This window comes from Triticum dicoccoides, chromosome 4A (assembly GCF_002162155.2).
Source record: "Triticum dicoccoides isolate Atlit2015 ecotype Zavitan chromosome 4A, WEW_v2.0, whole genome shotgun sequence".
NCBI classification, from domain to species: Eukaryota; Viridiplantae; Streptophyta; class Magnoliopsida; order Poales; family Poaceae; genus Triticum; species Triticum dicoccoides.
The window spans coordinates 652,175,113-652,246,989 of record NC_041386.1 but is presented as its reverse complement, the minus strand read 5'-3'; the positions used below and the strand labels follow the sequence as shown (position 1 = coordinate 652,246,989).

Genomic DNA, 71,877 nt, shown 5'->3' with positions numbered 1-71,877 from the left:
ATGTACTATACAACATTCACTTATGGCTATTTCTTCAAGTTGCATTTTCTGCTAAGTGAATGTGATCGGACCCTTTCCCCTCTATGCTATACTCAACCCAATCTATTCACAAATTCTTCATGTGCTTTCTATTTGAAACTCGTTCAAAATCTTCACTGTGTCCTTGTTAGCTAAAGAATTTGCGAACGGAACTTTAAAACTAATCTTATCCAAAACTTTCGGTTTTACCGCTCAAACCGTCCCGTATCCCACGATAGACTTATCTATTCACCCACGATCTAACACGATCACCACCTTTCAGTATGTGGGTGACACATGTCATGCGGATGAGAAGGGTTAGGGGCACGTTCGTCCTAAATCTTCGGGCGAACAGTTTTAACTGCGACTATAAATACCCCCTCTCCCCTTTCCTCACTTCTTTTACTCCGCTCGACCTCTCTCTTTCGCTCGAGCTTCTCAAACCCTAGCGCCGCCGCTACTCCATCGTCGCCGGTGAGGAAGAGCTTCACTGCCTCGACCTCGTCGCCGTTGTACTCGCGCCGACCGCGGAAATCTTCACTCCGCCGACGCCGTAGCTGTCTTCCTCCGCCGAGTTAGGGCGTGGAAGATCTACACCGACGAACTTCACTGTTCTACTTCACAGTTTGTCGTGTTCTTCATTCAGGGTAATTAAAAGTTACTTTTACTACCCTCTTTTGATTCGAAATTTCACAACAAAATCTTCAAAGGTGTTTTATTCTTCAAATCCTCACACACAAAACACCTCACTAGTCATCTGTTCTTGATTCGTTTCTCTAAGCATCATTTTTCTTCAAGATTCCTCAGTTGTGTGGATCTTCAATCTATACAACTCTAGAACCTAAGACAAAGAATGCTTAGTGAAATTCTTCAAGGCTCATTTGGTCAAATTCCTCAAACTTATTCTTTTTGAAAAACCTTCTGAGAATGCATATGACCTCTCCAAATTCCTCGCAACTATACTCTGTTCACAAGTACTCATGTCCGCTGCTGAATCACTAGGTTCTCATCAACTTAACTCATTTGCAGTGTTCCTTGAAGAAAAGTTGCATACTTCTTCAGAAAATTCGATTGTTCAAATTCCTCATCTGAAGAATATGGCTGATGGTAAGAAGCCGCAGAAAGGAGGAAAGAAGCCTGAGGTCATGACTGCTTTTGAAATCCCTGAGGACCTCTATACTGACTATTGCACACCTGATGAGGCCGAGTTTGGAAAAGAAAGCAAAACTCAGCGCAAGGTGCGCATACAGAGGATTAAACGGAGATGGGCAAGAGAATGGAGGGAGTACAGATATGTGACTCCAAAGTACATGAAGAAATTCGCACTTAATCCTCCATGCCCAAGAGCTCCATTGGCACCTGGCCAAGAAGCTGACTCCACCAGCATCAAGCATGGTGAGGATTTTCCTGAAGAATGGGCCAAACGCCAAGCTAAGTTGGCGAGACAAGCCAAAGAAGCAGTGAAGAAATTCAATGAAGACTCTGCTGCTGCTGCTGCTGCCACTGAGGCCTCTGTCAAGCCTAGAAAATCTATGGCAAAGAAGCCCGCTCACAAGCCAAGTGCTTCACCAACTATGCCCTCACGGCCAAGTTCCTCAGCAAAGCCCTCACGACCAGAATCTTCAAAGCCCTCACGGCCAGTCCCTCATGCTGCTCCTGCTCCTCCAAAGTCCTCAGCTCCTCCCCCAAAGTCCTCAGCTGCTTCAGCAAAGTCCTCAACACCTATACATCCGGCCACGTGCCAAAGGACTACAGGCATCTCTATTGCCTCTGGTGCCTCAGCGAGTTCCTCAGCTGCACCAAAATCTTCATCAGGCCCCACTCTGCTGAAGACAAAGGCCACGGCTGGTCGAGGTCCTCGGCCAAGTCCGAAGAAGAAACAGGTTGCCTTCCAAGTGCCATCTGACGATGAAGCTGATGATGATGAACTTGCAGAAATCATCAGAGACCGACAAGAAAGGGCCGCTAGAGCCAAAGGCACAAATGTGCCACTGCTTTTGGATCCAAGGGTGATCCTTGATTACATTGATCTCTAGCACAAGGATCCAAATACTCCTATGCCTGATTTCAATTTGTCTCCTGGTCAAAGTCACATGCTGACCCATTTTATTACTGAAGAGAAATGGAAATTTGAGAAGGCCAGGCAGATCAAGAAGGCTCAGTTCAGAAAGGAGAATTTCCTGAAGAAACACGTTGTTCATATGACAACAGATGAACTCCTAAAGATCCAAGCTAAAATCAAAGCCCTCAATGATGATTTCAATGCTTACTATGCTGATTGGCAAGGAACCAAAGTCAGGTTTGTGAAACTGACTGAGAAAATCACAAATGTTGCAGCCCCATCGCAATAAGAAATTCCTCAAGCTGAAGCTTCTGCTCAGCAAACTGAAGAACATGCCAGCACTGCTGATGACATTCAGGCTGCTGAAGAAAATGCTAGTTCCAGGACTGATGACTCCATTCCAGCCGATGAAGAAATTGTCAGGGCATCCACTAGTGGTGCGCCTGATGAAACTGAAGAAGTCAGGACAACTACATCAGTTGCGCCTGAGGAAATTCAACCAGATTTCTCAGCTCCTCCAGCGCCAACACCAACTCCTATTCTTCCATCTGCATCAGATGTGAGGAAGACCAAGGCTGCAGTGCGAGCTGCAGTGAAGAAACGGAAAGCATCCAATGCTTCAGAATCTTCAGCTCCAAAAAGATGAAGCCTTTGACAAGCTCTATTGAAAATCCAATTGATGTTGTTCCGATTTCCACCATGCCATCAAAGGACCTTGTTCCTTTTGGTGAGGAATATGTGATCCCTAGCAGATCTGATGAGGAACCTCAATCTGCTGCTTCATCAGAGCAGGTTGATGACGAAATTGAAGTGGATACGATCCCTTCAACGAATGTTACTTCCTCGCCAATGCCTCAGTTCACAGCTGAAGAGGCTGGCATTGAAGAAAATGAAGATGAAGACATGGACATTGGTTGCACAACGCCCGTGACGAATGATGACTTTTGGGAAAGTCAGCACCCCAATTCCCCACTCTTCACCCCACTTCAACAAATACCTCACTCCCCTACACCAACTGTTCAAATGGGCTCTGAAGAAACTCATCCCACCTCGTCTGTGCATGAAGACATTCTAGCTGCTAGTGCTGAAGAAACTGCTGTTGTTGAACCTTTGAACACGCATACTGCAACTAAAGAGGAACCAGAAATTCCTCAGCCTGAAGAACCTGAGATTGCGATTCCTGAGGTTGTGATGCAACTCACTGACACTCCAGTGCCCAAGCCAATGAATCCATTCTCAAAGAAGCAAAAGTTCAAGGATGAAGATTTCTTCAGCGAGCATGTGTTCTTCACTGACTACAACCCCTATGACTCTGCTCGCATAAGGAAGAGGCGTTTCTGGACTACTAGTCAAGCCAATTTCTATTCCTCAGTACTGTTCGACAAAGACAAAGTCTTCGATCATGAACATATTCCTCATGTGGACATGGAGTCTTTGCTGTGCTTCGAGCCAGTCCTCAGTGTTCTTCACGATGCTGGATTGCTGAATTTCTGCACTGACATCTGTGATTGGACTGAAGAACCTATTCTTCAATTCTATGCAACACTGCACATCACAGGAAACTCTGAAGATGTGAATTCATGGGTGCTGGACTGGATGTCTGAAAATACTCACTACAAGGCACCAGCAACTGAATTGCTTCGTGCCCTCCCACTCAGTCCTCCCCTTGACGGTGCTCGTTGCGTTTACAGTGAACCTAAGCTTTCCAATCATTTCATGCAAGTGCTGATGAAGCCTTTGAAGCCAGGGCAGGCTCCTCAAACCAAATTCCTCGTCAAGGAATTACTATATGTGCCTCGGATTGTCTATCGCATTCTGACGAAGACAATGAGTCCTATCAAAGTCCACGACTCAAATGATGAAGAAGTCATTGGCATCATGAAGAACATGCTTTTCAATATAATTCATGGCGTTCCCATGAACTTCCATGATTTCTTCATTAGGACTCTGGCGAATATTGCTATGTCACCATTTGAGCTGAAGCCTTATGCACCATGGATTATGAGATTCATCGGGACAAGGGCTTCACTAAATTACAAAGCTGACACTTTGAACCATGGTAGCTACTTGCCTCCGATTGAAGTCCTCAAACGGACATATTCCTCAGCTGATGACAAAGGCAAGGCATCTGCTGTGATAGATGAAGGCATTCGTCCATTGGATGGTCAATTTCACAAGGCTGCATCCTACTCCACCAATGATGACTCTGCCACACATGACTCTGCCGCCAAGCAAAATCCTCAAGCCACAGCACCCAGGGTGATGACTGATCGTGAGTTACTCCTTAGTCTTCATCAGAAGGTTGATCGCAATCATCAATGGGTCAAGCGTCAGTTTGGTTGCATTCTTCACAACATGACATCAACACACAATGCAGTGAAGAAAAACCACTACTACCTCCATGAAACCTTCAACCGTACCTGGGATATTCTATCACATGTCTACAGTGCTGTAGATATGAAGAATATGGGTCTCAAGGAAGAATTTGACTGGTCTGCACCTCCACCGAAGAAATTCAAGAAAGTCAAGGTTCCTTCCTTGGTGGCCAGCTCCTATTCTTCATCGTGCGACACTGATAAAAATGAAGATTTGGACGACATTGCGGCAAGCCCTACTACGACAACCGACCCAGACGCTGGCGCTCCTCCATTAACTTGATATTCTTCAGGGGCGTTAGTCCTCAGTTTCGATCCTTTTGGTCATTCGATGACAAAGGGGGAGAAATTTGAGTTAGTCTTCAAGCGGGTCTATTATATGGGCATTTTTTTTGCTAAGTTACAACTCTCTTTCTTCTAAAACTTTATTGGATCGAGTTGTAATCTTAAACCCGATGGTGCCCTGATACTTTTGATGCACTGTGCTTTGATACTCTTGATACGTTATTCTGCATGCTTGTTCCTCATTAATATTATTGCACGCATGCTGAATTTCATCAGGCACCATATTTCATCATGCATTTAAAATTCTTCATATTATATGTCAAATGCGTGTATAAATTACAAGATATAGGGGGAGATCTCCATGATTCAACTCTTCAAGTGTGCATTGCTTCAAAAGCAAATTTCTCACTATGCACATATTCCGGGGGAGTTCTTCTATATCTTGCAATCAAATTCCTCAATATCAGTACTTACACTTCATATGTTTATCCCCGTTGAAAACTTAACCTATATTGTCATCAATCACCAAAAAGGGGGAGATTGTAAGTGCATCTAGTGCCCCTTAGTGATTTTGGTGTATTGAAGACTTATAGGTTAAGGGACTAATGCGTTTGTGAGTGTACACATGTCTATAAGTCTATGAGGAGTTTGATATTTACAGAGAAAGTCGACCCCTAAAAATGAATATCTTCAACTGAAGATTTTGGTATTCCTGAAGACTCTCATGAAGACTTTGAAAGTGAAGAAATTGTTGTATCTGTGAAGACTTGATATTCATGCGAGGAATATGAAGCTTGAAGACTTTCGTTTTCATAGTTTTTTTCTCTTTCTCGAGTCATAGGAAACACCGTACTGTTAAAGGGGGTCGAGGAAATACTAAGGAAAAATTTCCATGTGATGCTCAACTCAAAATCCTACACCTACCAAACCCTTCGAGTGAAGCCTTTGTAAATCTCATACAGTTCAGTCAATTTCTTCAGTGACAGAGACAAAGTTCTTCTGGTCGCTGAGAAATTTGTTCTAACTGAGGAGTTAGGAATTCGCCAGTGCGGATTGCCTACACAGTGAGGAACATGATAGCCCTGAGGAATTTGAGAGTCAAATTTCCGACCGTTGCTGAGCTGCGCGCCAGCTGTCCCAAAATATCTTATCCACCTAACGGTCATATCAGACAAGGGCATTTATGTCTTATCATGTCGGGCTGCTCCCTAGGCTATAAATAGCCGCCCCCTACAACCACTAACTGGTTGGCTGCTCCGAGAGAAACTGACACTTGTCATTTGAGAGCAACCCATCCTCCGAGGACTTTGAGCGAAAATCATCGAGTGAGGAAAAACCCCAAACCCAAACACCTACAAACCCAAAGTGATTGAGCATCACTGAAGAGATTGATCCTGCGTGGATCCGACGCTTGTTACCTTTGAAGAATGTGCTTCTTCCAGACGGTTAGGCGTCATGGTCTAGAGCATCCAAGAGGAATTGTGGATCGCCGAGTGACCGAGTCTGTGAAGGTTTGGAAGTCGCCTGAAGACTTACCACGAGTGATTGGACGAGGTCTGTGTGACCTTTGTTCAAGGAGAATACAGTGAGGACTTGGTGTCCTGAGCTGCGTGCTCAGTGACTGGGTGTCCGGGACTGTGTGTCCTCGAGTTTAAATACTCAGCCGCTCCAACCAGACGTACAACTGAGACAGCAATTGGAACTGGTCTACCAAATCATTGTCTTCACCAACCTAACTGGTTCTATTTCCTCAACTCTTTCATTTCCTCATTACTGTGTTGAGTGATTGTTCATATTTGTGTTTGAAGACTTTGACTAAAGACTTTCTCAATTTCCTCAATTCAATTTCTTCAGTCTGTTTGTCTTCATCTTGTGTTATCCTGTGTTTACGCTTCCTGTACTATGTGCTTGTCTTCATTTCATCATGATGACTATGTCTGTATCCTGTTATGCTTACTTCTGAGTACTTATTCCACTGCTAGTAGTTCTTCGCTAAGGAATTTCCTCACCGGCAAACTCCTCAGTGAAGAATTCATAAAAATCGCCTAGTCACCCCCCCTCTAGTCGATATAACGTACTTTCATTTACCCAAAACTTGAAAACTTCAACCACACAAAACTTAAAATAAAACTCGTAAGCTCCGTTAGTATAAGAAAATAGAACCACCACTTAGGTACTGTAATGAACTCATTCTAAATTCATATTGGTGTAATATCTACTGTATTCTAGCATCTCTATGGTTCATACCACTTAATACTAGCCATAGATGCATCAAAATAAGCAAACAACACATAGAAAACAGAATCTGTCAAAAACAGAACAGTCTGTAGTCATCTGTATAAAACGTATACTTCTGCAACCCCAAAAATTATGAAATAAATTTCTGAACCTGAGAAATTTGTATATTAATCATCTGCAAAAAGAATCAACCTAAAAGCACTCTCCAGTAAAAAATAGCAGCTAATCTCGTGAGCGCTAAAGTTTCTGTTTTTCACAGCAAGATCACATAAACTTCACCCAAGTCTTCCCAAAGGTTCTACTTCGCACTTTATTGAAACAAAAGCTATAAAACATGATTACTACAGTAGCATAATCATGTGGACACACAAAAAACAGTAAGTATAAATATTGGGTTGTCTCCCAACAAGCGCTTTTCTTTAATGCCTTTTTAGCTAGGCATGATGGTGGCAATGATGCTCACATAAAATATAAGAATTGAAACATAACGGGAGCATCATGAAGAATATGACTAGCACATTTAAGTGTAACCCACTTCCTATGCATAGGGATTTTGTGAGCAAATAACTTATGGGAACAATAATCAACTAGCATAGGAAGGTAACACAAGCATAGCTTCAAGAATTTAAGCACAAAGGGAGGAAACTTGACATTATTGCAATTCCTACAAGCATATTTTCTGCCCTCATAATAATTTTCAGTAGCATCATGAATGAATTCAACAATATAAGCAGCACCTAACGCATTCTTTTCATGATCTACAAGCATAGAAAATTTACTACTCTCCACATAAGCAAAGTTCTTCTCATTCGGAATAGTGGGAGTATCATAAGAGACTTGAACACTAAAAATTGTTTCCACATTAAAAGAGTAATGTTCAGAAAAAGGGTAATCATAATCATGACAAGGTTTGTAAATATAATCATCACTAATTTTTATAACATAAGTTCCATCACAATAATCATCATAAGTAGCAACTTCGTTCTCATCATAATCGATTGAAACCTCTCCCAAGATAGTGGAATCACTAAATAAAGTTGACACTCTTCCGAACCCACTTTCATCAATATAATCATCATAGGTAGGAGGCATGCTATCATCATAACAACTTTGCATATCAAAACTTGGGATGCTAAAAATATCATCTTCATTAAACGTAGCATCCCCAAGCTTGGGACAAACATTAATTTCAGCAAATATATTCTCAAATATTTCATACTCATCAAACATAGCTTCCCCAAGCTTGGGCCCTTTCATATCATAAGCATAATCACTCTCATCATTAAAAATATTGATAGCATCAATAGTATAGCAATTATCATCATCACAATGAGTAGTAGGAGCAACATCATTTGGGAGGGATACCTTTTTACCTTTGTTGCTCCTTCTTTTCTTTTTCTTCTTCACATTATGTGTAGGTTCAACCTTCCTCTTTGAGCTCCTTATTGATGAGATCGGTTGAATAGAAAGCTCCTCCTCGTTACCTGATTCATCATAAGAAATAATAGGAGGAGATTGGGAAGTTTCTTCCCTTTCATTAGTATTCTCATCATCTTCCATTTGCTTTCTTTTCTTTAGGTAATTGGCAATATAAGGATTTTCAATGCAATTCTCCGCACAATACATATAATTTTCTCTAGATCAAAATCAAGAATTTTATCAAGATTAAATTTTGGAATACCCTCAGTTATACATTTCATTTCTTCATAACCCAAAAGAAGTCTAAGATCTTTATGATGCTCAAGCGTAATCAAATTATCACAATATTTGGACACGACTTGATCATGAGACAAATAGCATTGGAGCTTTAAATGACCATGTTCATTGCAAAGTTCACAAGGAGCGCGAAAAATATTGAATCTTTCAGCACATTCATCTAGCTCTTCTTGCAACAATTTAGTTTCTAAGTACTTATGCCTCTTGCAATATCTATTTCCCTATTTGGTGTGCACTTACAAACCCAATGCACTCCACAAAAATTGACATGTTTATAGGAGACATTTTCATCATAATTAGTGAAATCATCATTAGCATCACGGATATTCAAAGAATTCGTACTAACAACATTGCAATCATGCTCATCATTCAAATATTTAGTGCCAAACAATTTAATGCATTCTTTTTCTAACACTTTGGCACAATTTTCTTTTCCATCATACTCACGAAAGATATTAAAAAGATGAAGTGTATGAGACAAACTTAACTCCATTTTTTTGTAGTTTTCTTATACACTAAACTAGTGATAAAAGCAAGAAACAAAAAGATTCGATTGCAAGATCTAAAGATATACCTTCAAGCACTCACCTCCCCGGCAACGGTGACAGAAAAGAGCTTGATGTCTACTACACAACCTTCTTCTTGTAGACGTTGTTGGGCCTGCAAGTGCACAGGTTTGTAGGACAGTAGCAAATTTCCTTCAAGTGGATGACCTAAGGTTTATCAATCTGTAGGAGGTATAGGATGAAGATGGTCTCTCTCAAACAACCCTGCAACCAAATAACAAAGAGTCTCTTGTGTCCCCAACACACCCAATACAATGGTAAATTGTATAGGTCCACTAGTTCGGCGAAGAGATGAAGATACAAGTGCAAAATAGATAGTAGATAAAGGTAATTGTAATCTGAAACAATAAAAACAGCAAGGTAACAAGCGATAAAAGTGAGCGTAAACGGTATTGCAATGATAGGAAACAAGGCCTAGGGTTCATACTTTCACTAGTGCAAGTTCTGTCAACAATAATAACATAGATAGATCATATAACAAGCCCTCAACATGCAACAAAGAGTCACTCCGAAGCCACTAATAGCGGAGAACAAACGTAGAGATTATGGTAGGCTACGAAACCACCTCAAAGTTATTTTTTCGGATCGATCTATAAAAGAGTTCATACTAGAATAACACCTTAAGACACAAATCAACCAAAACCCTAATGTCACCTAGATACTCCATTGTCACCTCAAGTATCCATGGGCATGATTATACGATATGCATCACACAATCTCAGATTCATCCAACCAACATAAAAGTACTTCAAAGAGTTCCCCAAAGCTACTACCGGAGAGTCACGTGTGCCAACCCCTATGCATAGGTTCCCAATGTCACAAAACCCACAAGTTGATCACCAAAACATACATCAAGTGGCACATGATATCCCATTTTCACCACAGATAATCACGGCAAGACATACATCAAGTGTTCCCATAAAGACTCAATCCGATAAGATAACTTCAAAGGGGAAACTCAATTCATCACAAGAGAGTAGAGGGGGAGAAACATCATAAGATCCAACTACAATAGCAAAGCTCGGGATACATCAAGATCGTGCCATAGAGGGAACACGAGAGAGAACACGAGAGAGAGAGATCAAACACATAGCTACTGGTACATACCCTCAGCCCCGAGGGTGAACTACTCCCTCCTCGTCATGGATAGCGCCGGGATGATGAAGATGGCCACCGGTGAGGGTCCCCCCCCCCCTCCAGCAGGGTGCCAGAACAGGGTCCCGATTGGTTTTTCGTGGCTCTGGAGGCTTGCGGCGGCGGAACTCCCGATCTATCTTCAGTTCTGGAAGATTTAGGGTACAAGAGTATATATGGGTGCAGGGGGTACGTCGGAGGAGCTACGGGGGTCCCACGAGGCAGGGGCGCGCCCAGGGGGGCGCCCCCACCCTCTTGGGCAGCCCGTATCTCCATTAACGTGCACTCCAAGTTCCCTGGGTTGCTTTCCTTCCAAAAATAACTTCTCCAGTTGATTTCGTTCTGTTTTGACTTCGTCTGATATTCCTTTTCCTCAAAACACTAAAATAGGCATAAAACAGCAAATCTGGGCTGGGCCTCCGGTTAATAGGTTAGTCCCAAAAATAATATAAAAGTGGATAATAAAGCGCAATATTGCATAAAACAGTAGATAAAGTAGCATGGAGCAATCAAAAATTATAGATACGTTGGAGACATATCACTCCTCTTCTTTCTTCTTCAACGGCTGATGCAGCCGGAATGTCTTCAGCAGTTTTGGCTTCCGACACAGGCACCATCGTAGAAGGATTCTCTTCAGGGAACACTTGACGTGCTACTGAGCTGGATTGTTGTGAATCTTCTTCTGGGATGGTGGACATGGAGACCGATGGCCTGAGGCCTTTGCGAAGCCATTGGAACCCGGGCGACGCCTTTGGCGATGGTAAGGTCTCCATGTAGTTGTCGTCATTCATCATTGGGCTGTGTGACTTGCGCTGGTGGATTACGGGGTGTTGCATCTTGAACTGGGGTTTCTTCTTGCGGGAAATTGGCCCATGAATCATCCTGAGGAATTGGCGTCAATGGACGACCAATTCTGATGTATTCACTGCTTGTTGGAGCAAGCGATGATACCAACTGATGCTCTATCTGAGGAAGGACTTCATCATCAACAACATTGTCTTCATGACCAATGTCTTCAGCTGCATTGGGGTCAACAGCTGGAACTTTCTCTTCTTCGTGAGCCTCTGTGGAAGCGAGCTGGTGAAGTACAACTCGACGTTCTTGGTTTGTGGCAGCAGGGGTAGAAACAGAGATGGGTTCAACAAAGACAGGCTGAGAGGCTGCAGCACACTCTTTCTTTGAAGACTTAGTTTCCTTAGTCTTCAGCTTCTTCTTGGAAGGAGCAGCGTCAGATGCGTCCTTGTGCTTGCACTTTCTGGCTTCAGCTTCAGCAGCTCTTGTCTTCTTCAGTTCAGAAGCTGCTAAGGGGACCTTAGGCTTCGAGCCTGTCATACTGGCTAGGAAGACAGTGCGAGGTTCTTCCCGCCTTGGTGCGGTGTGGGTCTCAACAACCTTCTTCTTCTTGGCAGCCATCCTGGGGTCAATGCCAGGCCGGCCAAGAGCTTTACGCTTCTCTACTTCATTATGGGCTTGAACACATTTCTCAGCCATATACTTCATGCGCTGCCTCAAGCCTTTAGCTTCGGTGCATTTCTTGTGGAACTCCTCCTTGAGATCATGCATAATCTTCTTGAAGATTTGAACATGAGCCACACTGAGCTTGTCCATGTTCTTCTTGAAATGAGCCTTCTCATAGTCAATCTTGTTCTTCAGCTCGACAATCCTCTGAGCCAAGGCCAATTCACCAGCAATGGCTCCATGGAAAGTGACACTGATGTCCACTGGGAGATGAAGATCATCAATACTGATGTCCTGGTTGTCAAACCACTCATCAATGAAGTTATTGAGAATATCAACATCAAAGAGCGGCAGATCATTGAAGATTTTAGCTTCTTGCTTGCTTTTGATAAGCATTTCCAGAGCATCATCACCAAGATCGTCATCACTAGATAGATTAATATCTTCATCTTTGTTGCGTAGTACAGCAAACGGAGTCAGGGTTGTTCAGCGGCCTTCTTGGGCATTGGCTTCGTGGTCTTCTTTGACACACGAGATAAGTCTTCAGACTGCACACTTGATTCAGGTGGTGCAGTCTTCAGAGTCTTCCTTGTTGAAGCTTTCGGTGAAGAAGATGGCTTGGCAGCTTTTATCTTCTTCATCTTTTTCTGCTTTGGAGGTGCGGGAGCATCTTTAGAATCAGCTTCACCACCAGATTGATCTACAGCTGCTCTCTGAGCAGCAATGTGAGACATAAGCCCATTAAAATTGCCCAAGGGGCCAATTCTGTTTTCATTGGCTCCACGTGTCCCATCAAATCTTGGAGAGGAGAACTATGTCTTGAGCTTGCGTTGGTTTTCCTTGAAGAGGAAAGGGTGATGCAGCACAGTAGCGTAAGTATTTCCCTCAGTTTTTGAGAACCAAGGTATCAATCCAATAGGAGGCTCCTCACAAGTCCCACGCACCTACACAAACAAACAAAGAACTCGCAGCCAACGTGATAAAGGGGTTGTCAATCCCTTCACGGTCACTTGCGAAAGTGAGATCTGGTAGAGATAATATGATAAGATAAATATATTTTTGGTATTTTATGATATAGATTGGAAAAGTAAAGATGCAAATAAAGTAGATTGAAAGCGTATATGATAAAAGATAGACCCGGGGGCCATAGGTTTCACTAGAGGCTTCTCTCAAGATAGCATAAGTATTACGGTGGGTGCACAAATTACTGTCGAGCAATTGATAGAAAAGCGAATAATTATGAGATTATCTAGGCATGATCATGTATATAGGCATCACGTCCATGACAACTAGACCGAATCCTGCCTGCATCTACTACTATTACTCCACACATCGACCTCTATCCAGCATGCATCTAGAGTATTAGGTTCATAAGAACAGAGTAATGCTTTAAGAAAGATGACATGACGTAGAGGGATAAACTCATGCAATATGATATAAACCCCATCTTTTTATCCTCGATGGAAACAATACAATACGTGCCTTGCTGCCCCTGCTGTCACTGGGAAAGGACACTGCAAGATTGCACACAAAGCTAAGAACTTCTCCCATGGCAAGAAAGATCAATCTAGTAGGCCAAACCAAACCGATAATTCGAAGAGACTTGCTAAGATAACTCAGTCATACATAAAAGAATTCAGAATAGATTCAAATATCTCTCATAGATAAACTTGATCATAAACCCATAGTTCATCGGATCTCGACAAACACACCACAAAAAGAGTTACATCAAATAGATCTCCACAAGAGAGGGGGAGAACATGGTATTGAGATCCGAAAAGAGAGAAGAAGCCATCTAGCTAATAACTATGGACCTGAAGGTCTGTGGTAAATTACTCACAACTCATCGGAAGGGCTATGGTGTTGATGTAGAAGACCTCAATGGTGGATTCCCCCTCCGGCACAATGCCGGCAACGGCTCCAAGATGGGAGCTCGCAGATACAGAAGGTTACGGTGGCGGAAATATTTCTTCGGTGGCTCCCCTGATGGTTTCAGGGTACATGGGTATATATAGGAGGAAGAAGTACGTTAGTGGATGCCCGAGGGGCCCACGAGACAGGGGGCACGCCCTATAGGTGGGGCGCCCTCCACCCTCGTGGCCGCCTCGGGAGCTTCTTGACTTTCACTCCAAGTCCTCTGGATCACGTTCGTTCCAAAAATCACGCTCCCTAAGGTTTCATTCTGTTTGGACTCCGTTTGATATTCCTTTTCTTCGATATACTGAAAATAGGCAAAAAAACAGCAATGCGGGCTGGGCCTCCGGTTAGTAGGTTAGTCCCAAAAATGATATAAAAGTGTAAAGTAAACCCCATAAACATCCAAAATAGGTAATATAATAGCATGGAGCAATCAAAAATTATAGATACGTTGGAGACGTATCAAGCATCCCCAAACTTAATTCATGCTCGTCCTCGAGTAGGTAAATGATAAAAACAGAATTTTTGATGTGGAATGCTACCTAGCATAATTCTCAATGTGTTTCTCTTTATTGTGGCATGCTTGTTCAGATCCAAATGATTCAAGATAAAAGCTTATAAAACATAAAAATAATAATACTTCGAAGCATACTAACAAATAATCAAGTCCTATCAAAATAGCATAGCCAAAGAAAGCTTATCCCTACAAAATCATATAGTTAGGCCATGCTTCGTTTTCATTACACAAAATACTCCCATCATGTACAACCCCGATGACGAGCCGAGCAATTGGTTCATACTTTTTAATGCGCTTTAGGTTTTTTCAACTCTTACGTAATACATGAGCGCAAGCCATGGACATAGCACTATGGTGGTATATGATGGTGGTTGTAAAGACAAAAAGGGAGAAGATAGTCTCACATCAACTAGGCGTATCAACGGGCTATGCAAATGCCCATCAATAGATATCAATGTGAGTGAGTAGGGATTGCCATGCAACGGATGCACTAGAGCTATAAATATATGAAATCTCAACAAAAGAAACTAAGTGGGTGTACATCCAACTTGCTTGCTCATGAAGACCTAGGGCATTTTGAGGAAGCCCATCATTGGAATATACAAGCCAAGTTCTATAATAAAAAAATTCCCACTAGTATATGAAAGTGACAGCACAAGAGACTCTCTATCATGAAGATCATGGTGCTATTTTGAAGCACAATTGTGGAAAAGGAGATAGTAGACTTGTCCCTTCTCTCTTTTTCTCTCATTATTTTTTTCTTTTTTTTCTTCCTTTTCTTTTTTTCCTTTTTTTCTTTTTGGTGGGCTTCTTTGGCCTCCTTTTTTGTATGGGCTTCTTTGGCATCTTTCATTTTTATAAAGTCTGAAGTCTCATCCTGACTTGTGGGGGAATCATAGTCTTCATCATCCTTTCCTCACTTAGGACAATGCTCTAATAATGAAGATCATCACACTTTTATTGATTTACAACTCAAGAATTACAACTCAATACTTAGAACAAAATATGACTCTATGTGAATGCCTCCGGTGGTGTACCGGGATATGCAATGAATCAGGAGTGACATGTATGAAAAATTATGAAGGTGGCCTTGCCACAAATATGATGTCAACTGCATGATCGTGGAAAAAGAAATATGACAATGATGGTGCTCCTATTGATCCCAATGATATGCCTTTGTCTACTTTGATTGAGAATGATAATGAACCTATGGATGTGAATTTTGTTGGTAGGAATAATTTCGGTAACAATGCTTATAGAGGAAACTTTAATTCTAGACCGTTCCCTAGTATTTCCTCTAATAATTATGGCAATTCCTACAATAATGCTTATGGTAATTTTAATAAGATTCCCTATGATTTTGAGAATAGCGTTAAAGAATTTATGGTCTCTCAAAAGAATTTTAATGCTTTGCTTGAAGAAAAATTGCTTAAAGTTGGTGATCTGGCTAGGAACGTTGATAGACTTTCGCTTGATGTTGAATCTTTGAAACTTAGATCTACTCCTCCTAAGCATGATATCAATGAGTCTCTCAAATCTATGAGAATTTCCATTGATGAGTGCAAAGAAAGAACTGCTAGATTGCAAGCTAAGAAAGATTGCTTTGTTAAAGCGTGTTCTTCTAGTTTCCATGAAAATAATGATGAAGATCTAAAAGTTATAGATGTGTCCCCTATTAAATACTTGTTTTGCAATATGAATCTTAATAATGATGGGACTGGAGATGAGTCAACTTTAGTTAAAAGGCGTCCCAATGATTCGGAGTTTTTAGATCTTGATGCTAAATTTGGTGAAAGTGGGATTGGGGAGGTCAAGACTTTAAATAGCATTAAACCCACTATATTGGATTTCAAGGAATTTAATTATGATAATTGTTCTTTAGTTGATTGTATTTCCTTGTTGCAATCCATTTTGAGTTCTCCTCATGCTTATAATTAAAATAAAGCCTTTGTGTAACATCCCAAATTTCCAATTTGGAATGTTATACATTAGATCATCATTGCATATCATATTTTATTGCATTTTGGTTTGATCCTAGAAATTCTACGCAACTAAAGGACCCGCGGAGAGAGTTGGGGATTTCGTTATTTTCATATTTGAGTTTTCTCAAATTTTGAAAATAGGATCCTTTGATTTTAATTATTTTACCTTCGTATATTTATTTTATAAAAATAAGAGAGAGGGAATAAAATGACTTTCCAAAATAAAGAAATATTGAGGATTTAATAATAAAATAAAATAAAATTTTATTTTGGAGTTTTACCGCTATTTTATTTGAATTAGGAAAAATGCGCGTTTATCAAAATTACATTTTAGGCCCAAATAAATGTTCATCTTGTCCGGCTTATTTTTAGAGGACGGGAAAATTTATTTCTAGATTTTTGGAGTCCATTTAGTATTTCTTTTCTTTCTTTTTCTGCATGTCCGAATTATTTTTTAAAAAAGGAACCGACTTTGGGCCGTACCCGAGTGGGACTCCTCGGGCCGGCCCTTATAAGCCACCACCCCCGGCACCCCCAGCCCGCCTGAGCCGCCGCCGACCCAGCCGCCGCCGCCTGCCGTCGCCCCGCCGGAGCCGCCACTCACCGCCGTGTCCGTCGAGGTAGCCGCCGGAGTTCGTCGCCGCCGGCGGCGGTTTTCTTTAGAAAACCGCCCGGTTTTTTTATAAAACCACGGTTGTTTTTTAGATAGATCGGTTTAGTTTCTTTTCCGGTTATTTATTTTGTGGACGTTTGTCCGTAAGTTCGTTTTAATTAACGGTTTTCGTCATTTAGCCGCAGACAGCGAACGTTCGTTCGTTAGCCTGTTCGTCCGTTTTTTCTTTTTCTTGGATTTTCCTCGATTATTTTCGATCGTGGTTTCAGATCCGATTTTCGTTTTAGTTTAACTTTTCGCTCATTTATCGGAATCAAGCAATTCAAGCGCCTAGAGTTTCGTCTCAAAACCCTCTTTCTGTTTAACCAACTCAAACAAGTTTTTGCTACTGTAAAATTTTACTTAGGTCCAGATTAGTAAACGAAGCTTGTTTCTTTTGCCGTTTGAGTTTCATTGCTTCGTTTGATTTGATTCTTTTTTGCAAACCAGAGTTCTTAAGTTGAATTTTCTGGTTAGATCTCTTATTTTAGTTTTACCTGTGCATTATATGAGTGCTTATTGTATGCTTGTTTGTTTGCGATAGAGTACCCGGAGTGCGCCGCTTGCTACTACGAGTCTCTAGGTTTCACGGATCATCAACAAGGCAAGTAACACTTTGATCATACCTCTTTACTACCCAGTTTTATTGTATTAGATCAATCCTCAAACAATTGCATGATTAGGATCTGATTAATATGTGGGGTTTTGGGAAGTAGATGAGGTAGTACCTACTACCTGTTTTATTTATCAAACCTTTGGGAGTTTGTCGGGGGTTGGGTGCAACATATGCCAAAGGATGGCTTATCATGGTGGGAGCGAGTAGAACGTCGCCGGTGCCAGGAAACGGGATTAGGCGAAGGCATGCACACCGGCGAATGTTACCCAGCTTCGGGGCTCTCCGGGGAGATAACACCCCTACTGCTGCTCTGCGGGGTCTCCGCATGATCACTAAGGCGTAGTGACTACAAAGTTGCTCCTAGAGCTGTATTCTGGAGGTAGAAGGAAGCAAGGCTAGCTTTCTTCTTCCTATGTCATCTGGTCTAAGGCTAATGGATGCGAACCCTTTGCATGGGTGCCCCGGGGGGTTTATATAGGCCTACCCCCCGGGGATACAACGGTAATCCGGCTGGGCGCGGGTCCCAGCCGTCTGTCTCACAGGCCGCCGTCTTCTCCGCCGACTGATGGGGCCCGCCGACTAGCGGGCCCCACCGGCGAGTCCGGCACTGCAGCCGTGCTTCTGATGACGCAGGCTTGGTCATTGGGTCGTGGCAACAGTGCCGCCATCTATTGGGCGATCACTGTCGTTACTCCCCGTCTTGTCTGATTAATGGCGCGTGGGACCCGTGAGAGGGGCTGACCGACTCCGGGGAGCCGACTCCCACGGGGACGCCTTCGGGGCGTATCCGCCGTCTTCTAGCTCTCACTGACTGGCGGGTCCGCCGTCTCTGAGCCGTATAGGTAGGCCATCGTGGCCACAGTGCGCTGTGTACTGTGGCCGAGGTCAGCCTAGCATGGCTACAGCGCCGGGCCACGCCGGAGATCTCCGGCGGTACGGCATACTGTAGCCACGCCGGCTCCTCGTAGGCAGGAGGTGACGGCCACGCCTTTGTCGTACCCGCAATGAATGTAGAGTCGTGGGCCGACTCTCTATAGCCGGCTCCTCGGGAAGTCGCCGGCCACGAGTCGGCCCATCTGGGAGTCGGCATCTGAGACTCGGTCCATCTGGGAGTCGGCATCTGAGACTCGGTCCATCTGGGAGTCGGCATCTGAGACTCGGCTCTGAGACTCGGCTCATCTGGGAGTCGTCATCTGAGACTTGGTTCATCTGGGAGTCGGCATCTGAGACTCGGTCCATCTGGGAGTCGGCATCTGAGACTCGGCTTTGATGGGCGCGGCCCGCCCCGATGTCTTGAAAGGTTCTGGGTCTTGGGTCAGCCTACCCATGGCCCATTACTCCGATAGTAGTCCCTGAAGCTGGTGAGGCTCCGAGAGTGACTCGCTGGGGGGCCTCAACAGTTTCATTCTTCCGGTGGTCGAATTTGGGCTTCGTTTACCGTCTTCCTCTGGGCCGACTATCCATAGTCGGATTCGTAGAGGGCCGTCTTGCTCTGTGGAGAGCTCGAAAGTCGTGGCGGGAGACCAGGCGGCGTGCCTGATACGCTTCCCTGCTGCCGCACACCGCGGCCCTATCGCGCGGTGCCACGCGGCAGGGATAGTCTGTCGTCCCACGCGCGCGATGGGACGGGCTATCAGGTGGGGCCCGCCACTACCGCGCCTTGGCGCGTGAACAGATCCGCTGCGGCCGCGCGAACGGTTAGGCTTCCCACGCCGTTACTGTGCGTAGTAACTTCGTGGGGTAAATCGTGGGGACGCGTGGGGCTCCGAGCGCAGTTAATCCCACGCCCGCCCCCTCGGCTTCTCAGCCTCCAAGGCTATAAGTAGGGGGAGGAGTGGAGCGGCATAGCACGCGCGCCCATCTCCCTCGCCCCCCGCTTCCTCTCTCCTTCTTGCCGCCGGCGAGCAGAATCACACCGCACCAGCTAGCGATGAGCTCTTCTTCCGCCGCCGCGGCTCCGGCCGTGCGTTCCGGCACGTGGCACGGCTCGGAGGTCGACGACGACCTCATTGAATTCCTCCGCAAGACGCGCCGGCTCCCTAGCGCACACCTCGTGCGAGCCCGCACCGCGCCGGCGAAGGAGATATCACCGGCGTCGGAGGAGGGCGAGCGGGTCATCTTCCACTCGCACCTCATGCGTGGCCTGGGGCTGCCGGCGAGCGGCTTCTTTCGCTCCTTCTTGGAGTTTCACAGCCTCCAACCGCACCACCTCACCCCGAATACGGTGGTGCTGCTTTCTGCCTTCGCCACTCTGTGCGAAGGTTTCCTCGGTGTTCTCCCCACCATCGAGCTGTGGGGAGAATTCTTCTCTTCTAAGCTCGGCACGCACGTCGCCGGCGTGCCGGCTTAGTGTGGTGCCTTCATCACGATGCGGCGCTCGACGGACGACAACCCCTTCCCTTCCATCTCGCTGATCAAGTCGGTGAGGATGTGGCAGCGCTCATACTTCTACGTGAACAACCTCGCCTCCAACGGCGACTGGGTTAATCTGCCGGCTTACGACGCCAGCCCCCCCGGCTGGGAGGCTCCCCAGCTGGTCTCATCGGGTCAAGTCGCTGACTCCCGCAGGAGCCGCCGCCGTAGCGCGACTCCGAGTCCTGACGCAGTCGGAGGGCCTCGTCGGGTCCGACTTGCTGGCCGCCTTCATGGCGCGCCGAGTTCTCCCGCTCCAAGGTCGGCATCACCTGATCTGTCAGATGAGCGGCCCCCGAGACCCAAGTCGGATGAGCACCAAGGAGATGCCCCGCGTGGAGGTGGCAAACATGGTGAATCATATCACGAACTACGAGTTCGGGGAGGACTGGCAGTTCGGCAAGGAGCCGTACTCGCGCGACAACCCCCCACCAGTGGTAAGTCACATCTCCTTGTTGCTTTGTCTCCTTTGTGGCCGAATCCGGTTTCTGATTCTCGTTGGTTTCTTCTGAACTAGAACCCCCTCATGCAGCCTGCAGCCGGCGCTACGAGACAGCCCCGCAAGTTTGTCCCTGATCGTGCGGACATCGACGTCGACGACCCCGACTTGGGGGCGGCGGCGATGGAAGCTAACGCCGAAGGCGGGGTAGGAGGAGCGGTTGGCGGCTTTAGGCCCTCGGCCACCTTCGCCGACTGGCCTGATGACGACGCCGAAGGGGAAGTCGCCCCGCGCCACCAGCCGAGGGTCGGCTCGTCGGGCGCCGGCTCCTCCGCCGGCCTGGCTGGCCAAGGGGGCGCGAAGAGGCGTCACGCTGGGCCGAGTGCGCCCGGCGGCAAATTGAAGAAGTTCAAGGGGGCGGTCGCCGCGACCAAACGGGAGGAGGCGGCCGCGAAGGCCAACCGCTTCCGTAGGGAAGTGAGAAGGCCGCCGCTAGTCTCTACGTAAGTCTTTATGCTTTTTTATTTTCCTTCGGTGAATCTTGTCCGAGTCTTCTTTTATACTCCTCCCATTCTTCTCCAAGGCCCCTCTTTCCCTTGAGAGAGTCGTCGTCCCCTCCGTCATGGGGTCGGCAGAGACGTCCGCCAACACTCGGCGGGTCGACCCCGCCGCCGACCTCCGGGAGGCGACGGACCGAAACGCGTGGGAGAAGCGCGACGAGGAGGAGGCCGACCGTCTGGAGAAGGCGGAGGCCGAGAAGGCGGTCGCCTCCGCCCAGAAGAAGCTGGAGGATGCCGAAGCCGCCCTTGCGGCGAGACGGCGAGCCGAGGAGGCCGCGCATCACCGATCGGTGATGCTCGTCCCCCCACTGTCCTCTGCACCGCCGCCTCCAGAGTTCACAGGACAGAGCGGAGGGGCCGGCACAGAGAACCCCGTCGTGGAGAGGGAGAGCGGCGAGGCCTCCATGTCAGACACTCTCGTGCGGCCACCGCCGCCTCCACCGCCGTCTGGGAGACCGCACGGCAAACAGCCGGCGCGTCCGACGGAGCCGCCGACTGTGGACGAGTCCGAGGCGAGGCTGCTTCTCCAAGTCGCCTCGCCGGTGCACCGCCGTCTTGAGAGAGCGACCTCGGCGCCGCGACGCTGAGGCAACAAGTGTCGCGCCCATCGGGTGGTTGCGCGGAGGCGGCACCGGGCCGCTGAATCAGGCGCTTCTGGACGTTCAGGCGAAGCTGCGCGCTGAAGGTGATGCCCTTCAAACTTGCACCAGGGCGCATCTGGCTGCGCGGACGGCTGTCCGAGTACGTTTCCTTCTTCTTTTTGATTCTTGTTTTTCTCTGTGGGGGTGCGCTGGCGCACCCACTGGGTGTAGTCCCCGAGTTCCGGGCCGGCTGCTGAGCAGGCGGCTCGGAACTCCCTCTGGCGAGTTCCAAGTACTTATTTTGTCTGACATCATTGTTTGCAGGAGTATCACAACCTCCGTGCCACTGCCTTCAACCACAATGTTGAGGAGTTGAGCAAGCGGACTGCCGACTTGACGGAGAGCCGGAGTAAGTTCTTTTCCCTCTCTTCTTCGCGGGGGCGCGCTGGCGCACCCGCGGGCTATAGTCCGCGAGATTCGGACCGACTGTTGAGAAGTCGGGCCGGATCTTTGCGGCGACCTTCTTTGCTGACGACTTCGCCGTTTCCTTTTTTGTTCTTCTTTCTTCGCGGGGGCGCACTGGCGCACCCGCGGGCTGTAGTCCCCGAGATTCGGGCCGACTGTTGAGCAGTCGGGCCGGATCTTCTTGGCGCCCTTCTTTGCTTGACGACTTATTTGTCTCTTTCTTTCGTGTTTCAGGGGCCAACGCTGCTCTTCAGGAGCAGCTGGGTGGAGTTAACACTGCCTTGCGCGTCAAGGGGGAGGAGTGCAACAAACTCGCTGCGGAGCGCGATCTGCTCACTGCGCAGCTGGCCGAGCAGAAGGAGCTGCTCAAGAAGGCGCAGGATGAGGCCGAGAAGAAGGAGGCTGCTCTCCTGGCCGAGTTCGAGAGCAAGCGCTCCTCCTGGACTGACAGGGAGGCAAGGCTGATTTCCGGCTTCCACGAGATTGAGGATATTGTTGATGGTGAGCTTTCTTTCTTTGAATTTCCGACTATGTGTCAGGCTGACTTCTGATTTTTTTTGACTTGCTTCTTTTTTGTCTTGGCAGACTTCTTCCCTGGCCACTCGCAGGCAGTCCCTCTGGCCATCGAGGCTAATCGTGAGGCGCGAAGGGCAAACGTGAGGTGATTGCCACCAACGCTCCCCTGACCGTCGATGAGCAGCTTCTGAGCATCGAGGCCCGTCTTCGTCCGGCCCACCGACGGATGCGCCGGCTTCAGCGTGTCGGCGCCCAGGCGGTTGTCGCTCTGTGGCCAGACATGCCGGCTCTGCGCACTGCCAGTCGGACCGCCGACTGGCTAGAAGCCGCCGCCGACCGTCTTGAAGCTTGGAAGGGTTCCTCGGCCCGAGCCGGAGCGCGTCGGGCCTTGGAGTTCGTCAAGGCGTGGTATCCGGGGCTGGACCTGGACCATCTAGCCACATTCCAGTCAGAGGCCCAGGCCGAGCTGGAGGCTGTGGAGGGCGCCCTTGTCGAGCGTGCGGCGGCCATCGCCGAGTACACGGACACTAGTGTCTTTGTCCTCGAGCGGGCTGAAGGCGGCGAGGAAGTGCCGCCAGAGTGGTTCAGGATGAACCCGGAATATGGCGAGGACTCGACGGAGTTGATTGACTCCAGCACCGAGGAAGAAGGCGAGGCGGAGGACGAAGGCGAGACGAAGGTGCCAGAAGGCGGAGCGGGCGACCAGCCTCAGCTCGACCGTGCCTCTAGCAACGAGTCGCGTCTGACCGGGCCAACTGCCGCTGGCAGCGATCAAGCCCAGACTGCCCAACCGACTGCCCCGGCGCCTGACACCGTCGTCTCCTCTGACCCTCCGAACCCGTCTGCTGCTCCTTAGGCTGCCTTCTGGCTTTATTTATCTGTTCTAGAAGGTCTTTTGATGAACTTGTTAATTTGCACAATTCGACCCTCGGGGTGTATTTTAAACTTCTATCTGAAGATTCGGCCAATGGGCCTATGCTTATGTAAATATTAATCTGAATCCTATCTTTCCTTGCTCATTGCTCCTTTGGCTTTTTCCTTTGCCGCCTTCCCCTAGTTGCCGCTTTGCTAGCCGGCAGACCGCTCTGCGGACTGCCACTGGGCCAAATGCCTGGCTACTTTGGGGAAAGCAAGTACTTGCCTTTCTTCAGAGTTTATTTAACAAGTTGGATAGAAAGCAGTAAGCCGAATACTCGCGAGTCGGCTTGTAAGAAAGGAGGGCTGGAAACCGGCTTGAGCTATGTTCATGTTTTGGGTCCTTAGCCATTTTTCGTGTGGACTCCCATTCATCCTTACTCATGCTTACCAAACAGTCGCTCTACGAGCTGCGGCTTCTAGCAGGAGACGGCTTAGGCGCCGCACACTACTTGTCCGACTTCAGGAAACATTTCATAGCGCCAGACGGCGAATCCCCGGGCCGACTAGTCGAACCCGGCGCCAAGCGGCATAGCAAGAAGTAGCATACTTGAAGGCATAATTCTTATCATACAGATAATCAAAAGGGGCAGTCCCCGAGCTCGTCTCGGGGGGCCCGAAGTCTCGGTACTTTAATACAAAGGGGTAGTGTGATACATACTGAATCAACTGTAAAACCTTCGGAGGAGGTTTGCATTCCATGGTCATTCTGACTCTTTGCCGGAGTCGTCTCTCTTGCGAGCTCGGGGCTTCTGAGCATCGATCAGGTAGTAGGAGTCATTTCCCAACACCTTGCTGACAATAAAGGGGCCTTCCCAAGGTGCCGAGAGCTTGTGCTGACCGGCTGTCCACTGGATCAGTCGGAGCACAAGGTCGCCCTCTCGGAAAGATCTTGGCTTGACCTTCCTGTTGTAGTATCGGCGCAGGCTCTGCTGGTAGATGCCGGACCGACTGAGTGCCAATAGCCGGCCCTCTTCCAGCAGATCGACGCCGTCTTGACGTGCTTCTTCTGCTTCCTCCTCGGTGTACATGGTGACTCACGGGGAGTCGAATTCTATGTCCATCGGGATGATGGCTTCAGCACCGTAGATGAGGATGAAAGGCGTGAAGCCGGTTGACTTGTTTGGAGTCGTGCACAGACTCCAGAGGACGGCTGGCAGCTCCTCGAGCCAACAGCCGGCCGAGCGCTCTAGTGGTTCAACCAGGCGAGGCTTGATGCCGGATAGGATGAGGCCGTTTGCTCGCTCTACCTGGCCGTTTGACTGCGGATGGGCGACGGACGCTAAGTCCAGTCGGATGCCCTGTATAGCGCAGAAACGGGCCAAAGCTCCTTTGGCAAAATTTGTGCCATTGTCGGTGATGATGTTGTGTGGTATGTCGTACCGAGTCATAATGTCGGCGATGAAGGTTACTGCAGTCGGACCATTCAATTTCTTGATTGGTTTTGCTTCTATCCACTTGGTGAACTTGTCCACTGCGACAAGTAGGTGAGTTAGGCCGCCTCGTGCCGTCTTGAATGGTCCCACCATGTCTAGGCCCCAAACCGCAAAGGGCCAGGCGATGGGAATGGTCTTGAGCGCCGAAGCCGGCTGGAGCGGCTTGGAACGGAACATCTGGCACCCCTTGCAGTTTTGGACTAATTCTTTGGCCTCTTCCAGGGCAGTCGGCCAGAAAAAACCGTGTCGGAAGGCTTTGGCGACGAGCGCCCTTGAAGCCGCATGGTGGCCACACTCGCCTTCATGGATGTCTCTGAGGATTGCTTGGCCTTTCTCTGCCTCGACACAGCGTTGGTAGACACCAGTGACACTGCGCCTGACCAGCTCTCTGTTGACTATGGTATAGGCTGCCGCTCGGTGTTGCACTTGCCGAGCCAGGATTTCATCAGCTGGTAGCTCTCTGTTTACTAGGAACTTGAGGATGGGCTGGGCCCATGAGGGTGCTGCTACTTATTCGATTGCCACTATTGCGACTTGGACAAGGGTGGCTGGGCTGGGAGGCGGCGGGCTGGGATCCGCGGCCGCTTGCTGGGTCGATGAAGTCCCTGGGCCGACTGGAGCAGTCCCTGGGCCGACTGGAGCAGTCCCCGGGCCGAGTTCTGAAGTCCCCAGGCTGACTGTCGCAGTCCCCGGGCCGGGTTCTGAAGTCCCCGGGCTGGCTTCGACTGCGGTATTTTTGGAGCCGTCTGTGAGGACTCTTGTGCCGTCTGCTGGTGCTCTTGAGGCGGATCCGACTTCCTCGGGGGGAGCTGGCACAAAAATGGAGTCTGATTCTGGCGAAGGCTTGATAGACGGCTTGAGGAGGCGCTGAAGGGCGATGCAGGATGGTATTGCTTGACGAGTGGAGCCGACTCGTGCCAGGGCGTCTGCTTGGTCATTGTCATTTCTTGGAATGTGAAGGAATTCACACCCCTCGAAATATCCGCTGAGTTGCTGTACCAGGAAGTGGTAGCTCACCATGTTTGCGTCTTTGGCGTCCCAGTCGCCAGATGACTGCTGGACCACCAAATCAGAGTCGCCGTAGCAAAGGATCCGGCGGATGACGAGTTCTTTGGCAAGCCGGAGCCCGTGAACGAGCGCCTCGTATTCGGCAACGTTGTTGGAGCCGGCGAAGTGGATCTGCAGCGCGTACTTGAGCTTGTCGCCTTTGGGGGAGGTGAGGACGACGCCGGCTCCCAGGCCGGTGCGCATCTTGGAGCCATCGAAATGCATTCGCCAATGGGTGGAGTCGGGTGCTGGCGGCAGGTACTGGGTCTCGGCCCAGTCGACAAGGAAGTCGGCCAGTGCTTGTGACTTGATGGCGGTGCGGGGCTAGTAGTAGATGGTGTAGGGAGCCAAATCTATGGCCCACTTGGCTACTCGGCCTGAAGCATCACGGCTTCCGATGATCTCGGCCAGTGGAGCGGTGCAAACCACAGTGATTGGATGTTCTTGAAAGTAAGGCTTCAACTTCTTGGCGGCGAAGTGCACGCCATAGCACATCTTCTGGTAGTGGGGGTACTTCTGCTTGGAGGTCGACAGTACCTCACTCAGGTAATATACCGGTCTCTGGACAGGGAGCGCCTTGCCTTCCTCCTTGCATTCGACTACGACAACTGTGCTGACTACCCGGCTGGTGGCGGCAATGTATAGGAGCATAGGCTCTTTGGGAGTCGGAGCCGCCAGCACAGGGGGAGTAGTTAACAGCTTCTTCAGCTCGAGAAACGCTTCATCCGCCTTGTGGTTCCACTCAAAAAAGGTGGTCTTCTTCATTAGTTGGTACAAAGGGAGAGCCTTCTCGCCCAGCCGATTGATGAATCGGCTGATGGACGCCAAGCAACCGGTAAACTTCTGCACATCTAACAGTCGGCGGGGGACTGCCATCCTCTCGATGGCTTTGATCTTTATAGGGTTGCACTCTATGCCGTGTTCAGAGACCAGGAAGCCAAGGAGCTGGCCAGCTGGTACTCCGAAGACGCACTTCTCCGGATTGAGCTTGATCTGGAATCGGCGCAGATTCTCAAAGGTTTCTTGGAGGTCTTCTAACAATGTTCCCCGCTTTTCCGTCTTCACTACCACATCATCCACATAGACGTGGGCATTTCTGCCGAGTTGCTTGAGGAGACACTTCTGCATGCAACGCTGAAAGGTGGCGTGGGCATTCCTTAAGCCGAACGTCATAGTCAGGTTGCAGAAGGCTCCAAACGGCGTGATGAAGGCAGTCTTCAGTCTGTCTGCTGGGTTTAGCTTGATCTGGTGATATCCCGAATATGCATTTAAGAAACTCAACAGCTCGCATCCCGCTGTGGTGTCTATCACCTAGTCAATTCTTGGCAGAGCAAATGGATCTTTGGGGCAAGCTTTGTTGAGGCTTGTCTAGTCGATACACATCCGCCACTGCTTGTTCTTCTTCAACACTAGGACTGGGTTCGCCAGCCATTCTGGAAAGAACACCTCCATAATGAAGCCGGCCGCCAGGAGTCGGGCTATCTCTTCTCCAACAACTCTTCTTTTCTCTTCTGATAGGCGGTGCAAGGGCTGCCTGACGGGCTTCACATCAGATCGGACATGTAACTTGTGCTCGGCGAATTCCGTCGGTACACCTCGCATGTCTTTAGGGGACCATGCAAAGATGTCTCGATTCTCACGGAGGAAATCGACGAGCTCGCCTTCCTATTTGCTATCTAAGTTTGTACCTATGACAGCGTGCCTCTCCGGGTGCTCCGGGTCCAAAGGTATCCTCTTTGTTTCTTTAGCCGGCTTGAACGAACCATCAGCTTCCAACTCCTTGGGGTCGGGCGACATCTCCGGCTGCTTGCCGGCCATCGCCACAACCCGGTCAAGGAGCCGCCTTTCAGCTGCGATCACCAGGGACTCGGCCAACCGACTGCTCTCGGCCGCGCAGGCGGATGACTTCCTGTAGTCGCCAGCCACGGTCAGAATCCCCTTTGAACTCGGCATCTTCATCTTGAGGTAGGCGTAGTGGGGGACCGCCATGAACTTGGCTAAGGCAGGTCAGCCAAGCAGCGCTTGGTATGGGCTTTCAAGGTCCACCACTTCAAACCAGACTGGCTCTCGGTGAAAATGATCTTTGTCTCCGAAGAGGACGTCTATCTGGATCTTGCCGATTGGGGAGCAGGAAAGGCCAGTCACAATGCCGTGGAAAACAGTTCGGCTGCTTTGAAGCTGTTTCTGCTTGATTCCTAATTTCTCCATGGTATCATTGTACAGGATGTTGATGTTGCTGCCTCCGTCAATCAACACTCACGAGAAGCGAGCGGCCCGCCTATAAGTGGCCAAGGTAGCACTCAGAACCAAGGCGTAGGAGCCCGGATTCGGCATCACCTCTGGGTGATCTGCTCTGCTCCAACTGATAGGCTTCTCGGACCAATGCATAAACTCCGGAGTTTCCAATGCTACTGCGTTCACTTCTTGCTGCTGCAACCGTCTGCTGCATCCATCATCCACCATACTGGTGAACACCACATAAGCTCCATGTTCTTCGGGGTACTCATCTTGTACGGCGCCGACTGGCCTGGCCACCGGCTGCTGGGGCGGCTGTGGAGGCGGTGGCCCAGCAGGCGGTGGAGGAAGGAGGCCGTCTCCTTTGGTGATTCTGGTGAGCCAGTGGCATTTCCGGGTGGTATGGTTTGACGGCTTCGCACCGCTGTGGAACTTACAGGGACCATCAAAAGTCTGCTCGTAAGAGAAGGCCGGCAGCCAGTTGGACTTGCCGCCCTTCTGCCGCTTCACCAGAGGCTGCGCCTCAGGCTGTTGTTCTTCGACTGTCGCGACCTGCCGACTGATGGAAGTCGGCTGCGGGGCCTTGCGCTTGTGATCATTCAGCTGCTGTCACCGACTGGTATCTCCGGCCGGAGTTCTGGGAGCCTGAGGGGCCACTTTGCCAGTCGCACTAACTTGAATCTCTGTCTTCATGGAGGAGTCGGCGGTGGCATACTTGTCTGCAATGACCAGCAACTCATCGAGGGTCTCGGGCTCGTCGTAGAGGAGCCGGTGCTTGAGGAGGGTGCCTTCTCTGCACCCGGCGGTGAAGTACTCGATAGCCTACACATCGTTCACGCCCTCGCAGGAGTTCCGAAGCTCGCCCATCGCGTAAGGTAGTCGCGTGTCGACTCGTCTTGGCCTTGCACGCACAAGGAGAGTTGTCGTGGCTTGGGAGGCCGCTTGTACGTGCTAGTGAAGTTGCGGATGAAAGCTTCGGTGAAGTCGACCCAACTGTTGATGCTGCGGGGCTTTAAACTGTTCAACCATGTCCGGGCCGTGCCTTGGAGCATTAGCGGAACGTACTTCACGGCAACACGCTTGTTGCCGTTTGCTATGTTGAAGGCTGTGGAGTAGTCAACTAGCCAATCTTCCGGCTTCACGGAGCCGGTGTACTTGGGTGTGTCTCGAGGGAGCGTGAACCCTTTGGGGAAAGGCTCATCTCGGATGCGGGGCCCAAAGCAGGGTGGACCCATCTCATCTTCTTCTTCCAGTGCCAGGGATCGGTGGAGTCGGTCGATCCGGTGGCGAGCGTTGTTTTCTCCGACTCCTTCTCGACGGCCGAGGCGGTCGCCGAGAGTCGGATGCTCAATAGGCGGTGGGGAGACTCGTCCTTCCCTTCGTGGTGGGGGAGGCAGGTAGTCGCCCTGCCGCTCCACTGCTCTTGGGCGGCCGTCTTGGTCGCGCTCGATGGTGATGCGAGTCCGACTGTGGCTGACAGCCGGATCCTTCTCTTTTCTCCCGCGGACTCCGCCAGTCGGCGTCCGAGACGTCACGCCTTGATCTCGGTGGGGAGGTAAGTCGTCGTTCTGTCACTGTGGCGCCTCCGTGCGACAGCCGGCTTCGTTCTGTGCGGCAGCCGCTTTGAGGAGTCGCTGGACTCGCTCGGTCATTAGGCGACGCTCTTCGCCTTTGAAGTTGTCCAGCTCGTCTGCTGCTGCCAGGGCGGCACGGATGTTCTCCGCAGGCATGGCATATACGGGGCGATCGGCCCCGAACAGGTTTGCGACGGCCGCGCCGCGTTGTCGGACCGCGCCTAGGCGGCTAGGCCTAGTCGGCGCCGGCGAGCTGCCCACAGCGCGATCCATCTCACGTTGGTAGGCCTCCGACAAGTGTCTCATGCTTGCCAGCTTCTTTGCTCCTTCGACAAGCTGAAGGCGGCATGCCTCCAGCGTCTCGGTGTTAGCGTCCTCCAGAATGGGCGCCGTCAGGTCTCGCAGAGCCGCGTCGAGCGGGTCATGAGCTCCTTCACCGGAGTGCTCGCCATGACTGATGACGAGCACTTCCGTGATGGAGCTTCCGCCGCTCGCCTCGCGAGGGAGCGGCTCGTCGTAGATCACCACGTTGGAGGGGAACGTGTCGAGCGACACGCCGTCGGAGTCGACCAGCATCGGGTCGGTGGAGCCTACGGACTCCAAGTCCATGGCAGGCTCGCCGGCGACGTGGAGATGGTCGAGGAGGCCCGCGAGGAGGCTTTCGGGGCCGCCCGTGCCTGCATCGGATGCAGATTCGTCGGAGATGCTAACCTCGCCGAGAAGGTCAGCGAGGCAGCTCGCCGCGCAAGCGTCATCGACGCTTTGCAGCGCATCGGGGCAAGCGCCATCGGGCGTGCCGGGCTGGCTACGCTCGCGGGGGAGGAAAAGGGTTCCCGTCCAAAGCAGGTCTCCGGACGACGGTGCACCTCGCCCCATGGTGGGCGCCAAATGTTGGGGGTTGGGTGCACATATGCCAAAGGATGGCTTATCATGGTGGGAGTGAGTAGAACGTCGCCGGTGCCAGGAAACGGGATTAGGCGAAGGCATGCACGCCGGCGAATCTTACCCAGCTTCGGGGCTCTCCGGGGAGATAACACCCCTACTGCTGCTCTGCGGGGTCTCCGCATGATCACTAAGGCGTAGTGACTACAAAGTTGCTCCTAGAGCTGTATTCTGGAGGTAGAAGGAAGCAAGGCTAGCTTTCTTCGTCCTATGTCATCTGGTCTAAGGCTAATGGATGCGAACCCTTTGCATGGGTGCCCCGGGGGGTTTATATAGGCCTACCCCCCGGGGATACAACGGTAATCCGGCTGGGCGCGGGTCCCAGCCATTTGTCTCACAGGCCGCCGTCTTCTCTGCCGACTGATGGGGCCCGCCGACTTGCGGGCCCCGCCGGCGAGTCCGGCACTGCAGCCGTGCCCTAGGAGATGGGATCCCAGGGGGGGAGCCAGCCCTAGGAGATGGGATCTCCTAGGGGGCGGCGACCAAGGGGGGAAACTTGCCCCCCAAGGCAAGTGGAGGCGCCCCCTCCCCTAGGGTTCCCAACCCTAGGCGTAGAGGGGGCCCAGGGGGGCGCACCAGCCCACCAGGGGCTGGTTCCCCTTCCACTTCAGCTCATGGGGCCCTCTGGGATGGGTGGCCCCACCCGGTGGGCCCCCGGGACCCTTCAGGTGGTCTCGGTACAATACCGGTGACCCCTGAAACTTTCCCGATGGCCGAAACTCGACTTCCCATATATAATTCTTTACCTCCGGACCATTCCGGAACTCCTAGTGACGTCCGGGATCTCATCCGGGACTCCGAACAACTTTCGGTTTGCTGCATACTCATATCTCTACAACCCTAGCATCACCGAACCTTAAGTGTGTAGACCCTACGGGTTCGGGAGACACGTAGACATGACCGAGACGACTCTCCGGTCAATAACCAACAGCGGGATCTGGATACCCATGTTGTCTCCCACATGCTCCTCGATGATCTCATCGGACGAACCACAATGTCGAGGATTCAAGCAACCCCGTATACAATTCCCTTTGTCAATCAGTATTTTACTTGCCCGAGATTCGATCGTCGGTATCCCAATACCTCGTTCAATCTCGTTACCGGCAAGTCACTTTACTCGTACCGTAATGCATGATCCTGTGACCAGACACTTGGTCACTTTGAGCTCATTATGATGATGCATTACCGAGTGGGCCCAGAGATACCTCTCCGTCATACGGAGTGACAAATCCCAGTCTCGATCTGTGTCAAGCCAACAGACACTTTCGGAGATACCCGTAGCATACCTTTATAGTCACCCAGTTACGTTGTGACGTTTGGTACACCCAAAGCACCCCTATGGTATCCGGGAGTTACACGATCTCATGGTCTAAGGAAAAGATACTTGACATTGGAAAAGCTCTAGCAAACAAACTACATGATCTTGTGCTATGCTTACGATTGGGTCTTGTCCATCACATCATTCTCCTAATGATGTGATCCCGTTATCATTGACATCCAATGTCCATAGTCAGGAAACCATGACTATCTGTTGATCAACGAGCTAGTCAACTAGAGGCTCACTAGGGACATGTTGTGGTCTATGTATTCACACGTGTATTGCGATTTCCGGATAATACAATTATAGCATGAATAAAGACAATTATCATGAACAAGGAAATATAATAATAATCCTTTTATTATTGCCTCTAGGGCATATTTCCAACAATGTGGGTCTCAGCAACCTTCTTCTTCTTGGCAGCCATCCTAGGGTCAATGCCAGGCCGGCCAAGAGTTTTACACTTCTCTGCTTCATTATGGGCTTGAACACATTTCTCGGCCATATACTTCATGCGTTGCCTCGGGCCTTTAGCTTCAGTGCATTTCTTGTGTAACTCCTCCTTGAGGTCATGCAGCATCTTCTTAAAGATTGGAACATCAGCCATACTGAGCTTGTCCATGTTCTTCTTGAAATGAGCCTTCTCATAGTCAATCTTGTTCTTCAGCTCGACAATCTTCTGAGCCAAGGCCAATTCACCAGCAATGGCTCCATGGAAAGTGACAATGCTGTCCACTCGGAGATGAAGATCATCAATACTGATGTCCTGGTTGTCAAACCACTCATCAATGAAGTTATTGAGAATATCAACATCAAAGAGCGGCAGATCATTGAAGATTTCAGCTTCGTGCTTGCTTTTGATAAGCATTTCCTAGGGTTTTGGTTCAGAATCTACTTTTTAAGGACATCACATAGTATCTGATGCCCTTTGAGACTTTTGTACATTCCTGTCTCAAGTAATGACTTCAACCTGGCATTCTCATCAGCAATAGTAGTGGTGTCCTCAGCTAAGGGGTTAGTTACCACATTAGCAGTTGAAGATATTGCAACAGTAGCAGCAGTTGATCATTCAGCAACAGAGACAATGTTATCACGCTCAATACATTTTAGGCATGGTGGTTCAAATCCGTCCTGAGCGGAACTGATCTGTTGAGCGCAAAGTGACTCGTTTTCCTTTTGAAGATCTTCATGAGCCGATCTCAATTTCTCAAGTTCCTGCTTCCTTTGAAGATAATCATAGGAAAGCTTTTCATGAGAGGTTGAGAGCGATTCATGACGACTTTCAAGTTCCTCATACTTAACATGAAGATTTTTAATGTCTTCAATTAAGGACTGAGATCGGGTCATTTCCGCATCCAATAGGTCATCGCTTTTGTCTAACAATTTTTGAATATGTTCCATGGCACTCTGTTGTTCAGTTGCAATTTTAGCACGTGTTTTGTAGCTAGGTTTAGATTCACATTCAGAGTCATCTTCACTTGATGTTTGAAAGTAAGCATCGCGTGAGTTTACCTTGGCACCATGTGCCATGAAGCAGAAGGTGGGAGCAGAGTCATCCTCATCCTTGACATCAGCGTTGGTGACGAGGCCATTGTCTTCAGTGTTGAAGATGGACTTGGCGACGTATGCAGAAGCTAGAGCCAGGCTTGCTACTCCAGAATCAGATTCCTCTTCAGATTCCACCTCTGCCTCCTCAGATGCAGACTCCTCCTCTGAATCCATCTCCTTGCCAACAAAAGCACGAGCCTTGCTAGATGAGCTCTTCTTGTGTGATGAAGACTTCGATGAAGACTTGGAAGAAGACTTTGAGGATTTCTTCTTCTTGTCATCAGAATCATATTCCTTGCTCTTCTTCTTCTTCTTTGTCTCATTGTCCTAGTGTGGACACTCAGAGATGTAGTGACCAGGTTTCTTGCACTTGTGACAGGTTCTCTTCTTGTGATCATGAGAGAAAGCTTCATCATTTCTTGAGCTGGATCTTGAAGACTTTCTGAAGTCTTTCTTCTTGGTGAACTTCTGGAACTTCTTCACAAGCATAGCGAGCTCCTTTCCAATGTCCTCAGGATCACCAGAACTGCAGTCAGATTCTTCTTCAGACAAGGGGACGACCTTTTCCTTCAAAGCACGAGTTCGGCCATAGTTGGGACCATAGATATCTCTTTTCTCAGATAGCTGGAACTCATGTGTGTTGAGCCTCTCAAGTATGTTAGGCGGATCGAGAGTCTTGAAGTCAGGGTGCTCTTGAATCATCAGGGCCAGGGTGTCAAATGAGGTGTCAAGTGATCTCAGCAATGTCTTGACGATTTCATGCTTGGTGATCTCAGTGGCGCCGAGAGCATGAAGCTCATTGGTGATATCAGTGAGACGATCAAATGTGGGCTGGACATTCTCATTGTCATTTCTCTTGAAGCGGTTGAAGAGATTGCGAAGAACACTGATCCTTGAATCTTTTTGTGTTGAGACACCTTCGTTGACCTTCGAGAGCCAGTCCCAGACTAGCTTCGCAGTATCCAGAGCACTCACACGACCATACTGCCCTTTGGTCAGATGACCACAGATGATATTCTTGGCAGTTGAGTCCAGTTGGACGAACTTCTTGACATCAGCAGGAGTGACACCTTCACCAGTTTTGCGAACGCCGTTCTTGAAGACATACCAGAGATCGACATCAATGGCTTCAAGATGCATACGCATCTTATTCTTCTAGTAGGGGTAATCAGTGCCATCGAAAACAGGGCACGCATCGGAGACTTTGATTATCCCTGCATTCAACATAGCTAAACTCCAGGTGGTTAAACCAAATCACACAAAACAAGGGAGCACCTTGCTCTGATACCAATTGAAAGTGCTAGTATCTGACTAGAGGGGGGTGAATAGGCGATTTTTATAAAAGTCTTCAAAACAGGGGTGTTTTGAAGACAAACAATAGAAATGACCTATTGATATGCAGCGGAAGGTAGACTACACTAGACAAGCCATAGTCAAGTAAGCACTATAATGAACGCACGAAGAGTATGAGCAGCTAGGTGCTACGTCTTGAGCTTTCGTTGGTTTTCCTTGAAGAGGAAAGGGTGATGCAGCAATAGTAGCGTAAGTATTTCCCTCAGTTTTTGAGAACCAAGGTATCAATCCAGTAGGAGGCTCCTCAAAAGTCCCACGCACCTACACAAACAACCAAAGAACTCGCAACCAACGCAATAAAGGGGTTGTCAATCCCTTCACGGCCACTTGCGAAAGTGAGATCTGATAGAGATAGTATGATAAGATAACTATATTTTTGGTATTTTATAATATAGATGCAAAAATTAAAGATGCAAATAAAAGTAGACTGAAAGCTTATATGATAAAAGATAGACCTAGGGGCCATAGGTTTCACTAGTGGCTTCTCTCAAGATAGCATAAGTATTACAGTGGGTGAACAAATTACTGTCGAGCAATTGATAGAAAAGCGAATAATTATGAGATTATCTAGGCATGATCATGTATATAGGCATCACGTCCGTGACAAGTAGACCGACTCCTGCCTACATCTACTACTATTACTCCACACATCGACCGCTATCCAGCATGCATCTAGAGTATTAAGTTCATAAGAACAGAGTAACGCGTTAAGAAAGATGACATGATGTAGAGGGTGATACGTCTCCAACGTATCTATAATTTTTGATTGCTCCATGCTACTTTATCTACTGTTTTAGGCAATATTGGGCTTTATTATCCACTTTTATACTATTTTTGGGACTAACCTATTAACCGGAGGCCCAGCCCAGATTTGTTGTTTTATGCCTATTTCAGTGTTTCGAGGAAAAGGAATATCAGACGAAGTCAAAACGGAACGAAATCAAATGGAGAAGTTATTTTTGGAAGGAAAGCAACCCAGGGAACATGGAGTGCATGTCAGGGGAGATACGGGCTACCCACGAGGGTGGGGGCGCCCCCCTAGGCACGCCCCCTGCCTCGTGGGACCCTCGTAGCTCCTCCGACGTACCCCCTGCACCCATATATACTCTTGTACCCTAAAACTTCCAGAACAGAAGATAGATCGGGAGTTCCGCCGCTGCAAGCCTCCAGAGCCATGAAAAACGAATCGGGACCCTGTTCCGGCACCCTGCTAGAGGGGGGGAACCCTCATCGGTGGCCATCTTCATCATCCCGGCGATATCCATGACGAGGAGGGAGTAGTTCACCCTCTCGGGGCTGAGGGTATGTACCAGTAGCTATGTGTTTGATCTCTCTCTCTCATGTTCTCTCTTGTGTTCCCTCTATGGCACGATCTTGATGTATCCCGAGCTTTGCTATTGTAGTTGGATCTTATGATGTTTCTCCCCCTCTACTCTCTTGTGATGAATTGAGTTTCCCCTTTGAAGTTATCTTATCGGATTGAGTCTTTATGAGAACACTTGATGTATGTCTTGCCATGGTTATCTGTGGTGACAATGGGATATCATGTGCCACTTGATGTATGTTTTGGTGATCAACTTGCGGGTTTCGTGACATTGGGAACCTATGCATGGGGGTTGGCACACGTTCTTGACTCTCCGGTAGTAGCTTTGGGGCACTCTTTGAAGTACTTTTATGTTGGTTGGATGAATCTGAGATTGTGTGATGCATATCGTATAATCATGCCCATGGATACTTGAGATGAGAATGGAGTATCTAGGTGACATTAGGGTTTCGGTTGATTTGTGTCTTAAGGTGTTATTCTAGTACGAACTCTTTTATAGATCGATCCGAAAGAATAACTTTGAGGTGGTTTCGTACCCTACCATAATCTCTACGTTTGTTCTCCGCTATTAGTGGCTTTGGAGTGACTCTTTGTTGCATGTTGAGGGCTTGTTATATGATCTATCTATGTTATTATTGTTGAGAGAACTTGCACTAGTGAAAGTATGAACCCTAGGCCTTGTTTCCTATCATTGCAATACTCTTTACGCTTACTTTTATCGCTCGTTACCTTGCTGTTTTTATTATTTCAGATTACAATTACGTTTATCTACTATCTATTTTGCACTTGTATCTTCATCTCTTCACCGAACTAGTGCACCTATGCAATTTACCACTTTATTGGGTGTGTTGGGACACAAGAGACTCTTTGTTATTTGGTTGCAGGGTTGTCTGAGAGAGACCATCTTCATCCTACGCCTCCTACGGATTGATATACCTTAGGTCATCCACTTGAGGGAAATTTGCTACTGTCCTACAAACCTGTGCACTTGTAGGTCCAACAACGTCTACAAGAAGAAGGTTGTGTAGTAGACATCAAGCTCTTTTCTGGCGCCGTTGCTGGGGAGGTGAGTGCTTGAAGGTATATCTTTAGATCTTGCAATCGAATCTTTTTGTTTCTTGTTTTTATCACTAGTTTAGTTTATAAAAGAAAATTACAAAAAGAATGGAGTTAAGTTTGTCTCATACACTTCATCTTTTTAATATCTTTCGTGAGTATGATGGAAAAGAAAATCGTCCAAAGTGTTAGAAAAAGAATGCATTAAATTGTTTGGCACTAAATATTTGAATGATGAGCATGATTGCAATGTTGTTAGTACGAATTCTTTGAATATCCGTGATGCTAATGATGATTGCACTAGTTATGATGAAAATGTCTCCTATAAACATGTCAATTTTTGTGGAGTGCATTGGGTTTGTAAGTACACACCAAATAGGGAAGATAGATATTGCAAGAGGCATAAGTACTTAGAAACTAAATTGTTGCAAGAAGAGCTAGATGAATGTGCTGAAAGATTCAATATTTTTCGCGCTCCTTGTGAACTTTGCAATGAACATGGTCATTTAAAGCTCCAATGCTATTTGTTTCATGATCAAGTCGTGTCCAAATATTGTGATAGTTTGATTACCCTTGAGCATCATAAAGAGCTTAGCCTTCTTTTGGGTTATGAAGAAATGAAACATATAACTAAGGGTATTCCAAAATTTAATCTTGATAAAATTCTTGATTTTGATCTAAAGAAAATTTATATGTATTGTGCGGAGAATTGCATTGAAAATCCTTATATTGCCAATTACCTAAAGAAAAGAAAGCAAATGGAAGATGATGAGAATACTAATGAAAGGGAAGAGACCTCCCAATCTCCTCCTATTATTTCTTATGATGAATCAGTTAACGAGGAGGAGCTTTCTATTCAACCAATCTCATCAATAAGGAGCTCAAAGAGGAAGGTTGAACCTACACATAATGTGAAAAAGAAAAAGAAAAGAAGGAGCAACAAAGGTAAAAAGGTATCCCTCCCAAATGATGTTGCTCCTACTACTCATTGTGATGATGATAATTGCTATACTTTTGGTGCTATCAATATTTTTAATAATGAGAGTGATTATGCTTATGATATGAAAGGGACCAAGCTTGTGGAAGCTATGTTTGATGAGTATGAAATATTTGAGAATATATTTGCTGAAATTAATGTTTGTCCCAAGCTTGGGGATGCTACATTTAATGAAGATGATATTTTTAGCATCCCAAGTTTTGATATGCAAAGTTGTTATGATGATAGCATGCCTCCTACCTATGATGATTATATTGATGAAAGTGGGTTCGGAAGAGTGTCAACTTTATTTAGTGATTCCACTATCTTGGGAGAGGTTTCAATCGATTATGATGAGAACGAAGTTGCTACTTATGATGATTATTGTGATGAAACTTATGCTATAAAAAGTAGTGATGATTATATTTACAAACCTTGTCATGATTATGATTACCCTTTTTCTGAAATTAATGTGGAAACAATTTTTAGTGTTCAAGTCTCTTATGATATACTCCCACTATTCCGAATGAAAAGAACTTTGCTTATGTGGAGAGTAGTAAATTTTCTATGCTTGTAGATCATGAAAAGAATGCTTTAGGTGCTGGTTATATTGTTGAATTCATTCATGATGCTACTGAAAATTATTATGAGGGAGTAACATATGCTTGTAGGAATTGCAATAATGTCAAGTTTCCTCCCTTTGTGCTTAAATTCTTGAAGCTATGCGTGTGTTACCTTCCTATGCTAGTTGATTATTGTTCCCATAAGTTGTTTGCTCACAAAATCCCTATGCATAGGAAGTGGGTTAGACTTAAATGTGCTAGTCATATTCTTCATGATGCTCCTGTTATGTTTCAGTTCTTATCTTTTATGTGAGCATCATTGCCATCATCATGCCTAGCTAAAAAGGCATTAAAGAAAAGCGCTTGTTGGGAGACAACCCAATATTTATCCTTTCTGTTTTTGTGTGTCCACATGATTATGCTACTGTAGTAATCATGTTTTATAGCTTTTGTTTCAATAAAGTTCCAAGTAGAACCTTTGGGAAGACTTGGGTGAAGTTTATGTGATCTTGCTGTGAAAAACAGAAACTTTAGCGCTCATGAGATTAGCTGCCATTTGTTAATGGAGAGTGATTTTAGGTTGATTATTTTTTAAGATGATTAATATACAAAGTTCTCAGGTCCAGCTATTTATTTCATAATTTTTGGGGTTCCAGAAGTATACGTTTTATACATATTACTACAGACTGTTCTGTTTTTGACAGATTCTGTTTTCTATGTGTTGTTTGCTTATTTTGATGCATCTATGGCTAGTATTAAGTGGTATGAACTATAGAGATGCTAGAATACAGTAGATATTACACAAATATGAATTTAGAATGAGTCCATTACAGTACCTAAGTGGTGGTTTTATTTCCTTATACTAACGGAGCTTACGAGTTTTGTTTTGAGTTTTGTGTGGTTGAAGTTTTCATGTTTTGGGTAAAGATTCGATGGACTATAGAATAAGGAGTGGAAAGAGCCTAATCTTGGTGATGTCCAAGGCACACCAAGGTAATATTCAAGGACAACCAAGCAACTAAGCTTGGGGATGCCCCGGATGGCATCCCCTCTTTCGTCTTCGTTCATCGGTAACTTTACTTGGAGCTATATTTTTATTCACCACATGATATGTGTTTCGCTTGGAGCGTCATTTTATTTTGTTAGTTTTTGCTTAATGTTAGTTATAATAATGTTTTTAATCTTTAGTTTCAATAAAAAAAAGTCAAGGATAGCCTTTGCCATGCTTATTTTGCTAGTTTGCATGTTGCTGTTTGAAAACAGAAAGTTTACCGCTGTTGAAAAAATTCCCTAGAAAAGTCAGAGCATGGTCTAACGTTGAATCTTTTTGCATATTAAGCTCTGATAAATTTATTACAGTGGGAATTTTAGTTCATAATTTTTGGAGTCAGATAAGTATTGATACTCTTGCATTCTTTACAGACTGTACTGTTTTGACAGATTGCTGTTATGGTTGCATTGTTTGCATATGTTTGCTTGTTTAATGATTCTATTTGTGGATAGGAGTATTAATTATGAAGAGGCATTTAGTATTCAATGTTGAATAATAATTTAAGTGATTTGTTACAGTAGAAAATGATAAGGTTTTGCATTGGTTTATACTAACCTATCTCAGGAGTTCTTGTTGAGTTTGTTGTGAATGAAGCTTTTGATAAAAAGAGAAACCATGATATGAGAGGAATTAAGGAGACGCAAAAGTTCAAGCTTGGGGATGCCCAAGGCACCCCAAGATAATATTTCAAGAAATCTCAAGCATCTAAGCTTGGGGATGCCCTGGTAGGCATCCCACCTTTCTTCTTCGACAACTATCGGTTAGTATCGGTTGAGCCTAAGTTTTTGCTTCTTCACACGAGTTGTGCTATCCTTGAAATGTAGTTTTCTTTAGCTTTGATTGGTGTTTGAATAAGTATCAAGATCTGAAATTCTTTAATGAGAGAGAGCCATACACAAATTGGAATTTGCTAGAATACTCTATGTGCTTCACTTATATCTTTTGAGCTTGATAGTTTTGCTCATAGTGCTTCACTTAATCCTTTTTGAGCGTAATAATTTTTGCTCTAGTGCTTCACTTAGATCTTTTAGAGCACGGTGATGGATTTGTTTTAAAGAAACTATTGATCTCTCATGCTTCACTTAGATTATTTTGAGAGTCGTTAATAGCATGGTAATTTGCTTAATGTTAATATACTTGGTATTCAAGATATGTGAAACTTTCTTTTGAGTGAATTGAATACTAAGATAAGTTTGATGCTTGATAATTGTTTAGAGATATGGAGGTGATAATATCAAATTCGTGCTAGTTGGGTGATTATGAATTTGAGAAATGCTTGTGTTGAAGTTTGCAAGTCCCGTAGCATGCACGATGGTTAAAGTTGTGTAAAAAATTTGAAAAATGAAGTGTACCTGGCTTGTGCATCCTTATGAGTGGCGGTCGGGGACGAGCTATTGTCTTTTCCTACCAATCTATCCCCCTAGGAGCATGCGCGTAGTACTTGATTTTTGATGACTTCTAAATATTTCCAATAAGTATATGAGTTCTTTTGACTAATGTTGAGTCCATGGATTATACGCACTCTCACCTTTCCGCCTTTGCTAGCCTCTTCGGTACCGTGCATTGCCCTTTCTCACCTTGAGAGTTGGCGCAAACTTCGCCGGTGCATCCAAACCCCGTGATACGATACGCTCTATCACACATAAACCTCCTTATATCTTCCTCAAAACAGCCACCATACCTACCTATTATGGCATTTCCATAGCCATTCCGAGATATATTGCCATGCAACTTCCACCATCATCATCATGACATACATTACTTTTGTCATATTGCCATTGCATGATCATGTAGTTGACATCGTATTTGTGGCAAGGCCACCATGCATTATTTTTCATACATGTCACTCTTGATTCATTGCACCATCCCGGTACACCGCCGGAGGCATTCATATAGAGTCATATCTTGTTCTAAGTTTCGAGTTGTAATCCTTATGTTGTAATCAATAGAAGTGTGATGATCATCATTATTAGAGCATTGCCCAAAAAAAGGCCAAAAGAAAAAAAATAAAGGCCCAAAAAAAAGAAAAAGAAAAAAGGGCAATGCTACTATCTCTTTTTCCACACTTGTGCTTCAAAGTAGCACCTTGTTCTTCATGTAGTGAGTCTCATATATTGTGCTTCAAAGTAGCACCTTGTTCCTCATGTAGTGAGTCTCATAAGTCGTCCTTTTTTATACTAGTGGGAATCTTTCATTATAGAACTTGGCTTGTATATTCCTATGATGGGCTTCCTCAAATGCCCTAGGTCTTCATGAGCAAGCGAGTTGGATGCACACCCGCTAGTTTTCTTTTTTGAGCATTCATAGCTCTAGTGCATCCGTTGCATGGCAATCCCTACTCCTCATGTTGACATCAATTGATGGGCATCTCCATAGCCCGTTGATTATCCTCGTCAATGTGAGACTTCCTCCTTTTTTGTCTTCTCCACACAATCCCCAACATCATATTCTATTCCACCCATAGTGATATATCCATGGCTCACCCTCATGTATTACGTGAAGGTTGAAAAAGTTTGAGATTATTTAAGTATGAAACAATTGCTTGGCTTGTCATCGGGGGTATAGAAGTTGGGAACATCTTTGTGTGACGAAAATGAAGCATAGCCTAACTATATGATTTTGTAGGGATGAACTTTCTTTTGCCATGCTATTTTGAGAAGACATTATTGCTTTAATTAGTATGCTTGAAGTATTATTACTTTTATGTCAATATGAACTTTTGTCTTGAATCTTATGGATCTGAATATTCATGTCACAATTAAGAAGATTTACATTGAAATTATGCCAAAGTATCACTCCGCATCAAAAATTCTTTTATCATTTACCTACTAGAGGACGAGTAGGAATTAAGCTTGGGGATGCTTGATACGTCTCCAACGTATCTATAATTTTTGATTGCTCCATGCTACTTTATCTACTGTTTTAGGCAATATTGGGCTTTATTATCCACTTTTATATTATTTTTGGGACTAACCTATTAACCGGAGGCCCAGCCCAGATTTGTTGTTTTATGCCTATTTCAGTGTTTCGAGGAAAAGGAATATTAGACGAAGTCAAAACGGAACGAAATCAACTGGAGAAGTTATTTTTGGAAGGAAAGCAACCCAGGGAACTTGGAGTGCACGTCAGGGGAGATACGGGCTGCCCACGAGGGTGGGGGCGCCCCCCCTGGGCGCGCCCCCCTGCCTCGTGGGACCCCCGTAGCTCCTCCGACGTACCCCATGCACCCATATATACTCTTGTGCCCTAAAACTTTCAGAACAGAAGATAGATCGGGAGTTCCGTCGCTGCAAGCCTCCAGAGCCACGAAAAACCAATCGAAGACCCTGTTCCGGCACCCTGCCGGAGGGGGGGAACCCTCATCGGTGGCCATCTTCATAATCCCGGCGCTATCCATGACGAGGAGGGAGTAGTTCACCCTCGGGGCTGAGGGTATGTACCAGTAGCTATGTGTTTGATCTCTCTCTCTCTCTCGTGTTCTCTCTCGTGTTCCCTCTATGGCACAATCTTGACGTATCCCGAGCTTTGCTATTGTAGTTGGATCTTATGATGTTTCTCCCCCTCTACTCTCTTGTGATGAATTGAGTTTCCCCTTTGAAGTTATCTTATTGGATTGAGTCTTTATGAGAACACTTGATGTATGTCTTCCTGTGATTATCTGTGGTGACAATGGGATATCATGTGCCACTTGATGTATGTTTTGGTGATCAACTTGCGGGTTTCATGACTTTGGGAACCTATGCATAGGGGTTGGCACACGTTCTTGACTCTCCGGTAGTAGCTTTGGGGCACTCTTTGAAGTACTTTTATGTTGGTTGGATGAATCTGAGATTGTGTGGTGCATATCGTATAATCATGCCCATGGATACTTGATGTGACAATGGAGTATCTAGGTGACATTAGGGTTTTGGTTGATTTGTGTCTTAAGGTGTTATTCTAGTACGAACTCTTTTATAGATCGATCCGAAAGAATAACTTTGAGGTGGTTTTGTACCCTACCATAATCTCTACGTTTGTTCTCCGCTATTAGTGGCTTTGGAGTGACTCTTTGTTGCATGTTGAGGGCTTGTTATATGATCTATCTATGTTATTATTGTTGAGAGAACTTGCACTAGTGAAAGTATGAACCCTAGGCCTTGTTTCCTATCATTGCAATACCGTTTATGCTCACTTTTATCGCTCATTACCTTGCTGTTTTTATTATTTCAGATTACAATTACCTTTATCTACTATCTATTTTGCACTTGTATCTTCATCTCTTCGCCGAACTAGTGCACCTATACAATTTACCATTGTATTGGGTGTGTTGGGGACACAAGAGACTCTTTGTTATTTGGTTGCAGGGTTGTTTGAGAGAGACCATCTTCATCCTACGCCTCCTACGGATTGATAAACCTTAGGTCATCCACTTGAGGGAAATTTGCTACTGTCCTACAAACATGTGCACTTGCAGGCCCAACAACGTCTACAAGAAGAAGGTTGTGTAGTAGACATCAGAGGGATAAACTCAAGCAATATGATATAAACCCCATCTTTTTATCCTCGATGGCAACAATACAATACGTGCCTTGCAACCCTTTTTGTCACTGGGAAAGGATACCGCAAGATTGAACCCAAAGCTAAGCACTTCTCCCATGGCAACAAAGATCAATCTAGTAGGCCAAACCGAACTGATATTTCGAAGAGACTTGCAAAGATAACTCAATCATACATAAAAGAATTCAGAGAAGATTCAAATATTTCTCATAGATAAACTTGATCATAAACCCACAATTCATCGGATCTCAACAAACACACCGCAAAAAGAGTTTACCTCGAATAGATCTCCACAAGAGAGGGGGAGAACATTGTATTGAGATCCAAAAAGAGAGAAGAAGCCATCTAGCTAATAACTATGGACCCGAAGGTATGTGGTAAACTACTCACAACTCATCGGAGGGGCTATTGTGTTGATGTAGAAGCCCTCCGTGGTGGATTCCCCCTTCGGCAGAACGCCGACGACGGCTCCAAGATGGGATCTCGCGGATACAGAAGGTTACGGTGGCGGAAATATTTCTTCGGTGCCTCCCTGGATGTTTTCGGGGTACATAGGTATATATAGGAGGAAGAAGTATGTCGGTGGCCGCTCGAGGGGCCCAGGAGACATGGGGGCGCGCCCAGGAGGGGTGGGCGCACCCTCCTATCTCCTGGCCGCCTCGATTGCTTCTTGACTTGCACTCCAAGTCCTCTGGATCACATTCGTTCCAAAAATCACGCTCCTGAAGGTTTCATTCCGTTTGGACTCTGTTTGATATTCCTTTTCTTCAAAATACTGAAATAGGCAAAAAAAACAGCAATACGGGTTGGGCCTCTCGTTAGTAGGTTAGTCCCAAAAATGATATAAATGTGTAAAATAAAGCCCATAAACATCCAAAAGGGGTAATATAATAGCATGGAACAATCAAAAATTATAGATACGTTGGAGACGTATCAAGCATCCCCAAGCTTAATTCCTGCTCGTCCTCGAGTAGGTAAATGATAAAAACAGAATTTTTGATGTGGAATGCTACCTAGCATAATTCTCAATGTAATTTTCTTTATTGTGGCATGAATGTTCAGATCCAAATGATTCAAGATAAAAGCTTATAAAACATAAAAATAATAATACTTTGAAGCATACTAACAAATTATCATGTCCTATCAAAAGAGCATAGCCAAAGAAAGCTTATCCCTACAAAACCATATAGTTAGGCCATGCTTCATTTTCATTACACAAAATACTCCCATCATGCACAACCCCGGTGACGAGCCGAGTAATTGGTTCATACTTTTTAACGCGCTCCAGCTTTTTTCAACTCTTACGCAATACATGAGCGCAAGCCATGGACATAGCACTATGGTGGTATATGGTGGTGGTTGTAAGGACAAAAGGGAGAAGATAGTCTCACATCAACTAGGCGTATCAACGGGCCATGGAGATGCCCATTAATAGATATCAATGTGAGTGAGTAGGGATTGCCATGCAATGGATGCACTAGAGCCATAAATGTGTGAAAGCTGAACAAAAGAAACTAAGTGGGTGTGCATCCAACTTGCTTGCTCACGAAGACCTAGGGCATTTTGAGGAAGCCCATCATTGGAATATACAAGCCAAGTTCTATAATGAAAAATTCCCACTAATATATGAAAGTGACAACATAGGAGACTCTCTATCATGAAGATCATGGTGCTATTTTGAAGCACAAGTGTGGAAAAGAGATAGTACCAATTGTCCCTTCTCTCTTTTTCTCTCATTTTTTTCTTTTCTTTTTTTTCTTTGGCCTTTCTTTTTTTTTCTTTTTTTTTCTTTTTGGCCTTTCTCTCTTTTTTTTTTGTAAAGTCCGAAGTCTCATCCCGACTTGTGGGGGAATCATAGTCTTCATCATCCTTTCCTCACTGGGACAATGCTCTAATAATGAAGATCATCACACTTTTATAGATTTACAACTCAAGAATTACAACTCAAAGCTAGAACAAGATATGACTCTATATGAATGCCTCCGGCGGTGTACAGGGATATGCAATGAATCAAGAGCGACATGTGTGAAAATTATGAAGGTGGCTTTGCCACAAATACGATGTCAACTACATGACCATGCAAAGAGCAATATGACAATGATGGAGCGTGTCATAATAAATGGAACGGTGGAAAGTTGCATGGCAATATATCTCGGAATGGCTATGGAAATGCCATAATAGGTAGGTGTGGTGGCTGTTTTGAGGAAGGTAAATAATGGGTGCATGCTACCGGCGAAAGTTGGGCGGTATAATAGAGGCTAGCTAAATGGAAGGATGAGTGTGCGTATATCCATGGACTCACATTAGTCATAAAGAACTCATATACTTATTGCAAAAGTCTACTTAGCCCTCGAAGCAAAGTACTACTACGCATGCCCCTAGAGGGATATATTGGTAGGAAAAGACCACCGCTCGTCCCCGACTGCCACTCATAAGGAAGACAATCAAAAGAGCACCTCATGCAACAAATTTGTCACACAACTTTTACCATATGTGCATGCTACGGGACTTGCCAACTTCAACACAAGTATTTCTCAATTTCATAATTACCCACTAGCATGACTCTAACATTACTACCTTCATATCTCAAAACAATTATCAAGCATCAAATTGATCCTAGTGTTTAATGCACTTTCTATGATAGTGTTTATTATACCCAACTTGGATGCTCATCATTCTAGGACCAAATTCATAACCATAGCAAATACCATGCTATTCTAAGAGACTCTCAAAATAATATAAGTGAAGCATGAGAGACTAGAAATTTCTACAAAATTAAGCCACCGCCGTGCTCTAAAAGATATAAGTGAAGCACTAGAGCAAATACTATCTAGCTCAAAAGATATAAGTGAAGCACATAGCATATTCTAATAAACTCTAATCAAGTGGGTTTCTCCCAAAAGGTGTGTACAGCAAGGATGATTGTGGTAAACTAAAAAGCAAAGACTAATATAATACACGATGCTCCAAGCAAAACACATATCATGTGGCGAATAAAAATATAGCTCCAAGTAAAGTTACCAATGAACGAAGACGAAAGAGGGGATGCCTTCTGGGGGCATCCCCAAGCTTAGGCTCTTGGCTATTCTTGAATATCTTGGAGTGCCATGGGCATACCCAAGCTTAGGCTTTTGCCACTCCTTATTCCATAGTCCATCAAATCTTTACCCAAAACTTGAAAACTTCACAACACAAAACTCAACAGGAAATCTCATAAGCTCCGTTAGTGCAAGAAAGAAAAACCACCACATAAGGTACTGCAATGAACTCATTCTTTATTAATATTGGTGTTAAACCTACTGTATTCCAAGTTCTCTATGGTTCATACCCTTACATACTAGCCATAGACGCATCAAAATAAGCAAACAACACACGAAAGGCAGAATCTGTCAAAAACAGAACAATCTGTAGCACTCTGTAACTTTTGGTTACTTCTGGAACTCAAAAAATCCTACCAAAATAGTAAGTCCTAAACAATTTGTCTATTTATCTACAGCAAAAATAATCAACGCAAAAGCACGTTTCTGTGATTTATTGAATTTTTCTCATGAGCGTGAAGTTTTTGTTTTTCAGCAGAATCAAATTTACTCATATCATAGGTTATCCTATAGGTTCTACTTGGCACAAACACTAAATAAAACAAGAAAACACATATAAAAAGAAAGTAGAAGCAAAATTAATTACTAAACAGGAACAAAAACAAAAAATACAAACAAAATTGGGTTGCCTCCCAACTAGCGCTATCGTTTAACGCCCCTAGCTAGGCATAAAAGCGAAGATAGATCTAAGTAGTGCCATCTTTGGCACTTGATTCATATGTAGCTCGCACGATAGATTCATAAGGTAATTTGACTTTCTTTCTTGGAAAGTGCTCCATGCCTTTCTTTAATTGAAATTGGAATCTAATATTCCCTTCTTTCATATCAATAATCGCACCAATCGTTCTAAGGAAAGGTCTACCAAGAATAATAGGGCAAGAAAGATTGCAATCTATATCAAGAACGATAAAATCTGCGGGCACCAAATTTCTATTTGCAACAATGAGAACATCATTGATCCTTCCCATTGGCTTTTTAATGGTGGAATCCGCAAGGTGCAAATTTAAAGAGCAATCATCAAGATCATGGAAACCTAGAATATCACATAAAGTTTTCGGAATCGTGGAAACACTAGCACCCAAATCACACAAAGCAAAACACTCATGATATTTAATTTTAATATTTATAGTATGTTCCCACTCATCATTAAGTTTTCTAGGTATAGAAACTTCCAAATTAAGTTTTTCATCAAAAGATTGCATCAAGGCATCAATGATATGTTTGGTAAAAGCTTTATTTTGACTATAAGCATGAGGAGAATTAACAACGGATTGCAACAAGGAAATACAACTTTCTAAAGAACAATTATCATAATCAAATTCCTTGAAATCCGAGATAGTGGGTTCAATACTATTTAAAGTCATGACCTCTCCAATCCCACTTTTACCAAATTTAGCATCAAGATCTAAAAACTCCGAATTCTTGGGACGCCTTCTAAATAAAGTTGACTCATCTCCAGTCCCATTATTATCAAGATTCATATTGAAAAACAAAGATCTAATAGGAGACACATCAATAACTTTAAGATCTTCATCATTATTTTCATGGAAACTAGAAGAACACGCCTTTTACAAAGCAATCTTTCTTAGCACGCAATCTAGCGGTTCTTTCCTTGCACTCATCAATGGAAATTCTCATGGATTTGAGAGACTCATTGATATCCTGCTTAGGAGGAGTAGATCTAAGTTTAAGAGAATCAACATCAAGCGAAAGTCTATCAACGTTCCTAGCCAAATCATCAACTTTGAACAATTTTTCTTCAAGCAAAGCATTAAAATTCTTTTGACAAATCATAAATTCTTTCACACTATTCTCAAAATCAGAGGGAATCTTATTAAAATTACCATAAGAATTATTGTAGGAATTTACATAATTATTAGAGGAATTACTAGGGAACGGTCTAGAATTAAAGTTTCCACTATAAGCATTGTTTCCAAAACTATTCCTACCAACAAAATTCACATCCATAGATTCATTATTATTCTCAATCAAAGTACACAAAGGCATATCATTGGGGTCAAGAGGAGTATTTTTAGTAGCAAACAACTTCATAAGTTCATCCATCTTTCCACTCAAAACATTGATTTCTTCTATAGCATGCACTTTTTTACTAGAAGATCTTTCGGTGTGCCATTGAGAATAATTAGACATAATATTATCAAGAATTTTTGTAGCATCTCCTAACGTGATTTCCATAAACGTGCCTCTCGCGGCCGAATCTAAAAGATTTCTTGAAGCAAAGTTCAAACCGGCATAAAATTTTTGTATGATCATCCATAAATTCAAACCATGAGTAGGGCAATTGCGAATCATCAATTTCATTCTTTCCCAAGATTGGGCAACATGCTCATGATCAAGTTGTTTAAAATTCATAATATCGTTCCTAAGAGTGATAATCTTAGCGGGAGGAAAATACTTAGAGATAAAAGCATCTTTGCACTTGTTCCAAGAATCAATACTATTTTTAGGCAAAGACGAAAACCAAACTTTAGCACGATCTCTAAGTAAAAATGGGAATAACTTCAATTTAACAATATCAGTATCCGTATCTTTCTTCTTTTGCATATCACACAAATCAACAAACTTATTTAGATGAGTAGCGGCATCTTCACTAGGAAGGCTGGCAAATTGATCTTTCATAACAAGATTCAGCAAAGCAGTATTGATTTCACAAGACTCAACATCATTAAGAGGAGCAATCGGAGTACTACGGAAATCATTATTATTGGTATTGGAGAAATCACACAATTTGGTATTATCTTGCGCCATGGCAACAAGTAACCCAACACACAAGCAAACAAAAAAGACAAGCGAAGAAGAGAGAGAGATTGGGAAACATAGGGAAAATAAAACGGCAATGGTGAAGTGGGGGAGAGGAAAATGAGAGGTAAATGATAAATAATGTAAATGCAAGGGAGATGAGTTTGTGATGGGTACTTGGTATGTCTTGACTTGAGCGAAGACCTCCCCGGCAACGGCGATAGAAATCCTTCTTGCTACGTCTTGAGCTTGCGTTGGTTTTCCTTGAAGACGAAAGGGTGGTGCAGCAATAGTAGCGTAAGTATTTCCCTCAGTTTTTGAGAACCAAGGTATCAATCCAGTAGGAGGTTCCTCAAAAGTCCCACGCACCTACACAGACAAACAAAGAACTCGCAACCAACGCAATAAAGGGGTTGGCAATCCCTTCACGACCACTTGCGAAAGTGAGATCTGATAGAGATAGTATGATAATATAAATATATTTTTGGTATTTTATAATATAGATGCAAAAAGTAAAGATGCAAATAAAAGTAGATTGAAAGCTTATATGATAAAAGATAGACCCGGGGGCCATAGGTTTCACTAGTGGCTTCTCTCAAGATAGCATAAGTATTACGGTGGGTGAACAAATTACTGTCGAGCAATTGATAGAAAAGTGAATCATTATGAGATTATCTAGGCATGATCATGTATATAGGCATCACGTCCGTGACAAGTAGACTGCCTCCTGCCTGCATCTACTACTATTACTCCACACATCGATCGCTATCCAGCATGCATCTAGAGTATTAAGTTCATAAGAACAGAGTAACGCATTAAGAAAGATGACATGATGTAGAGGGATAAACTCAAGCAATATGATATAAACCCCATCTTTTTATCCTCGATGGCAACAATACAATACGTGCCTTGCAACCCTTTCTGTCACTGGGTAAGGACACCGCAAGATTGAACCCAAAGCTAAGCACTTCTCCCATGGCAAGAAAGAACAATCTAGTAGGCCAAACCAAACTGATAATTCAAAGAGACTTGCAAAGATAACTCAATTACATAAAAGAATTCAGAGAAGATTCAAATATTTCTCATAGATAAACTTGATCATAAACCCACAATTCATCGGATCTCGACAAACACATCGCAAAAAGAGTTTACATCGAATAGATCTCCACAAGAGAGGGGGAGAACATTGTATTGAGATCCAAAAGGAGAGAAGAAGCCATCTAGCTAATAACTATGGACCCGAAGGTCTGTGGTAAACTACTCACAACTCATCGGAGGGGCTATGGTGTTGATGTAGAAGCCCTCTATGGTGGATTCTCCCTCCGGCAGAACGCCGACGACGGCTCCAAGATGGGATCTCGCGGATACAGAAGGTTACGGTGGCGGAAATATTTCTTCAGTGCCTCCCTAGATGTTTTCAGGGTACGTAGGTATATATAGGAGGAAGAAGTATGTCGGTGGCCGCTCGAGGAGCCTAGGAGACAGGGGGCGCGCCCAGGAGGGGTGGGCGCGCCCTCCTATCTCCTAGCCACCTCGATTGCTTCTTAACTGGCACTCCAAGTCCTCTGTATCACGTTCGTTCCAAAAATCATGCTCCCGAAGGTTTCATTCCGTTTGGACTCCATTTGATACTCCTTTTCTTCGAAATACTGAAATAGTCAAAAAAAACAGCAATACGGGCTGGGCCTCCGGTTAGTAGGTTAGTCCCAAAAATGATATAAATGTGTAAAATAAAGCCCATAAACATCCAAAAGGGGTAATATAATAGCATGGAACAACCAAAAAATATAGATACGTTGGAGACGTATCACTAGGTAGTATGGATCAGGGTGGAAGATAGTATGAAGCCAAACAGACAATAATCTTCACACAGTGAAGTCAAACAGATCAGGCAAGCAGGCATAGACTTCATGAAGACAAACTATAAGTAAGGTGAGAGAGGTAGGATAGAACCAGTTGCTCATATATGACAAGGGGTTTGTTGGACCAGTTCCAGTTGCTGTGACAACTGTACGTCTGGTTAGGGAGGCTGAGATTCAACTCAGAAGACCGTGTCTTCACCTTATTCCCCTTGAGCTAAGAACACTTAGTCCTCGCCCAATCACTCTGCTAAGTCTTCAAGGGAGACTTCCAAACCTTCACAGACTTCATTCACCGGCAATCCACAATGACTCTTGGATGCTCAGAATGCGACGCCTAACCGGCTGGAGGATTCACAGTCCTCAAGTGTAATAAGTCTTTAGATCACGGACAGAAAGACTTCAGTGATGCCTAACACTCTTTGGCTCTGGGTGTTTTGGGCTTTGTCCTCGCAAGGATTCTCTCTCAAAGGCTTCAGAGGTGGGTTGCTCTCAAACGACAAAAGTCGTGCACTAACTCTGAGCAGCCACCAATTTATGGTGTAGGGGGTGGGCTATTTATAGCCAGGAGGCAACCCAACCTGATATGTCCAGAATGACCCTGGGTCACTAAGGAACTGACATGTGTCCAACGGTCAGATTTCAAACACACGCGGCAGCTTAGCTTGGGCTACAAGCCAAGCTGACTTATCCAGCTCTTGATAAGATTTGCTCTCATTGTCTTCGCTCGAAGACATAGGATTTGGTTGAGCATCACATCAGTCACTCTGACTTTGTTGACTTGGACCACACTTAACAGTATGGTGGTTCCTATGACTCAACAAAGAAGAAAAGGAAACTACGAAACAACTATGTCTTTGCACTCTATAGTCTTCACACGATGTCTTCTCTTGTCATAGTCTTAAATGTGAATGTCTTCACAGACGACCATTGTCTTCAATGTCTTCACACATTTTTAGGGGTCATCTCTGGTAGGTAAACCAAATCAATATGGGACTACTACCTGTGTTATCCTGCAATTCTCACAAACACATTAGTCCCTCAACCTGGTTTGTCGCCAATACTCCAAACCAACTAGGAGTGGCACTAGATGCACTTACACATTCGAAGAAGTTGTGAGTTTGAGGGGAGATTAGGAACACAATAGTTTTGAGCTCCTCCATTCGGTGCAGATCCCACTAGCATCACAAAAGTAAGTAGTGTATTGATGAGGATTAGTGTGATGACCCGTGTCAGTATTAATTTAGATAATGACACTAGTCATTAGTTTATTTATTGACAAAATCTAATCTTGTCAAATAATAGCCTATGCCAGAGATTTGCAATAGGGAAACAACTATAGATGGTCATTTATATTACAATACTATACCACAAAGGGCTCAAGTAGGCTTCTCACAAGTTTGCCAAATTATTACATCTTCAAGCACTGGAGTTCCAACTAGCAATACTAAATACATAGTGATAAGATAGGTCTTGAATTACATAACTTTAGATCACAAGATATTTATTCATCCCAACCTTGGCATCAAGATCATACATATCACTTGATGGATCCACATCTAGGTCCCCTATATAGTTGTAGCCATCACCATTTCTCCCCTCACCTAGTCTAGTAGGAATCTCATACAAGGTTTGCTCTAAGAAAGAGGAAACTAATAACAAGAATGAGTACAAAGTAACCAACAAGCATAAATAGCATAATGCAACACCTATGATAGTGTATCTTCAACCAACAAGTCCTACCTCAACTCAACACCCTTAAAATAAAACTTGATGTAGAAAAAGATCTAGTTAAATTTATAAAAGCTACTATAACCACTTGTATCGCGAGATAGAATCGCATATAGGTTCCTGTAGGTTCAATCCAAGAGATAGACATGATCATGATTTATTTGGCATTGCGCAGGCTGTATCTCTTTACTCACATAAACTAGTTTTTATTGTTATCACAATCCATCGTATGCGAGACCTATTCAGAGTTCAAAGCCTTTTCCCTAGACGTTGTGTCAAGCAAGATACTCGACAGTCCACCAACGTGTATTGTGAATGCACCCACCTGACATTAGCTAGGGATTTCATCACCCAATCTAGTACTACATACACATGCGGATCGTAAAATGACTAGATAGGCAATAGACCTTACCCGCCATTAATTAAACAACTTTATGGTCGTTACAAGGACGATCCAAGATTTATAGTCATAGAAATGATTAAAATAAATGTAATTTGTACAAAACTTTTATACCTATTTTTTTGCGATGCTATAGTCTTAACGAGTATAGCTTAGTTTCACGCTTAACATTATTGCTAAATATTAGTTACAGTGCACTTTATTACGCAATTGTAATGTAATACATGCTTTGTGCTAAACTGAAGATGTATTTCATAACTCCTGGAACTATTTTCGACAATTACGCAATTGTAATGTAATACATGCTTTGTGCTAAACTGAAGATGTATTTCATAACTCCTGGAACTATTTTCGACAATCACATCAACACATAGTGCAGATGTAGTTGTGTGTGATAGTGTATATATTAATATTCTTAAATATCATAGTAGAGATCCCTCGAGCGTATGCTTAAGAAATATCTCAATAACAATTTCTAGTGTATGACTAGGTTATTAAATTTACGAAAACCTCAATACTAATTCTTGGTATTTTCGTGGTCAAATGTGTCTTGCAAATATCGATGTGTTCAATATCACTTTAACATCATGTGCATGCTATGTACTTTGTGTTGAAATGTCATATTTTATAGTAATCATTGAGGAACATATGGATACTATTGATTCTACTACTTCTACATACAAATGATTTGATCATTTGATATGCTCACCGGCAATGTACTTGGTATCATCTGGTGTATGACCGTGCTTGCTGACGATTAGTGCACTACCCATCTCATGTGTTCTCGTTATTGAGGAAAATATCTTCTGGAACCATAAGATTTCTAACATAGTGCATCCACCATTATTCCCTTGACACATAGTACATGCCATGTAGTGGTCTTGTCAGGGGAATGAGGCCTAGGCACACAAGCAAGGTATTCTATTCCGACTAGATATTTGGTACTCACCGAGAGTGTTGATGATAGAGTCTAAGCCATGCATTAATAAAAAAGAATTTTAGTTTACATATATTTCAGTATCATCTATAAAACGCTCATTAAAGAAAGATTTGCATCCTAAATAAACTCACCGCCACTCATTTTGTTTCTACATGATATACACTATTGGTTTGTGATGTGGACTTTCTACTACACATTGAGCCTTTAAAAAAATATTCAATAGTATCTCGCGCTCAATGGATAGTAGCTTTTAATACTCAGTAGCATCTTGAGCTCAGCGGATAATAGTTAATAACCTGCACTCGATTACATTACGACCAAATCCATTTCCCCATAATTTATTGTCTCCGTCTCAATGCAGAGATGATCAATACTGAATCTGGCTTCTAAAGGACCCAGGAGCAAAAATCTTCATCATATGAGCAAACATTCCACTGCAACTTTAGGCTATGGAAACTCATCATATACTAGGTTGTGCGTGCTTTGCTGCGCCATTTGTCTTGTGGGGATTTCGTAATTTTATTACTTGGTTTAGCGCGTAAGGGAGATGATGGTGCATGGTTTCTTTATAATGTGATATTTTGGTGGGCCTTTTTTAAAGATGTGATTCTATGTTATCTGCTAATCAACGCAGATGTATGTGGAATTTTCTTTTGCATTGGTGACCACATGCAACATATTGGTGCTATAGTGTCCATTGGTAATGATTCCCTTTTGCCTGGTGATGAGAGAGTGCGCAGGACTCATGTGTTTTTGTAGGTTGGTTGTTGCCGATTGATTTGAAAATTTATTTAGTCGGTCAAACTCATGAATGAAATTCAAAATTAGACACCTCAATCACAATTGTTCAACCAGTAGAAATTGTGAACCAAATCTGAAATTGAACACCTCAATTAAATAAAAGCTACAAACCAAGTTGAAAATAACCTCAATCAAAATCGTGAATAAAATCCGAAATTAAACTCCTCGATTGAACCAAATTGACAAACATACATGTTCCATAATACTAAGCCTCACTAAAATAAATTGCAGCAAATTTCGAAGCAATCGTGCAGAGTTACGATTGTGCTTACGGTCAAGTACGATATCTTCTTGATAGTACATGTGGTAAAGTTCAGTGGGGTGAAGAAAATATCCAACGGCCGACACTCTTCATCCAGCCATCAATATTCAAAGTTATTCATGGGCTACCGTCGTGGTATAGAAAAGGAACCTAAACTAGGAAATTTGGAAAAAAACAATATTTAAAAAATTCAATAAATTAGAAACCAAGTGCAAGTCTGCAGGGGTCCTTATCCACATCTGTCTGCCAGCGCAGCATGGCATCAGAGCAGACGAGCACGAGACTCCCGTGGAAAATACTTTCGAGCTCAATCAATATCCGCTGGAGCTTCCGTGCGGGAGTGTTCCTCCGTCAGTATACAGAGAGGCATCGCACACTCTGACACAGACTGCTCACTCCACTGTCCACCCCCCACCGGCCCATCCATCATCGTCGTCATCCGCCGGAGATGCTCGGCCGACTGGCCGCGCGGCGGCCCCGCCTAGGCAGCGCCCGCGCCGCCGCTGCCTACCGCTCCTCGGCGGCGGCAGCCTCCTCCTCGGTCCTGCCCGACGCGCTCGACCGGAGCTCCGACGCCTACGCCCGCAACGCCGCCGCCGTCGGCGGCCTCCTCTCCGACCTGCGCTCCCGCGTCTCCCAGGTGCGTGCGCGCGCGCGTGCCGCCGGTCTCTTTACCCTTGCATTACCCGACACCTTCCCTCTCTCTCTCTCTCTCCTGACGAGGCGGAGGGCGCTGCCGCTGCAGGTGCTGGGCGGCGGAGGAGCGGGGGCGGTGAAGCGGAACGAGGGGCGGGGGAAGCTGCTCCCCAGGGACCGCATCGACCGCCTGCTCGACCCGGGGGCCTCCTTCCTCGAGCTCTCTCAGGTCAGCCATCGCCCATCAGTGAGACAGACCCCTTTTCCTCCCGGTGACCAGTTTTATCAAGCGACGGCGTTAAGGAAATTGTACTGCATGTTGGTCTGCTCATCCTAGTTATCATCGCTAGTTTGGCCATTGGACTAGCTGCCATTTTGATTCCTGAAAAACGTGACTGAATTTTTCACCCTGCAGCTCTAAAATGTATAGTTTCTTATAGTTACCATTTCCATTTGAGAAAACGGGACCGAGTTTTTCACCCCGCGGCTTTAAAAAGCGAGTGGCCGTTTAACTATTTTTTAGAGTAATCTTTTTTCCCTCGAAGAACACGTAGCTCTATTTTTTGTATGCATCCTGATTTTCTAAATAGCTTTCTAATTTAATAGAGTAGCATGGATTTGACTTATGCACTAGTATATCAACTTTTATAACAGATCTGATCTTTTCTGCAAAAAAAAAAAAGACACTGGATGCAAGTCTCAGTACGATATTCGTTTATGTGAAATAATTGACCAGAACACCATTGTCTTCCCACCCATATCGTTATCCTGCAGCCAACTGCCCCTAACTATTCAGACATGCCATTATCTGGTAGGATGCTTCAGAATAGAAACAAATGTTTTCATAGTTGTCCAACTTGTTGTGGGCTATGAGCTGCTGATGATACTTTTCGCAATAAAGCTTGCAGGATCTGATGTTTACGAGGAAGCATTACCATCAGCGGGAATAATTACTGGCATAGGGCCTGTTCATGGACGACTATGTATGTTTGTGGCCAATGACCCAACTACAAAGGGGGGTACATACTATCCTATCACTGTCAAAAAGCATCTGCGGGCGCAGGAAATAGCTTCTGAATGTAAATTGCCCTGCATATATCTTGTTGACAGTGGAGGTGCTAATCTCCCCAAGCAGGCAGAAGTTTTCCCCGACCGTGATAATTTTGGTCGAATATTCTACAATCAAGCTAAGATGTCCGCAGATGGTATTCCTCAGATTGCTGTAGTTTTAGGTTCTTGTACTGCTGGCGGGGCTTATATTCCTGCAATGGCTGATGAAAGTATAATAGTTAAGGGAAATGGAACAATATTTCTAGCTGGTCCACCCCTTGTAAAGGTTAGTATTTTCTGTCCACAATCTTGACAAATATCTAAATTACATTTCCAAGTCTAAATGGCCAATTCTGCAGGCTGCTACAGGGGAGGAGATATCTGCTGAGGACCTTGGTGGAGCATCAGTGCATTGTAAAATATCAGGAGTCTCTGATCATTTTGCACAAGGTATATTTTAACATAAATTGCTGTATAATACGACTCGAATACTGCTCTTTTAGATATAACAAATGGAGGATCGTCTGCTTAATTTCTTAAAAGATGCATTTCCGGCAAGCTTTTAGTGTAAAAGTTCTGCTTCTTTCTGTTATTATTTCTTTTTCCATGTTCTACATCCACGGTGGTACGCGTCCAGCTTGGTGGTTCCAGAAAAAGAAGTATTAACAAGTACCTTATTAGATGTCGTCTCTGAGCATTCTATGGAGATTGGAGAGTACTGTTTGTTTCTACCCTGATATATTTGATCACGCAAATAGTTTCCAGACCCTTGTTTGTTTCTTCCCTGATATATTTGATCACGCAAATAGTTTCCAGACCCTTGTTTGTTTCTTCCCTGATATATTTGATCATGCAAATAGTTTCCAGACCCTGATATTTTGCATTTTATTGTCACTCATTGGATGTTTCTATCTTAAACCATAGATGACCCTCTTATGTATCATTTTTTTCTAGACATATTAGTTGGATGTTGTTGCGACATCTTAGACATCTTCTGCACTGTAAATTGCAATAGATGAACACCATGGTCTTGCACTGGGAAGGAACGTTGTGAAGAACCTCCATTTGGCCGCTAAAGAAACAAGTAGACACAATTCTGCTTGTGATTACCAAGAACCATTGTATGATGTACAGGAACTTCGCTCAATTGCACCAGCTGATACGAAGCAATCTTTTGACATTCGCTCAATAATAGCTCGTATAGTCGATGGAAGTGAATTTGATGAATTCAAAAAATTGTATGGAACAGTAAGGATTTCTCTTATGCTTGATTATCCTTTGCATTCTGTATTGTGCGTTGTGCAACTCAAATCTGTTTCATTTTGCATTTACGCAGACACTAGTGACTGGTTTTGCAAGGATATGCGGGCAGCCAGTTGGAATTATTGGAAACAATGGCATTTTATTTACCGAGTCGGCACTAAAGGGTACCCACTTCATTGAGTTGTGTGCTCAACGCAATATTCCTTTGATATTCCTTCAAAATATTTCTGGGTTCATGGTATGGCATCTTCTTTACTTTTCAGTTCATTCTTTCATTCCAATTCATGTTCAAAATATTGTCCTTTCCCACCTCGTATTCATCTACAAAACATTGTATTTCCGTTATCATGGAAAGTGGTTTAGCTCGGTTCAATATTTTTTAATTCATGTTCATAAATAAAGTGACCTAATTGATATTGCGAACATCCCTCACCTCACAAGTTGGCTTTTGACGGTGAAAAGACCCTTTATGACACAACAGTTGTTATGAAAGCATGGTTCCAACTTCCAACAGCAGCAACAAAAAGCATGGTTCCAACATACTACCTCCGTCCGGAAATACTTGTCATCAAAATGAATAAAAGAGGATGTATCTAGATGTATATTAGTTCTAGATACATCCATTTTTATCCATTTTGATGACAAGTATTTTCGGACGGAGGGAGTATCTGGCATGATGGAGTCTAGTGTTTGAAGGCCTAATGGACCATGGGTGCCTGAGGGACCATCCATGTATTTTGAAGGGGCATGTCAGCCACATACAGTGGCGGCTACACACAGTTTATGATGTCAAGTTGTTAACTAACACCACAACTGGTGGAGAACACTCATAATTTTTTGTATTCATCACATAACTCATACAATCATCAAGAGTTTGGTTGGTTGACATCACAAGGTCAAAGGTCTAGCACTGCCACTGCACAGAGACCGCCCATCTACAGTAAAGGGGCAGATTGGGGCACAAATGAGTAAAGGGGCAGATTGTTGGAATAGTCCGATATTGGTTGCACGAGGGAAAGAGACCTAAGAACTCTAACGTCACAAGCTAGCTTCTGGGGATGAGAAAATCCTTTACAGTCCAACAATATGAATTGCATACATACTTCCTCCATCCCAAAATAAGTGTCGCAACTTTGTACAAAGTTTTACTAAGGTTAAGACATCTTGTCATCAAAGTTGTACTAAGGGGATACTAAAGTTTGAACATAACAGTTGGTTTTATTTTGGAGTACGAGCCTTCTAACCTTTTGCAGTGATAATGTTTAATAGGTTGGGTCGAAATCTGAAGCAAGTGGAATTGCGAAAGCTGGAGCAAAAATGGTTATGGCAGTTTCCTGTTCAAAGGTCAGACATTTCTACTGTTTCCCATTCTTGGTCTTAATAAACTAGCGGCCTGGTCTTGCTTTCTTCCGCATTTACACAGCATGCCACATGACATAGCATGAGTAGAGCAGAGTAGCACTTTGGTCTATTTGTTTTCTTTTCTTTTTTCTCTCTTTCTCCTTTTAGTTTTTCGTATGTTCTCGTTGGGTATCATATCTAGCCTACCCCAACTTGCTTGGGACAAAATGCTATTATGGAATCTATAGCTAGTCCTGTATTTTTATCTACATCTAAAATTCTATAAAATTATATGGATAGCATGACCCTATATATCTATATTTCTGTACAGGTTCCTAAAATTACCATAATTGTCGGTGGAAGTTTCGGTGCTGGGAATTATGGAATGTGTGGACGTGCATACAGCCCGAATTTTTTGTTCATGTGGCCAACTGCTAGGATATCTGTTATGGGTGGCATTCAGGTAAGACCTTTGGACCTGTCATTGGCTTCAAATTGTCTTACTCTTTTACTAGTATCATTACCTGGTAAGGATGCCACAAATGTAACTCTTGGTATCAATTCCCTTGAAGCCTAGGGACATAGGTTATTAGGCAGCATTAGTAGTCCAAAATGTGAAAAATCTCAGCTGTTACTCAGCTGCAAACAAAAGTAGCCAGCATGCTACACTTTGTTGCAGAAACATTGTGCACGGTTGTTAGAAACATTTCCGTAAGGCGCAACCAGGCAAAACAAAAGCAGAACGGCGGAATACCACTGTGAAAGCAAAGCATGCTCTCAGTCCATCAAAATACTTTTTTTGGGTGTCTCCTAGGCATGTGCACTGGACATTAAGAGGGAAAGCTGCGGTAGCATATGCCGATCATGTTCTTGTACACGTGAACATATTTGCACTGGTTTCTTATGGGTATGCTAAGCCTCAAGCAAGAGCCAAGCTACCACTGGTTTTAACACATCTTTCTCTTGAACCTTTTCAGGCAGCTGGTGTTCTCGCCCAAATAGAGAAGAACAACAGGAAAAGGCAAGGAGTGGAGGTATAGTGCATCATTTATATTGGATTCAGTAAACATAAAACAAATACTGGTAGAAGATGAGACTTTCTTTGTTATGCAGTGGACCAAGGATGACGAAGAAGCCTTCAAAGCCAAAGTCGTCGAGGCTTATGACAAAGAAGGAAGCCCGTACTACTCGACCGCTAGGCTTTGGGACGACGGGATCATAGATCCCGCCGATACCAGACGGGTCCTAAGCCTTTGCCTCTCTGCTTCGGCCAAGCCGGTTCCAGAAGACACGAAATATGGCGTGTTTCGAATGTAATTATGTAAATCGTGTATAGTACACATGTCACAGCCCTGTAAAATAAAACTTGCTTTAATGCTTCCAATATGAATTGAAATGAGGTGCTTATTCAAGGCCTGTTTCTAGGGGGAAATTTTGTTAGCCCTGCTGTATTGATTTTGTCCATGTGCTTTTCTAGTGCTTGGAAGGGGCTGAAAGGCGTCTTGCTCGAGAACGAACTTCACATTGTGTTGTGTGAAAAGAAACCAGCGCGTGTAGATGCTGGTTACCATGTGCACTATTCCCGGGCGGGGGTGCTCGGTCTGTTGTACTTTTATACTCTTAATTGTTTTGAATGGATGTAAAAAAATATTGTTTTGAATGGATATACCTGGCCTCATTTCGTCAGTGTACTGTGCAGAACGGGAAGCGCCAAGGCAAAGCCTTTAATTACTTCTCGTGAGCATTTTCCTCAATTTCTCCGCTCACTCTCATTTTAACTTCAACTTTTTCCCCTTGTTTCATTTTTTTTCTTAACATTTTTTAATTTTTATAGTTTGGCACTTCATTTTTTATTTTTTATTTTTGTTTGTGTCATTTGCAAAAAAGTTGTTTGTTCTATTTATTTTCTTATCTCACATTCTGAGTTTTAACTATGCCTTATTTGATCCATCAGCCATCAGAATGATTTGCGTCAGGATCCATGTAGGTTATCCAATAAATGCTACGTGCGGCCCATTGTGACCCTTTTTGCAATATTTTTTTTTTGTTTTTTCCTGATTGTCCGTTAATGATGCTCATGGCCCATGATGACTTTTGCTTTTTTTTATTAGAACCTGGATCAATGGGCAGCGGTCGTTCATTCGTCTTTTTTTTCATTTTTAAGCGGGGATCAGAAGTGCATGTTTTCTCTAGGATAGCCGCAGTTGCAAGTTTTTCAAAGGTCGGTCACAACTGCAAAAATTTCTAGGGTAGTCGCGATTGCAAGTTTTCAAGGCCGGTCGCAACTGCAAGTTTTTCTAGGGTAGTCGCAATTGCAAGTTTTTGAAGGCCGGTTGCAATTACAAGTTTCTCTAGGGTAGTCATAACTGCAAGTTTCGCTAGGGTAGTCGCAATTGCATGTTTTCAAGGCCGGTCGCAACTGCAAGTTTCTGTTAGGTAGTCGCAATTGCAAGTTTTTGAAGGCCGATCACAACTGTAAGTTTCTCTAGGGTAGTTGTAATTGCAACTTTTTTTGCTGATTGCAACTGCAGGCTTCTCTAGGGTTGTCATAATCGCAACTTTTCAAGGCCGGTCCCAACTGCAAGTTTCTCTAGGGTAGTCGCAACAGCAAGTTTTTGAAGGCCGGTCGTAATTGCAAGTTTCCCTAGGGTAGTCGCAATTGCATGTTTTCAAGGCCGTTCGTAACTGCAAGTTTCTCTATGGTAGTCGCAATTACAAGTTTTTGGAGGTCGGTCGCAACTGCAAGTTTATCAAGGTGGTCGCAACTGCACGTTCTCTCCTTTTCTTTTTCGTTTCTTTCCTTTTACGTATTATTTTTCTTTCTTCAAGTTTTGATCTTTTTTAAAATTGTTTGGCATTTTCAGGAAAATGTTTGTAAGTTTAAATAAATGTTTGTGTTTTCCACAAATTGTTCAAAACTTCAAAAAAAATTCTGTTCTTAAATTTTATTCAAAATATCTGTGAATTTAAAAAATGCTCACACTTTTTCAAGTTTTGTTCAGAAATTGAAAAAAGGGTCCTGTTTTCAAATGTTGTTCACTTTATTTCATTTTGTTCACATATGCAAAAAATTTAAGGGATTCTCAAAAAATGTTCTTTTTTTAAAAATCTTTTCACAAATTGAAAAGAAATCATGTTTTCAAATTTTGTTCGTGAATCCAAAAAATATTTGGGGAATTTCAAATGATTTTCTCAAGTTTTTAAAAAATAAAAAATTCAAGAAATGTCAGAAAAGTACTAAAACTGTTCGATTTGTCGTGATAGATAGCTCTTTAAAGTTTCATGGTTTTTATTCATAACCAACGCCCATCTGCTGTAGACAGTAGTGGCTTGCAACACGCTTTCAGCATTGCTAGATTAGATTAGATCGTGAGTTCAAGATCTCGTATAAGTGCTTATTTTTTGGCATTTTTTTATGACCCACGTGATACAGCGCTGCATCTGCCAATGGGCCGGCTTGTTTTAACACCCAATGACTTGTGTACAGGCCGAAAAGCTCAAATGGGATGTGCCGGAATTATAACAAAATTGACAGCTGGATTTATGAACAATTTGACAGCTCAATACTTGTTCATAAATTCAAATAATGTTCGCACCACTGGGCTGTGCTGGATTTCGGGAGCCTGTTTTCGGAGGAACAACGCACAAACGGGCTGGGACAACAGGAAAAGGGGAATTCCCTATTTACCGCTCATTGCGTCGAAATGTCGGCGCAACGCACAGAACTGGCGATCGAAGCGCTCATGTGGGCCGGCCCGTTAATCAATTGGGGCACTTCCGGTTTTGGGAACCTTCTAGAGGTTCCCAGCCCGGGTTTTCTGGTTTTGGGAAACTTCTAGAAGGTTCCCTGAACCGTTTTTTTCTTTTCTCGATTTTTCTGTCTCTTTTTTTCTCCTTTTTATTTCTTTTCTTTTCCTTTTCTATTTCTTTTTGTCGTTTCCTTTGCATTTCAAGTCCATTTTTAAAAAACAAATCAGGTTTCAAATTTTGTTCACAAACTGAAATTTTTTCGCACTTTTCAAATATTTCCAATTTTGTAAAAAATTTCAACCTTTCAAAACTTGTTCATAAATTCAAATAATGTTCGCATTTTCAAAAAATTGTTCGGGCATTTCAAAAATTGTTCTCATTTTCCAAAAATTGTTCGGAATGTTTTTGTTTATTTTTTTGGAACTTTTCAAATAATGACCGGGATTTTTAAAAAATGTTCATGTTTTCAAAAATTGTTCTTGTTCCCAAATTTTGTTCACGTATTCAAAAACTGTTCAAGCTTCAAATTTGTTTGGAAATTTTAAAATTGTTCTCCGTTTCTAATTTTGGTCTAAAAATAAAAAATATCTTCATGATTTTCAAAATTTCCTGTTTCTGTTTCTTTTCTTTTCTTCTTTCTTCCTTTTCAAGTATTTATTTCCCTTTTTCTGCTTCTTTTTCTATTATATTCTTCTTTCTTTCTCTATTTTTATTTTAGAAAAGTTTGAATTCAGAATTTCTGAAATTTCCTTTTTTTTCAATTTTGTTCACAAATTTTGAAAAATACGTTCCAAATATGTTCAGGATTTTTTGAAAAGTTCATGTTTTCAAAAAATGTTCCTGTTTTCTGAAATTTGTTCACAAATTCAAAATAGGTGCAGGAGTTTTCCAAAAAAATTTGTGGTTTGAAATATTTTTGAATCCCAAAAATTGTTCCTGTTTTTCAAATTTTGTTCACTGGTTAATAATCATTTGGAAATTTCAAAAAATGTTCAGGTTTCAAAATTGTTCAAGGGGCTTCTATATTTTCAAGAAACGGTCACTTTTTTCAAAATTTGCTCTCTTTAGTAAAAAAGAAATTTGAGTTTTTTTTTCACATTGTTAAATAAATGTTTGCTTGTACTAAAAATGTTTACAATTGGAAAATATGTTAAGGATTCAAAAAATATTGGTTCTACATTTTTGTTCGGGGTTTACAAAAGTGTTCAAAAGTTCAGAAAAGTTCCTGATTTCTCGAATTTTGTTCACAAATTGAAAGAAAGTTCATGATATTCATAAAAAGCTTGCCTCTCCCTAATATTGTTTACAGTTTCATAAATTGTTCACATATGCAAAAATTGTTTGCTTTTTAGATTTTGGTTCAGAGTTTCACTAAATGTTCCATTTATTCCAAAAATGTTCGAGTTTTGGAAAAATGTTAATGTTTTCAAATTTGTTCAAAAATTTCCCTCTTTTCTAAAATATGTTCAAGATCGATCAAAAATTGTTTGACTCTTCCACAAATTGTTCGCTTTTCTAATATTTCCAACTTTGTTAATTTGTTCACAATTTTGAAATTTTTTTTATTCAATAAATATCCGCTTTCCTAAATAATAACGCATTCAAAATTCTCAAAAGAAGAAATAGATCTGTCTCCTTTTACAGTTATTATAAGTGGCGCTGCAACATTTAAACAGCAAAATTATGTATTGCAGTGGTTATGTACCACTTCTTGACCACAGGAGGTGCTGAGTTCGAAACCTTATGAGTCCATCTCTTTTAGGAATTTTATGCTAGTCCCGCTACTTAAATGATTGCGCTGCGAAATTGTCACAAAAGGTGTTCAACTCCAGCGGCATGGTTCCTGAATAGACGAGTAAGCGTTGCGAGTTTGAGCCCAACGCGAAGCGCGAATCGTTTTCTCTAAAATAAATTCGCTTTGCGGGGTTGGCTACCTGGACCGGCCCGTTGGTTCGACGCCTCTGTGAAGCTTCACCAGTTTGCCGCATAACGCGGCACATAGGAGGTCCCAGGAAAAGGACCGGGACAACTATCACGTGACATTTGCTCAAAAGAAATAAACTATCATGTGACATCAGCATACATCAGGTGAATGAGACCATATTATAACTCAGCTACATGAGTTCTAGGCACTCTCTTTATTATTTGCTGGTGCTAGTGCCATGAATAGAAAATGAACAGATCCGGAAGTTTTTCTGAGAAAAAAAAGAGTAGCAGACAGAGTGGTGACATGGACGAAAGATTCAAGGCTTCTTCTCCGGCGCCAGCACCGGCGTGTCCGGGGTCACGGCAGCCCATAACTCCTCAATCTCCTCGAGCGCCGCCATGTTCTCCGGCGTGAGCGTGAGCTCTGCGTCGATGCTCCCGCCGCCCTCCCGGCCGGGGTACAGCGACGTCTTGCCGTCGAACTTGTTGGCCCGGCCGCTGCGCGCCGCCACGGGCCTCCCCCAGCCGAAGTCGCAGCCGTACATGTCAAACCGCGGCGAGCTGCCCATCAAGGTCTCGGTCGGGTCGAAGAAGCGATGCGTGTACACCATGGGCTTGGCCGTCCACGCCGCCACGCGCGCCCTGATGGCCGCGTCCGTGTGCGCCGCCACGGCCCGCCCCACGGCCGCCGTCGCCCACCCGTGCCCGCGCTCGAGGAGGTCCGCGGCGCGCGCCGGCTCCGTCCCGATGGCGTAGATGGTGTTGCCGAAGTACTCCCTGGGCAGCTCCGGCCGCAGCCGCCCGCGGTTGTTGATGGAGGCGCGGCACACGGTCTCCTGCTCCGGCGCCAGCCGCCGCGCACGGGTGATGCAGCGCCAGAAGAGCGAGGACAGCGCCTGGAACCGCGTCAGGGCGGCGGCGCCGGCTGCGTCCCCAGCGGCCAGGAGCTCCTCCCGCGCGCGCTCCTTGAGCGCCGCCAGCGAGTCCGCCGAGAAGTGCAGCATCCGCTCGCGCAACGCCAGCGGGGGCGCCCGCTCGACGAGCTCCGACACGTCGGCGCACGGCAGCACGGCCGGCCCCGCCGCGCCGCCGTCCGGCGACCAGCGCTCGAACGAGGGCTTCGGCGTCGGGGGCGCCGGGGCGAGGCCGAGTCTGGCGCGCGCGAGGGCCGCCCAGCTGTTGACGAGGTCCCAGAAGGCGGTGCCGTCGGAGAGCGCGTGGTTGTAGGCGAACCCGACGAACACCCCGTCGGCGAGGTCGGTCACCTGGACGGCGAGCAGCGGCTGCTCGCGGCCGCCGTAGTTGACGGCGTCGGTGAGCTGGAAGAACTGCGCCAGCACGTCGCGCGGCACGTCGGCGTCGGGCGGGACGATGCCCGCCATGGCCACGCCGTCGGCTACGGCGTGCACGACCTCCACGCCCTGGCCGTCGCAGTCGATGTGGACGGAGCAGCCAACGACGGCGCCGGTAAGTTCGTCCCTGTGCTGCTCGGTGGCGCAGCGGCCGGCAACGGGGTAGTAGTAGACAAGCGCGTCGCCGAGGGCCGCGGCGAGGTGGTCGACGACGCCGGCGGCGGTGGAGAGGGCGGATGCCGAGGAAGAGGGTCTGTGGAAGAGGAGGCCCTTCTGGATGTAGTTGGCGGACAGCATGGCGGCGTCCCAGGAGGTTAGCGGGATGCGCTCGCGCGGGCGCGGCGGCGGCGCCACCGTGCGCGATGACACCACGCGCACCATGGACGGCGACGGCGACGGCATTGCGCTTGTTTGGGGATAAAGATTAGTAGCAGGTTTGTTGCTAGCTGCAGGCTGGACAGTGTACAAATTGGAGCAGAAATTTGTAGGGGTTGCTAATTAACATTACTTTTTTTTTTGAGACAAGCTAATTAACATTACTGATTTGGTTGGTTGGTGGCGGTAAAAAAATTGGACCTTTACCAGGCCAGCCAGATCAATTTCATTTTTAATTTGGGCACATGATATCTACAGATACGCGCATTGCTTAGCAATTCTATTTTAGCAAATCAGTCAGATTTCACGTGTGGAGTGAATCCTCCGTTTCAAAATATAAAGTATATTGTTTTTTGAAACGGCAAACCTCTCTAAGTTTGACGAAATTTATAAAGAAATATATTAATATACATAATATCAAATGGGCACCATTAGATTCATCCTGAAATGAATTTTTATTTTATACTCCCTCCGTCCGGAAATACTTGTCCAAGTAATATTTGTATCTAGATGTATTTTAGTTCTAAACTAGAAGAACGTCCGTGCGTTGCAACGGGGCCACATTAACTTTAAGAGTTCAATATTACGACATTGGCGATTTTTTTTACCATCAAATCCTCACACACACACACTCTCCCTCCCTCTTCCTCACTCTCTCTCCCCCTCTCCCTCTCTCTAACACACACACATATCCATCTTATTGGGTACGGGACCATAATTCATCTATTTCACACACACGCGCTAGTGCATAACAATATGGATTATGTGTATTATATTTGCCACCAGAATTGAGGGAATTAACTTTAAGAGTTCAATATTCTGACCATGGGATATTTAGGCTGGCGTATATGGGAAATCAAAGCTAAAAATGACTCAATGAGTTAGGGATACATCAATAAATATTGTAAAAAGTGATAAAAACAAATCTGCAGCAACTGCGACCCCACGAACTCGTATTCGCAATGAGCAAGTTAGTGAGGCTGCCACGGTAGGCTAGCACCAAGGGACAAGGGCAACAGCCGCCTTCCCATTCAACCTACTGATTCTGCTGGCGCTACTTTCATCCTAAGCCCATGAGTACCGCTAGTGTGTTGCCACATACGGAGAAACTACGAACTGAAATTTTCATCCAAATCATGAAAAATGTTAATGTTCCTCTCCTCTCCCATCCCTCGTGTGAACATACCCAATTCGTGGTTGGCTCGCTACATTCAGCGTAGCTCTGATGTGCACTGCCCTCGCTCTTGATTAGTTGCCGCAGTGCCACGCATCTACGCCAACAAGCTGGTGAAACAAATGCAAATGTTACACTGAGTCAAAATCAACCATCCCACAATCATAACGATAGAAAAGATAATAACCAAAATTTAACAAAAGAACTACTACTTGGCTCCGAGATCCATCTCGATAGCCCTTGATCTGGCTGCTAAGCTTCTCCTAGCCGCCTCAACATCATGTCATTACCAAACATGTAGTGGATGCCTAGTGGGACAAGGATTAAGAAATCACATGAGGTGAAAATACGATGGCCGTCAATTCCATAAGACGATCCAAGTAATTTGACAAAACAGATCGGGAGCATCTTGTATAATCTCAAAAAAGCAACTAAAAATATGAGAAATGAATTGATGAAAATCATCCCCTGCTCTCATTCATGCTTGCTTTTGTAATGGGAGGCAAGGAATGGAGATACCGGGAGAAGAAAGGAGCACATGGACGGCAAGCCTCCACCACCGGCAAGTGGGGTTGCTTCACATCCAATCTCCACGGCCGCCGCCTCCATGGGGACGAACTCCCTTGTTCACAACCGGGCTCCCAATCGGCCGCTGCCTTGCCGACCTTGACGACGAAGTAGTCCCTCCCTTCGATCCCATTCGCAACGGAGGCAACACCCATCCCAGCGGACGGGTCCGCGGTGAGATCCCTACTGGATTGTGGTCGTGCCTCCCCAAACCTCACTGCGGGACACATGAGAGGGTGTCGTTGCCATGGTCAGGCTTGGATGGGGAAAGGAGGCAACATAGCAGCAACGGCGCCTTCGCCGGGATTGGTGGCGATGACGGCAGCGAGCGAGCGGGAGGACGGCAGCGGCGAGAGAGTAGGAGGGTGGTGGCGGCAGTCCATCGGCTGCCGTGACGTGAGAGGAGGATGGGGATGGGGCTGCGATCTGGACGTATGGAGCGGTCGAGAGGAGGGGAAGCAGGCGGCTGGGTTTTTCCATCGAACGGGGTTTGGGAGAGGTCAAACAAGAGGTTCTTTTTTCGTGCGGGAGGCAGAGCAACGAGGGTGGACGTAGGGAGACGGGACACGGTCGGTTGGCAGGAAAAGGAAAGCTATGCATTTTTTAGGCAGTAGAGATGATTGATGATAAGAAAGGGAAAATCACATCAATATAAGGAAATATCCCATCAATACTTGATTGATTGTGATTTATTTTTTATATGGTAACTAATCTGATGGGTTTATGTGGGTGGTCCATCAATACTTGATTGATTGTGATTTATTTTTTATATGGTAACTAATCTGATGGGTTTATGTGGGTGGTGAAGCGAAAAGGCAAGTGGGAGGGAGACGAAATAAAACCAGCAAAATAGAACCAACGAAAGTGGTGAGACGAAAAAAACCCAGCGAAAAATAACCGGCAGACTATTCATCAACTGCTCCATTAGTAATAGAGATACATTCATTTGTATCAATTTCTATGACAAGTATTTTCGGACGGAGGGAGTATCATTTAGTATTGTTGATGGCAATATTTTTGGCTTTGAAATTGGTCAAAGTTAAAGAAATTTGACTTTCAAAAACCTAACACACCTTATATTTTAGAACTGAGGGAGTATTTGGTTTGGCGAGTGCGGGAGTGTGTTTCCTTTTATTTATAATGTGGTGTTTTGATCGGCTTCCGGCAGTGTGATTCAATGCTACTATATTGTGCTACAATATTGCGTTGGTACTTCTTTTTTGTAGGTGGTGAGAGGGTGCATGGTATGATATGTTTTATAGGCCAACTCCTCGCGACTGATATTAAAAATCATTGACCCGTTCAAAATTATGAATCAAATCCAAAATTAAACACCTCAATCAAATGGGATGCTTTAAAATTAAGGAGCATAATGAATTGATTTTTTTAATAAGATAGCTCCTTCAAAAACTGTTGAGATGACCCAATTTTAAATTAAAGACCTCAATTGAATATGAGACCTTAAAAATTAGGGAGCATAGTGTATTTATAGATTCCAATCAAAAGGGATGTTGTACTGAATGGTTAGATGTAAGTAGCACTAGAATCCTTTTTCTTTTTCTTTTGAATTGGACGGCACCAGAATCTGAGAGAGATAGACTACGAAATTTCACATCCATGATTAATTAACTGTAGTATTACAACATTACTCCAGTACGAAGGTGTGCATATGCATGTGTAGCTAACTACTACTCCTTCCGTTTCAAAATATAGGACGTTTTGACAGTTCAAATTGAACTGCAAAACCTCATATATTTATGAACAGAGGGTGTAGAAAATTTCATTGCAACATAAATATATATTAGTGCAAGTTATATAAGTTTTCATCCTTGTGTTGATTTCACATGACACGTGTGTACATTTTCTCGTCCAAGCTGCATGTGTCCATTTTTCGCAAAAAAATAAAAAGAAAGGCTGCGAGTGTCCATAATATTGGCAAAACCCAGATAAATCAATGTAATCAAACACATCGTCTAGATTGACTGTTTAACTCAGAACATGCTAGTACAAATATGAGTATTGGAGGCGTTAAAAATCTCTATCCACGTGAGGTGGGTCTTGTCGAGAAGCCACCTCCTAGATCAGTAAATGAGTAATCCCTAGCGAATATAAACCCTCGGAAACTGAACCGTTGCGCTGTCCCTTCTCCAACCCCCCCCCCTCCCATGTAAGCAGCCACTGTATTTCTCCACCATCGGCTAGTCGGCAA

The 71,877-nt window shown here is 44.7% G+C and overlaps 2 protein-coding genes across 2 annotated transcripts; one reads left to right on the top strand and one right to left on the bottom strand.

The window, feature by feature from the left end:
* Positions 1-56,682: 56,682 nt before the first annotated feature.
* Positions 56,683-61,988, top strand: LOC119287719 (methylcrotonoyl-CoA carboxylase beta chain, mitochondrial-like). The gene is made up of 10 exons (XM_037567316.1): positions 56,683-56,874; positions 56,980-57,099; positions 57,772-58,206; positions 58,280-58,370; positions 58,936-59,168; positions 59,257-59,421; positions 60,453-60,527; positions 60,856-60,987; positions 61,502-61,558; positions 61,638-61,988. Exons 1-10 carry the CDS (start codon positions 56,683-56,685, stop codon positions 61,839-61,841), a joined length of 1,704 nt encoding a protein of 567 aa, XP_037423213.1. The 3' UTR covers positions 61,842-61,988.
* A 4,366-nt stretch (positions 61,989-66,354) lies between these two features.
* LOC119289583 (uncharacterized acetyltransferase At3g50280-like) lies at positions 66,355-68,031 on the bottom strand. Its single transcript, XM_037568879.1, has one exon. The coding sequence runs from the start codon at positions 67,952-67,954 to the stop codon at positions 66,518-66,520; it is 1,437 nt and encodes a 478-aa protein (XP_037424776.1). The 5' UTR covers positions 67,955-68,031; the 3' UTR covers positions 66,355-66,517.
* Positions 68,032-71,877: the final 3,846 nt, after the last annotated feature.

What these genes read in the sequence shown, in the direction of transcription:
- LOC119287719 (XM_037567316.1), top strand. Translation starts at nt 56,683, where the DNA reads ATGCTCGGCCGACTGGCCGCGCGGCGGCCCCGCCTAGGCAGCGCCCGC. An exon ending in TGCGCTCCCGCGTCTCCCAG is followed by an intron (nt 56,875 to 56,979) that starts GTGCGTGCGCGC and finishes CTGCCGCTGCAG; the next exon opens with GTGCTGGGCGGCGGAGGAGC. An exon ending in AAAATATTTCTGGGTTCATG is followed by an intron (nt 59,422 to 60,452) that starts GTATGGCATCTT and finishes AATGTTTAATAG; the next exon opens with GTTGGGTCGAAATCTGAAGC.
- LOC119289583 (XM_037568879.1), bottom strand. Translation starts at nt 67,954, where the DNA reads ATGCCGTCGCCGTCGCCGTCCATGGTGCGCGTGGTGTCATCGCGCACG.